This window comes from Rhinoderma darwinii, chromosome 1, assembly GCF_050947455.1.
Source record: "Rhinoderma darwinii isolate aRhiDar2 chromosome 1, aRhiDar2.hap1, whole genome shotgun sequence".
Classification (NCBI taxonomy): Eukaryota; Metazoa; Chordata; class Amphibia; order Anura; family Rhinodermatidae; genus Rhinoderma; species Rhinoderma darwinii.
The window spans coordinates 276096358-276168446 of NC_134687.1; the positions used below are offsets into that span (position 1 = coordinate 276096358).

The window sequence follows — 72089 nt, forward strand, 5'->3', positions numbered from 1 at the left end:
ACATGTTTAACATCACTAATTAGCCCATGATCACCCTGGACTTAAGTACGGCCCTGCCCTTTTGCTCATTGCCTGAGCGTTGTTCGTATTCCTCTGTTAGTCTTGCAAATGGCCCCTTAGTGTTATCCTGTTCCCGTTGTTCCTGTGCCCTGCTACCTGTATCCCGTGTTGTAGTTGTTCCTGTGCCCGTTATAGTGTTGGAGTCGAGTTCTGCCATCTGCCACGTCTGCTGTGTTACACCACGTCTGGTGTCATCTGTCTCGTCTGCATCACCTGCCGTCAAGATCCCATCTATGCCTAGCCGTTGCTACTGTCTGGACTATAACAGGTACCCTTGTTCTTGGACTATATATATTAACTTGGTACATTGTAGTTTGGCCAGCTGCCACCCAGATACGGCCGTGCGGCACAGTGGGTCCACACCCCCACAGATTGTGACAGTACGCTCAGGCCATGGACCCTGCTGGTCAACCCAAGACCATGACGACGTCACAAGCCATGCAGGCAGACATCCGAGACCTTCGGCCACGACAGCACCAACTCCATCTGGCGATGAATTCCATTGCACATCGGCTGGATACGCAAGCTTCAACCACCAAAGCACCTGCTCCTGTTGCTCCGGCTGTTCCTCCTGCTACACCTCCTGTCAGTGCCAGTGCCGACTTCCGATTCTTGCTGCCACTACCTCCTCGCTACGACGGAGACGCGAGGTCCTGCAGGGGATTTCTAAACCAGTGCCAGATCCACTTCAGCCTACATGCCAAAGCATTTCCTTCCGATGGTACTAGGATCGCATTCATAGTCTCTCTCCTGGCTGGCAAAGCCCTGGCATGGGCGAATCCCATCTGCGAACGTCAGGGACCAGAGACCCGTGACTTACAGTGCTTCCTACAAACTTTTCACACAGTATTGGAGGAAACTGGACCAGTCTCTTCAGCAGCTGCATCCCTGCTGACCGTGTGCCAATGAGACACCTCTGTGGGCTAGTACTCCATTCTGTTCCGTACCATGGCGGCCGAGCTGACCTGGAACGACGAAGCATTAGTGGCCACATTCTGTCAGGGTCTATCCTCTGAAATCAAAGATAAGCTTGCTGCTCGAGACCTGCCCTCTATCCTAGATGACCTTATTCTTCTAGCTACCCGGATTGACATGCAGATTCAGGAATGGTCTCAAGAGGTACGCCGGTCCAGAAGACTTCCTAGGTTGGCTCCTACATTTCAGCAAACCCTGTTGCCCTCATTAGCTACTCCACATGAGGAGCCTATGCAAATAGACCGCCTCAAATTGTCTGTCCAAGAAAAACTCCAAGCCTGCCAGTCTGCTCCAACCTCTGCCTGTACCCAATGCCCCTTGGCAGCACATTGCAATGGACTTTATCACTGACCTCCCTCAGCTGGATGCAATACTGCCTGGGTGGTGGTGGACCGGTTTTCGAAGATGGCACATTTTATCCCGCTGACCGGCCCCCCCCGACTGGCAAGTCTCTTCATTCAGCACACCTTCCGCTTGCATGGCTTGCCCCATCACATCGTGTCCTATCGGGGGGGTTCACTTTACCTCAAAATTCTGGAGAGCCCTCTGTAAAAACCTGGATGTGAGACTGGACTTTTCCTCAGCCTTTAACCCCCAGTCCAATGGGCAAGTCGAGAGGATTAACCAGATCATGGAAAAATATCTCCGCCACTTCATCTCCATGCAGCATGATGACTGGGTACAGCTTTTTACATGGGCCGAATTCTCGTATAACAACCACACAAGTGAAAAAAAAAAAAAAAACATCTGAGAACCACATGCGGTTTTTTTTCCAATTCATAAGAAACATCGCACAGTTGAAAAATTCTCCTTGGAGGAGTGAAAAAATAGACTGGTAGCAATTATAAAATAAACACATGTTGGAAGTTGTTTCGGCCAAAGGGGCAATACCAAGTATTCGGGTATATTCCCATGCAATCAAAAAAAGTTTTTTGCAATATTCGCAATATCATAGCAAAATACCACAGTTTGACTGCACCGTGTCAACAGACCTTTAGAGCCAAGGGTGGTAATATATAACTCCCTGGCTACAGATCTGGGTTTAACTCAGCTGCCCTTGCATACAGACAACCTGGTGATAACATAATCTGCCATGATCATTGGCAGTAATACAGGACTCAGTAAGGGTACATTCACACGTTGCAGTTGAGGTTAAAAACAAATTGAAAAACCCCATCTAAAAACCACATGAGTTTTTACCGCGATTAAATCACCGTAAAATGCATGCTTTTTTCTATGCTGTTCTAATCGCATCCTAAAACCACACGCATTTTTACCACAATTTGCGGCGTCTTTTGATGCGGTTGCAGTTTTTACCGCAATAGCATCTAAAAACACACCAAATTACAGAAAAACACATGCGTTTTTTCGATGCCGTTTTACCAAACCGCAACGTCTGAATGGACCGCAATACAGGAGGTAGCAATGTCTGTATTGTATATGCAGTGTTCAATGAGTGCAAGGTATACAGAGATCGAAGAGGCAAGAGCAGTTATAAACTCCTACCTCCTCTCAGGAGATCTCAGCATTGACATACAATGTAGTTAATAAACAGCTGAAACAAAGGCAAAGATTCATTCATTGCATACAAATAAAACAGACATTACAAAGATTGCACAATATGTTTATTACAATGATAAGTGAATTCGCCAAATGACTATATGATAAATCCTGTTCTTGCTATGTAAAAGCTTACATGTTGTATTTCCAGTAAAAGACTCCAAATATAAAAATGGAATGTTTTAATGATGAAGATAAAAAAAAACTCTCACTTTTAGTAGCAATATTATAACAATTGGAGCAAAAGTAACTCATCACAACTGCACACACTCTGGGAGATTTATAAAAACCTGTACAAAGGAAAGATGGAGAATAGTGGCCAATCAAATTCCAGGTTTCATTTATATTTTTTATAGGGCAGACTAAAATATATGAAAGCAGCAATGTGATTGGTTACTGTGGACATCTGCGAGTGTTTTTCTTTGTACAGGAGGATATAAATCTCCCACCTAATCCTAGTGACACTGGGATCCAGATTATGTCCTCGTAACTTTTTTGTCATCGGTTCTTCTCTACTCGCTGTCTTCACTGTCAGAGTATGCACCCACCAGAGACAAGGAAGATGCTCCCGAATTGGAAGTAGTAATTTGGGTGTGACAGGTGTTCCCTGTAAAAGAGCAATATATCATAATTAATAACATTTATTAAGCACCAAACTATTCCACTATACTTCAAAATCAGGACAGCAGGAACAAATATAAAAGGAACTCACAAAATAGTAACCATTTATTATCACATTTGTCGTTCACACTGTTGTAAAGATTGACAAAATGTAAAACAGAAGTTTTCCAGACATTAATATATTTTGTAGAATTATTTTTTTTATTTGTTAAATTATGTCACACGACACATTTGAGTTGCATTGGTGTAATAATGTACGTATGCAAAATGAAAAACAAAAAAGGTAATTTGTTTGTGGTTTTATGAAGGTTACTGCTGTGCCAAATTATTACAATCCAATAACACAGGGGTATGTATGTATGTATGTATGTATGTATGTATGTATATATATATATATATATATATATATATGTCGTAGATGGATTTAGCAGTAAATTCAGAGTGAGGGGGAGAGCAAGGAAGCCTGATAAGTGGAGAAAGAGGCATTTTTAATTAATAAGATATATTACAAAGGTTCTTATATGCGTACTATTGATTTATGCAAAGTTGGTTGAAAAGTTAGTCACAATTTAATTACTTCATAATGATTTATGATGGTGCGTTAAAGAGGCTCGGTCACAACATTATAAGTGCCCTATATCCTATATAATGTGATCGGCGCTGTAATGTAGATAACAGCAGTGTTATTTTTTTTAAAAAAAACAATCAATTTTGACAGAGTTATCACCTATTTTAGATTTATGCTAATTAGTTTCCTAATAGACAACTGGGCGTGTTTTTACTTTTGACCAAGTGGGTGTTGTAAAGAGAAGCGTATGACGCTGACCTATTAGTGACCAATCGGCATCATACACTTTTCTCCATTCATGTACTCAGCACATCATGATCTTGCGAGATCACTATGTGCAGCCACTTACTCACACATTAACGTTACTGAAGTGTCTTGACAGTGAATAGACATTCCTTCCAGCCAGGACGCAACGTCTATTCTCAATCCCGATACTTCGGTAACGTTTGTGTGGGACTTACAGCACAGCACATCGAGATCACGCCTTGCTGTCATTTACAGCGAGATCTCGCGAGGGGCCCGGGGGCCCCCAGGTCTGCCAATTAGAATTCCTGTGAGTTATACACGGACAGGCATAATACACATAATACAGAAATATTGCAGTGTGTTATAAAAGCAACCAAACGATCGTGTAGTAAAGTCCCATAGTGTGAAAAAAAACAAAAAAATAAAAGAAGTAAAAAAAGTAGTTTAAAGAGGACATGTCACTAGGTCCTACAAAGTGAGTTAGAGACATAGCGTCTATTAGGTGAGCGGTGATTGTCCTGTACTTGTGTCCCCCCTTTTCGCTAAGCTACGGACCCCTCTATATTTAGCAACAAATATGGAAGTGACTCGCTGGCTAGCCAAGTGGGATTGGCAGCCAGTGATTCTCAGTGGGCTATCATCGCGTGAGTCAGTCTTCAGCCAGCGTGGTCTCACGTGATGACACTTGCTGAAGACTGTCTTTAGGAAACAGCCTCATGCTGATAGATCAGAGGCTCAGTGGTAGCTCCGCCCACTGAGAATCGCTGACGGCCGGACCCACTTGGCTAGCCAGCGAGTCATTTCCAGTAACTCAGTGAAGGGGGGGGGGACACACACACACAAGTACAGGACAAACACCGCTGGAATCAGAGACACAGCGGCTATTAGGTGAGACTGAGAACTCACTTTGTAGGACCTATTGAAAGGTCCTCTTTAACCCCTAGGCGCACCAGGACGCAACTGTACGTCCCTGCTGCCAGTGTCTTAGCGCACAAGGACGTACAGTTACTGAGTTTTTCCCGGTGCACACTGTCGGCGACAGTGTGCACCGGGAACCGGGAGGTCAGCTGTCGCCGACAGCTGACACTCCACTCTTGCCGACCAGCGGTCCTTTGCCGCTGGTTTCGGCGAATGAACCCCTTAAATTCGGCGATCGGGTGCAATCGCAGAATTTTGGGGGTTTCTAACATATCAGCAGACCCCGGTCCGAAATCGCGGGGTTTGCCGATAGTATGGCAATGTGTCTGCCATGGACGGAAGCCCATCAGGACCAACCTTCGGCTGGTCCTGATAGGCTTCCTGTCAGAGTGACAGGAAGTCACTGTGTCGTTCCCGATGAACACTGTCGGCGACAGTGTGCATCGGGAACGTGGAGATCAGCTGTCCCCGACAGCTGACACTCCAGTGTTGCCGATCAGCGGCTCATCGCCGCTCATTTCGGCAATTAACACGTTACATGCGGGGCTCGATTGCAATCTCCGCATGTAGGGGGTTTGTAACACATCAGCAGCCCCCATTCAATTGTGGGGGCTGCTGATGCTTGTGATGGCATCCGGAGGCCAGGCAACGGCCTCCGGGTCTGCCATGTAGGGAAGCCTATGAGGATCAGCCTCTGCTGATCCTCGTAGACCAACTGTCAGAGTGACTGTGACGTCATACTGACAGTTGGAATACGTTACACTACCTAAGTAGTGTAATGTATTCTAGCAGCGATCAGAGCTGCAGGTCAAAAAAATAAAAGTGTAAAAAGTAAAAAAGTTAATAAAAATGTTTTATAAAAGTGTAAAAATAAGTTTGTTTTCCTATAATAAGTCATTTATTATAGGGAAAAAATGAAAACGTTAAAAAAAAGTACACATATTTGGTATCACCGTGTTCGTAACGACCCAAACTATGAACCTATAATGTTAATTTTTCCGCACGGTGAACGCCGCAAAAAAAAAACAAACGGAAATCTATGTCAGCATCGCTATTTTTTTGGTCACCACCCCTCCCAAGATATAGAATAAAAAGTGATCAAAAAAGTCGCATTTACCCCAAAATAGTACCAATAAAAACTACAACCCGTCCCGCAAAAACAAGACCTCCCTCAGCTTTTTTGACGAAAAAATAAAAAAGTTACGGCTCAGAATAGCGTGTCTCAGAAAATAAATTATTTTATAGAAACGTCATTTTATTGTGCAAACGCTGCAAAACGTAAAAAAAACTATACACATATGGTATCGCCGTAATCGTACCGACCCGCAGAATAAAGTAAAACGTAAGTTATTGCGCACGGTGAACGCTGTAAGAAATCGTTGTTTTTTGGTCACCTTAGCTTTAAAAAAGATCCTGTGGGGTCAAAATGCTCACTATACCCCTAGAAAAATTCCGTGAGGGGTGTAGTTTCCAAAATAGGGTCACTTTTGGGGGGTTTCCACTGTTTTGGTCCCTCCGGGGCGTTGCAAACCCGACATGGCACTGAAAACCAATCCAGCAAAATCTGCGCTCCAAAATCCAAAAGGCGCTCCTTCCCTCCTGAGCACTGCTGTGGGTCCAAACATCAGTTTACGACCACATATGGGGTATTGCCGTAATCGGGAGAAATTGCTTTACAAATGTTGGGGTGCTTTTTCTCCTTTATTCCTTGTAAAAATGAAAAAATTCTATGTTTCCACAGAAAAATAGGTGATTTTCATCTTCACAGACTAATTCCACTAAATTCTGCAAAAAAACTGTGGGGTCAAAATGCTAACTATACCCCTAGAAAAATGCCTTGAGGGGGTGTAGTTTCCAAAATGTGGTCACTTTTGGGGGGTTTCGACTGTTTAGGTACCACAAGACCTCCTCAAACCTGACATGCTGCCTAAAATATATTCCTAAAAAAAGGAGGCCCCAAAATCCACTAGCTGCTCCTTTGCTTCTGAGGCCGGTGCTTCAGTCCATTAGGACACTAGGGCCACATGTGGGATATTTCTAAAATCTGCAGGACCTGGGCAATAAATATTGAGTTGTATTTCTCTGGTAAAACCTTCTGTGTTACAGATTTTTTTTTTTATTACAAATGAATTGTGGCAAAAAAAATGAAATTTGTAAATTTCACCTCTACTTTGCCTTAATTCCTGTGAAACGCCTAAAGGGTTAAAATACTTTCTGAATGTGGTTTTAAATACTATGAGGGGTGCAGTTTTCAAAATGGGGTGATTTATGGGGACTTTCTAATATATTAGGCCCTCAAAACCACTTCAGATCTGAACTGGTCCCTGAAAAAATGGCCTATTGACATTTTCTTGAAAATATGAGAAATTGCTGCTAAAGTTCTAAGCCTTGTAACGTCCTAGAAAAATAAAAGTACGTGAAAAAAAAGATGCAAACAAAGTAGACATATGGGGGATGTTAAAGAGGCTCTGTCACCAGATTTTGCAACCCCTATCTGCTATTGCAGCAGATAGGCGCTGCAATGTAGATTACAGTAACGTTTTTATTTTTAAAAAACGAGCATTTTTGGCCAAGTTATGACCATTTTTGTAGTTATGCAAATGAGGCTTGCAAAAGTCCAAGTGGGTGTGTTTAAAAGTAAAAGTCCAAGTGGGCGTGTATTATGTGCGTACATCGGGGCGTTTTTAATACTTTTACTAGCTGGGCGCTCTGAAGAGAAGTAACATCCTCTTCTCTTCAGAACACCCAGCTTCTGACAGTGCAGATCTGTGACGTCACTCACAGGTCCTGCATCGTGACGGCCACATCGGCACCAGAGGCTACAGTTGATTCTGCAGCAGCATCAGCGTTTGCAGGTAAGATCGACTTACCTGCAAACGCTGATGCTGCTGCAGAATCAACTGTAGCCTCTGGTGCCGATGTGGCCGTCACGATGCAGGACCTGTGAGTGACGTCACAGGTCTGCACTGTCAGAAGCTGGGCGTTCTGAAGAGAAGAGGATGTTACTTCTCTTCAGAGAGCCCAGCTAGTAAAAGTATTAAAAACGCCCCGATGTACGCACATAATACACGCCCACTTGGACTTTTACTTTTAAACACACCCACTTGGACTTTTGCAAGCCTCATTTGCATAACTACAAAAATGGTCATAACTTGGCCAAAAATGCTCGTTTTTTAAAAATAAAAACGTTACTGTAATCTACATTGCAGCGCCTATCTGCTGCAATAGCAGATAGGGGTTGCAAAATCTGGTGACAGAGCCTCTTTAACTAGTAACTATTTTGTGTGGTATTACTATCTGTTTTACAAGAAAACATTTACATTTAGAAAATTGTAATTTTTGCAAATTTTTGCTAAAATTTGAAGAAGTTTTTCACAAATAAATATTGAATTTATCGACCAAATTTTTTCACTAACAAAGTACAATATGTCACAAGAAACAATCTCAGAATCGCTTGGATAGGTAAAAGCGTTCCGGAGTTATTACCACATAAAGTGACACGTCAGATTTGAAAAAATCGGCTGTGCCACAAGGCCAAAACAGGCTGCGTCCTAAAGGGGTTAATAAAGCTACTAATAAATATATGAAAATCCACTTTTTTCACTTACAAAATGCTTTATTATAAAAAAAAAAACACGATCTAAAAAATGGTGAACTAAAAAACAATGTTTTTTGTTCATTCTGCCTTCCAAAAAATGCAATAAAGAGCTATGAAAAAATGTTGTATGTGCCCAAAAAGGTACCAATAAAAACTACAAGTCATCCTCCAAAAATTAAGCCCTCATACAACTACGTTGACAAAAACATGAAAAAGTTGTGGCTCTTAGAATATGGCAACAACTGAAGTTTGGTATCGCTGTAATCGTAACAACACGCAGAATGAAGTTATTATGTTATTTATACCACACGGTAAATAACGTAAATTTAAGACGCAAAAGAAAATGGCGAAATTTCTGTTTTTTCCCATTAGCCCCCCAATTTCTTCTTTTTTTTTTATTATAAAAGTTAATCAATAAATTATATTTACCTGAAAATGGTGACATTAAAAAATACAACTTGTCCCGCAAAAAACAATCCCTCACACGGCTATTTCCAAGGCAAAAGAAAAAAAGTTATGGCTTTTAAAATGTGACAAAAAATAAATGAAACAAATAAATTAATTAATCACTATATTATTGAGGCCCAAAATAGGCTGGTCTCTAAAGGGTTAATAGCTTAAGAACCCAAGGATTTTTTATTATTTTTTTCCCCATATGTGGAGGAAGGCTAATGGTCTTCATTTCACCTTGGTGTCATTGTTTTGTTTTGTTAGGCCAGGGCTACACAGACTTTTTGTAGCGCTACTGACTGATTTTAACTATAAGGATATGTGCACACACAAAATAAAAAACCGTCTGAAAATACGGAGCTGTATTCAAAGGAAAACAGCTCCTGATTTTCAGCCGTTTTTTTCATCAAACTCGCGTTTTTCGCTGCATTTTTAACGGCCGTTTTTGGAGCGGTTTTTCTATAGAGTCTATGAAAAACGGCTCCAAAAATAGCTGAAGAAGTGACATGCACTTCTTTTTCGCAGGCGTTTTTTTTACGCGGCCGTTTTGAAAAACGGCCACGTAAAAAAGGCCACATTGGAGCAGAACACCGTATTTCCCATTGAAATCAATGGGCAGATGTTTGTAGACGTTCTGCTTCAGATTTTTCAGCCGTTTTTCGGGTCGTTTACGGGCCGAAAAATGGCTGAAAACATTACGTGTGCACATACCCTAAAGCTACAGCTGCAGTCCAAATAAATACATTGAGTTACATGCAATCTTGTGGACTGCAGTGGTCACTCAAGAGTTAAAATCAATCAGTAGCGGTAAAAAAAGTCTAGATATTCGCTAGCGATTTATTTGTAATCATTACAGTGACGTCAAGAGCTCCTCCAGCAAAGGAATCCCGGCCACTGTAGTGGTATCTACAGAGGGCGCCAGGGCACTGTCTACAGAGGGCGCCGCCGCATTATCTAAAAAGGGGCTGCCCATCTCTTGACATTCTTGTGTCTGCCAAACGCTGCCAACTGAGCTGCCAGACTGCATTTAGCGACACTTAAACTGGATTGTTTTAATAAGCACGTGAAGTAAACTCGCAAATTTTATGAAAATTTAAACCGAAATGTATTTGTAAAGGATCTGCCAGACACAGCTTCTGTGTCGACGCCCGTGGGCAGTCGGCACCTGCTCCTATGTCTGTGAGACTGACTCCATCTTCCACCACTCAGGGTGGCAGGCTTAGGAGTGGGAGAGCCTATCACAGCCTGGCCAGACGGAGCTAGCTCACGCCCACTGTCTATTTATACCTGCCTTTCCTGTTCCTCCTTTGCCTGTGATTCTTCTATGCTTGTTTCCTGGCTTGCTGTTAACCGCTTGTACTACTCATCATCTGCTTGTTATTGACCTTGGCTTTCTGACCGCTCTCCTGCTCAGCGTTTTGTACCTCGTTCTCTTCCTGGTTTGACTCGGCTCGTTCACTACTCTTGTTGCTCACGGTGTCTCCGTGGGCAGCTGCCCCATTTCCCTAGCTTCTGTGTACCCTTGTCTGTTTTGCACTTACTGAGCGTAGGGACCGTCGCCCAGTTGTACCCCGTCGCTTAGGACGGGTCGTTGCAAGTAGGCAGGGACTGAGTGGCGGGTAGATCAGGGCTCACCTGTCTGTCTCCCTACCCAGTCATTACAGTATTATAGCAATGTAGTATTATAGTAATGTAGTATTATTATAATAATATAGTATTATAGTAATGTAGTAGTATTGTTATAGTAATGTAGTATTATTGTAGTAATGTAGTATTATATTATAGTAATGTATTATAGTAGTGTAGTATTGTTATGGTAATGTAGTATTATTATAGTAGTTCAAATAACTAATTGATTAACAAATAATTTTGTATTGTATCAAATTTGAAAGTAATGCGGCCTGTCAACTTCACATTTTTCTCTCTCTGTGCGGCCCATTTACCTGGCCGAGTTTGAGACCCCTGCTCTAGACTAATGCATTCCTATAGACAGAGATTAATCTCTCACTACAAAACAAACGTCTAGGTCTAGCCCCAGTCTTACTGTTGGGGTAAAAAAAGGAAATTTCTAGAATTTTTCCTTCTTTGCGGATTCCATCTTCACCTGTGTTCACTTCTATTAAAACTTTGTCTGCGAAAAGGTAATGGGAAACATTTAATAAGACTGGTGTTTCATACGCCAGTTTTAATATAGAGATTCCTAGAGTAATATACGCCTAATTTACTTAGAGGCGCACACCAGCGTCAAATCTACGCCACCTCATAGCTGGTGTAGATTTGCGCCATAACTTACACCAGTTTATTGCAGAAATCATAGTCAATTTGTCTGGCCATGAATGGCCCTGCCCCCCTTCTGCTAAGCTCCACACACTTTTTGTAAAGTGGTGAAAATAGCACAAGTGTCAAAATTTTTACCGTTTACGAGTTTTTCTGATGTAGAAAATGTAATAAGTCCCCCATTATCCTTTTGCGTTGACCTTTCTTTTTATCTGCAGCCTTCTCTAATATTTTATAAAGGTCAGGATCAAAATCATTCTGCCCTGTAGGGTGGATTCATACACAGGGTTTTTAGGAAAAATATGCAATTTTTTCCCCGCATTTTATAGCCAATAAACGCTGCAACCAGATGTTAGCTTAAAGTCAATCGGGAATTATAAAATGCCCAACGAACATGGCGTTTTTTATTTTAACCTGAGGTATTTGGGTATGTGGCGTTTTTCAAAAATCAGAGCAAGCCTAGCTTTGGAGTTTTTGTCCCATAGACCTCCATAGGTTTTTTTTCCTCTTAAAAAATAAAAATAAAAACGCTGTGTTTTAAAAAAAAAAAAACCCATATGTTGCAAAGGGGAAACTTGGAATCACATGATTTGCAATGTAAAAAACGCCACCCAAAATAGAAAAACAACGCAGGTAGTAAAGCACACTATTTTGCAAAAAAAAACGCAGCAAAACAGCAATGAATGAATGTACCATATTTTTTTTTTTGGTTTAAGGGTTTGCAGAACGGAATTGCTGCGTTTTTCCCGTCCAGAATTGGGGATGCAAAATACTCAGCAGAATGCAGTAGCAGCAAAGTGGGTGTGAATAAGCAAATGTCATTCACACGCTGCGTAAAATTTCAGTCCTGAAATTAACCTGCGGTGCGTATTCTTCGTTCCGCAACATGTTAATTCCTGCTGCGGAAAGAGGACAGAATTGCTGCGTTTTTCAGGATATGTCACTACCTCAAAGACTTGGAAAAAATGCAAAATCAGCACCATTTTCTGCAGTAAAAAACGCAGGAAACGGTGCGTTTTTTTTCGCAGAGGAAATTTTCTGCAGCGATTCCGTTACGTGTATACAAGCCCTAATTATTTTTACTAGGTCACCAAAAATTACAAGCCATGCTTCAGCAATGCTTTCTGAATGAGAAAATGAAAATACAATGATAATTAATTATGGTACCAAAAAACATTTTGTATTTTTCCAAAAACAAAAACTTTTATGGAATTGCCCTAACCCACCCTCCCCCTTCCCATCCAGTGCTCATCCACACGTAATGGAATTACTGCGTATTTTCCATCCGGAAAATACGCAGCAGAATACAGTAGCAGCAGAGTAGGTGAGAGTTAACAAATCTCATCCACACGCTGCGTAAAATTTACGCGCATAAATTCACCTGCTGTGCGTATTTTTCGTACTGCAGCATGTCAATTCCTGCTGCGGAAATCAGCATCTCCCAGCATTGAAAAAAACGCAGCAAACACAGGAAAAAAAACCGCAAGGAATGGTGTGGAATTGCTGCAGAAATTGTCTTACATGCAGACTAGCCCTTAAGCTACATGCACACGTTGAGTATTTTGCTGCAGAAAATATGCAGCAAAACCGCAAGAAATTCACAGGAAAAAATGCACCCGGAGGTGCGTTTTGATGCGTTTTTCGGTAAATCGCAGCGTTTTCATGCCCCGGATTTCTGTAGGACTACATGGGTTTGTATTTGATTTTTTCCCTCCCCGCTTTCCAAGAGCCATAACTTTTTTATTTTTCAGTCAATAGAGCGGTGTGAGGGCTTATTTTTTGCGGGACGAGCTGTAGTTTTTATTGGTACCATTTTATGGTACATACAAGTTTTTGAGCACTTTTTATTAAATTTTTTGGTAGAGCTGAGGTGACCAAAAAACAGATTTTTACCGGTTTTAATTCTTTATTTTTCACAGCATTCACCGTGTGAGTTAAATAATGGTATATTGTAATAGTTTGGACTTTTACAGACACAGCAATACCAATTTTGTGGGTTTTTTTTAGATTACTTTAGAGAGAAAAACTTGAAAAGGGTTTTTTTTTGGGACTTTAAATATTTATTACATTTTTTTCACTAATAGTTTACTTTTGTTTTTACACATTTTATTAGTCCCCCTAGCGGACTTGAACCAGCAATCATTAGATCGCTGGTTTTAAACACTGTAATACTAATGTATTGCAGTATGTCATTTTTAAAGGCTCCTGTAACAGCGCGATCGCTGTCCATTAGTCCCGGGTGTCAACTGTAATATACAGCTGACACCCGCAGCGCATGAGCCCGCTCCATACATTAGCCCCCACACCACAACATGCTATTAAGTTGTGGTGTGCGAAGGGGTTAATGCGCAGCGGATGGTGCAGAGTGAAAATTTAAATTTTCCACTGATATGCCATTTTAGTGCACGATATGTTGTGCCCAGTTTGTGCCACTGAAGACAAATACCTCATAAAATATTAACCGGGTTCTGTTTTTTTTTTTTTTTTTTTTCATATTCACATTTTTTATTGAGTTTCAATACACACAGATACAGAACACAGTAGAGGGAAGGCCTCCATACACTAAAGGAAAACAACAAATAATGCCAAAGCCCAAAACAAAAAAGTGTGCATCACATCCCAGTACAAAGGACATTATTCATTATACAGCAGCAGCATTACTGAGCCTTAAAAAAAAAAAAAAAAAAAAAAGGAGCACTGCAAAGGGTGAAACATAAAAATAACAATTCAGACTCCTATACATCAGAAGGTACAATGAGGCCAATGAGGAGGAGAGGCACATTACCCTAGACAGGGGAAGAGAAAGGGAAAAAAAAATCCCGGAGAAGGGGGAATGGAAAGGAAAGGAGGAAAACATGGGAGCCTGGACTCCATTTCAACCGGGTTCTGTTTTTACAGCGATCTGCGTTATTCGGGGAATAACGGCGATCATGTGACCGGGGACCGGACAAAACGGTCCTCGGTCTGTACTCCGAGGCCTCAGCTACCTCCATAGCTGAGTACACGGAGTTTAAGTGCCTCCCGGGTGCGCTATCCTATGCCAAATCGCTGCCGTGAAAAGGCAGCGCTCTCGCATAAGTACCCTTAATGGCGCCGTGAAAACACGTGTAGGCGGTCATTAAAGGGTTAAAAATTATAATTCTATTACTTCCCTGCCCTCCCCATATAAAGTTGCTGAATATTTTGTTGAGAAAATGTATGAGTTTTTTTTTTTTAACATAGTGAAGAGTTTGCAAAAGGAACAATAATTTGTGGAAAAAGATCATCTTAATATGGTGACATTTTCCTGCGAAAAAGAGAACGTGAGTTCCGAGAATGTATTTCTTTTTAGGAGGATTAGATGACAAATTGATACCTAAATAATTTAGCCAATCAAGTTTCCATGTAAAAGGAAATGTATCCCACCATTCTCTGTGGGCCCACCTAAAATCAATCAATTACGCATGTACCATTTTACAGAAAAAAAAACCTTCACACAAAGTATGTGTATGAAGGAGGCCTTAAAGGCAATTGAAGATAGCTTGTTTTTGGATGGTGTGTCGCCAGACCAGAATTTCATCCATAAGGCTGTTCGTGTTCAATTTCATAAAAACGACATCACAGACCTCATAATGAACAGATTCAGCTGAGGAATCTGCTTAGAACCCTGTAGTCATTTTGTGGAGGGGAATAGATTTGACTATATTCTCCTTATACGTCTTAGGCCTGATTTACACGAGCGTGTGCGTTTTGCGCGTGCAAAAAACGCTGCGTTTTGCGCGCGCAAAAGGCACTTGGCAGCTCCGTGTGTCATCCGTGTATGATGCGCGGCTGCGTGATTTTCGCGCAGCCGCCATCATAGAGATGAGGCTAGTCGACGCCCGTCACTGTCCAAGGTGCTGAAAGAGCTAACTGATCGGCAGTAACTCTTTCAGCACCCTCGACAGTGAATGCCGAACACAATATACACCAACCTGTGAATAAAAAAAGACTTTCATACTTACCAAGAACTTCCTGCTTCCCCCAGTCCGGGCTCCCGGCCGTTGCCTTGGTGACGCGTCCCACTCTTGTCATCCGGCCCCACCTCCCAGGATGACGCCGCAGTCCATGAGACCGCTGCAGCCTGTGATTGGCTGCAGCCTGTGCTTGGCCTGTGATTGGCTGCAGCTGTCACTTGGACTTAACTGTCATCCCGGGAGGTCGGACCGGAGTTATCGGTAAGTCAGAACGTCTTTTTTTTTTTACAGGTTCATGGATTTTCGGAGCGGAAGTCACTGTCCATGGTGCTGAACCAGTTTAACGCTTTCAGCACCGTGGACAGTGACTGTCTCCTGACGTCGCGTACCCGAACATTTTTTACCGGTTTCGGTCAAAACGAGTTTGGCCGAACCCGGTGAAGTTCGGTGCGCTCATCTCGAATTTGACACTCCGTTTGGATGTTTGTAAACAGAAAAGCACTGTTTACATTCAGGAGTTTGACAGCTCTTGCGCGAATCACGCAGTTCGAACGGAAGTGCTTCCGTGCGGCATGCGTGGTTTTCACGCACCCATTGACTTCAATGGGTGCGTGAGTGCGCGAAAAACGCACGATTATAGAACATGTCGTGAGTTTTTTTCTGCGCACACGCGCTGAGCGCAATTCACGCATCGTCTAAACTGCCCCATTGACTAATATAGGTGCGTACGACATGCGTGCAAAGCACGCGCGTCGCACGCGCGTATATTACGTTCGTGTAAATGAGGCCTTACTTTTTCAATGATTTTGGAGTTGATGCCATCAGATTTGCTTAGCTCTCGCTAAAGAAGTTGCTACCGCGTTAAGGGCCTTTTACATATGGCGATTATCTTGTGAAATCTCCTAATATAGAGTAAAAGTAGATAGTTGTGGCAGTCTCCCAAGATTTTGTTAATAATCTATTAGCTTTTCGCTCCATTGGATCTTTTGGCCTGGGATGCACCTTCAAAAAAAAAGTGTCTTCTTTATGAATTTTTATGAAAAATGCAGCAATTCCGTTCCGAATTCTGGATGTAAATTTTAGGCACTTTATCCCAGATCTTTGTGCCTTCTGGGTCAAAGGGCAGTCTGTTGTTGAAAATCCCTGGGACTCCTAGTCTTTTCTCCGGTTCTTCCATAACTATTTATTTCAAGTTCTTATTTATGGGAAAAAACTTTTATTTTCCAAGATCTAAGACCCCCAAATATTTCTCCTTAAATCGATCTTTGACGACAAATTTCAAAATTCATGGTACTGCCTTCAAAAGACTCCGAAGTCTTTCGCAGAAAAATAATATCAAATGTTAATTGTTCTGCCAGCATGACCCCTGTAAGCATTTAAACAGATTTTTAACATGAAAATGCTAAATCAAATCATGAAAAAAATTATATATCCCCAAAACTTATATCTCCCTTCAGATAGAGCATCATCAAAAACCTGACAAATCCATATACGATGTCTCCATTCATTGTCTTGTGTAAGGGGCAAATGTGCAAGTAGGACGTGGCACAAACTGGAATAGCATGTTAGGAAAATGCATAGTAACTAGTGCTACAGCGATGGAAAACTAGAGTATTAGGCTTTATTCACACATGCCTATTCCACGTTAGTGTGCTGTCCGTTTAAATAACGGACAGCACACTCACTGTTTGCAGAGGAGAAACATGGACGAGAAAAACTGATGCTGCATAGAAACAACACGGACGCTATATTTTTCAATAAACAGCATGCCTATTATATTACAGATTTGCAGCGGATTTGTTGCATGTAACACACGCAGAGTTTGCCTCTTTGCGGTAATATCGGTGGCAGATTTTTTTCTGAACCCAGCCTTAGATTATTATATTTATGAAATTAATAAATGACCTATAGGCTGAAACGGCCAAAAACCATTCATGTCCACCACTGCTGGTAGGAAAATGAAACAAAACAAAAATTCTGTATGTAGAAGACAGCATAAAGCAACAAAGAGTAAGACCGTTATATTGTATTTTACAGGTAGTTATATTCGGTTATGAGTATTAGATTCTGGAGACTGGACGCTGATCCAGGGATTTATTCTGATCGCTATATTTGGAGTCGGAGGAATTTTTCCCCTAATGGGGCAATTAGCATCAACCTCATAGGGGTTTTGCCTTCCTCTGGAGTAACATGGTAGGATTATAGGTTGGACTTGGTGGACCTGGGTCTTTTTTCAACTATGTAACTAATATACATGTGACTAGGACACCTATAATAACTTTAAAGTGGTTATGTGGGGACTGAAAAGTATTAGCAGTGTACTCACTGCAGTAGGCGAGTATACTTGCTAATATATATTCCAGTCCCCCGTCACGCTGATTCTGAGATTTTCATAGATTTTTATAGCGCTGGCGAGGGACGGAAAGTCTAGTGGCAGAGTCTTCCTTCATGACGACACGACTCTGTCATGTGACCGGCTCTGCTGTACTCTATGCAGTAGCACAGCAGGTACATAAAGTACTGCGGAGTCGGTCACGCGAAGAAGAGTCGTATCGTCATCAATGTAGGCTGTGCAACTAGACTTCCGTTCCCCTGACAGCGCTATAAAAATCTATGAAAATCTCAGAATCAGCGCGACGGAGGACTGAAATGTATATTAGAAAGTGTACTCACCTACTGCAGTGAGTACACTGCTAATACTTTTCGGTCTCTTGATAGACCCCCTATAGGGAGGTGATGGGGTCAGCAGCAGACATGGAGGATGGTCAAATAACCCTAGAGGATCAATAAACACAGGCATATAAACATAGGGGCTAGGCAGGAGGGTGATAAATGAGCAGGAGGCAAAAGGGGATTGATGGTGCAGAGAAAGGACCACAGCCGTCCTGGCAATCTTCTTACCTCCAGCTCTCCCTCCTGTGAGGACTCTGACCCAGGCACTGCCACAGACTTGTCTCCTCCGTCTATGCAGCCCTTCTAATTTCTGGGTGCTGCCTGTGCAGGACAGCAGGGCGGCTCCCCATGATGCCACACAGGCGCACACATAGAGCCTTATTGGCTTAATGTGGCGGCGTCTGACGTCATTAGGAGCTGGCAGTGCTGCGCTGGCGGCACAGTACAAAAGTACATAATGCGAGGTTCTGAGAACTCAAGCACTCCGTCCTCCAGCTGAAAATGAATTCAGTCTCATGCATAAGAATATGCATGAGGCTGATTTCAAATAGTTTAGAAGCTATTACATTGACGCCTGTAGAGGCATTGTTTCGACCTCTGATGACACTCTTTATATACAAGATGAAACAAACACAGTGAGAGCGACAATAACTGGGATGAGATGGTTACCTGTGATATTAGATGCCTTTTCACAGTGATTCTTCATATCTGTGCAACGAGACACATCAACCTGGTTGGACTGTGCTTCTTTCCACTGATTGGAGTCTGTTTTCTTTGTAGTAGCCACAACAGGATCTTGGCTAATACTAGCCACTGAATTCACGCTGGTTTCAGCAACTTTGTTCCTTCTTATAAGTCCAGAAAGTAGGCTACGGCTCTTAGGTTTGCTGCTGTCGTTATCTGATCTTTCCCCACAGTGCTTCTTGTTGGGATAAGAGATCTATAGTGAACAGCACAAATATTTTTTTTTTTTTACATATAACTATTTAAAAAATAATAATAATAATTAACCTACGCCCATCATCAATAAATAGATCTCCTATAGACTTTAATAAAGACTGCCCGGGCAGCTGTTGCCACTTTTTTTTGCAGAGACATTTTTGGGGATTGGTAAAGTGCCAGTTATCAGGCCTCCACCCACCAGACTAAAGTCTATATGCCATAAAATGCTTTTGTCTCCTTTAACCTACTAAGGACCCAATAAAACTGGAGAAAAAAAAACATAGTACTTTATACATAAATTTTATGTGTAAATATATTCACCTTTATTTTATGTATGGAATGCTGCGCTTTCTTTTTCAGTTTTATTGTCTACTAGGATGCCAGATCAAGAACATTTGATACGGGAACAAATATTTTCATATAAGTTACTGCAAATTTGTACATTTTTTTTTTTTTTTTTAACTACAAGTAGCCACTAAGGCCACTTTCACAGTATTTTGGTCAGTTAATCATCAGTAGTTGTAAGCCAAAACTTGGAGCGGGTCCAAGACACAGAAGAGTTACAAATCTTTCCATTATACTTTTTCTCTTTGTAGGATCCACTCCTAATTTTGGCTTACAAATTATGAAGCAAATACTGACGTGCGAAAGCGGCCTAAGTTTCAGGCTGCAATTTTCATCCATTCATTTTCAGATCCTCTTATATGCAGTTTGCAACCTGCTCCTAGTTTCAGACTTTTCTCATGTGGGCATGTCCATCCCAGTAATACGGCTGGATGTGAGATCTTTAACCCGTTTAGGACACAGCCTGTTTTGGCCTTGTGGCACAGTCGATTTTTTCAAATCAGACATGTCACTTTATGTGGTGATAACTTTGGATTGCTTTTACCTATCCAAGCAATTGTGAGATTGTTTTCTTGTGACATATTGTACTTTATGGTAATGAAAAAATGTGGTCAATAAATTTAATATTTATTTGTGAAAAACACCAAAATTGAGAAAATTTGCAAAAATTAGCATTTTTCTAAATTTAAAATGTATCTGCTTGTAAAACAGATAGTAACACCACACAAAATAGTTACTAGTTAACATTTCCCACATGTCTATTTTATGTTGGCATCGTATTTTGAACGTCTTTTTATTTTTCTAGGACGTTACAAGGCTTAGAACTTTAGCAGCAATTTCTCACCTTTTCAAGAAAATTTCAAAAGGCTATTTTTTCAGGGACCAGTTCAGTTCTGAAGTGGCTTTGAGGACCTTATATATTAGAAAGTCCCCATAAATCACCTCATTTTAAAAACTGCACCCCTCAAAGTATTTAAAACAGCATTCAGAAAGTTTCTTAACCCTTAAGGCGTTTCACAGGAAGCAAAGCAAAGGTTCTATTTACAAATTTCATTTTTTTTGCCGAAATTCATTTGTAATAAATTTTTTCCTGTAACACAGAACATTTTACCAGAGAAAAGCAGCTCAATATTTATTGCCCAGATTCTGCCGTGTTTAGAAATATCCCGCATGTGGCCCTAGTGTGCTAATGGACTGAAACACAGGCCTCAGAAGCAAAAGAGTACCTAGTGAATTTTGGGGCCTCCTTTTTTTTAGAATATATTTTTGGCGCTATGTCAGGTTTCAAGAGGTCTTGTGGTGCCAAAACAGGTTTTTTGCTAAATTTATTGGAATTAATCTGTAAAAATGAAAATCTTCTTCGAGGATGGAACCCCAACATTTGTAAAGCAATTTCTCTCGATTACAGAAATACCCCATATGTGGTAATAAACTGCTGTTTGGACCCACGGAAGGCTCAGAAGGGAAGACGCACCATTTGGATTTTGGAGCGCAGATTTTGCTGGATTGGTTTTCAGTGCCATGTTGTGTTTGCAAAGCCCTGGAGGGACCAAAACAGTGGAAACCCCCCAAAAGTGACACCATTTTGGAAACTACACCCCCTCAAGGAATTTTTCTAGGGGTATAGTTGCATTTTGATCCCACAGTTTTTTTTGCAGAATTTAGTGGAATTAGGCTGCGAAAATGAAAATCTATTTTTCTAAAAATCTTTTTACACGGAATAATGCACAAAAAGAACCCCAACATTTGTATAGCAATTTCTCCATAGTACGACAATACCAAACGTGGTCGTAGTTTTTTTTTTTCATTGGAAATGAATTAACTCTTTCAGGACTGATCCACTCTTTCACGCCCCGCATTCCAAAAGTCATAACTTTTTTATTTTTCCGTCAATAGAGTGGTGTGAGGGCTTATTTTTTGTGGGGAAAGTTATAGTTTCTGCTGACACCATTTAAAGTACCATAAAATGGTTATTCTATATTTTAGGAGGGGTGGTGACCAAAACATAGCAAATCTGCCATTGTTTTTTCTTTCCAGTGTTCACCGTGCAGAGAAAATAACATAGTTTTATAGTTTGGGTCGTTGCGAACGATACCAAAATACCAAATATTTACTTATAACTTGTATTTTTACACTTTTATAAAACATTTTTAACTTTTTTCTTAGTCCCACTAGGGGACTTCAGACCTGCAGCACTGATCGCTGCTAGAAAACATTACACTACTTACGTAACTAACTGTCATTGTGACTCTGACAGTCACTCCGTCAGGAAGCCTATCAGGAAAAAGCCGGGGGCTGGTCCCCATAGGCTTCCATACATGGCAGTCGTGGAGGCCGGTTGCCATGCCAACCATCGGCAACCCCCGCGATCGCATCTTGGGGCTGCAGTTCTGCTACAAACACCTTAAATGCGGCAATCACAATAGATTGCAGCATTTAAGGGGTTAATTGCTGAAATCCGCAGCGATGGACCGCTTTCCGGAAAGAATGGAGTGTCAGCTGTCTGATACAGCTGACCTCTCTTTCACACGACACCGACAGTGTGCACCGGGAACCACTCAGTAACTGTTCGCGCTGATGCGCACAGTAACTTCCCGCCAGGACATACAGTTGCATCCTGGTGTGCCTAGGGGTTAATCCAGGATGCTGCTGACTTTACTAGCTCTCACGTATAAACACTGCTTTATACCGGTACTGATTTCTCTTTCTACAGCCCATGAGAGATCTCTTCTACCTTGTGCTGACAGACACCGATGCTGAATGTGCGATTCCATCCCGCTGCAGAGTGTCCCTGGGTTCTCTCCGTTCTCGCTACACTAAAAGCATGTATGATTTCCCTCTCCCTCCCCCTGTGCTTTCCGCTTTATCTAAACTCTGATACTGTACAGCTTCTGTGATCTGCGCTCTCTGAAGACTTGGATGCTTTGCCATCCTTCTGCACACACTGATCTGCTGTTAATAAGTTCCTGAAGAGTAGTGAAAGCAGATGATAGCCCCCAACAGAAGCAGTGTGCTGATTTATGTCAGAATTTGCAGGACAACCAGCTAGGTAAAGGAGATCGGGTATCTTCACACGGCATATGTTTGAGGCAGAAAAATGCGAAGCTGTTATTGACGGGAAAACAGCTTCTGAATCCAGGCGTTTTTGGAGCGAATTTTGGTGTTTGCAAGCGTATTTTAAAGTATGTTCACACGGCTTATTTTCAGGCGTATTTTGGAGTGTAAAAGGCTCATATTAAATTGAGTGGGGTAGGATGGAAAAAAAATTAAAATACCACCAATTCCTTCGTAGTGTTTTAGATTTTATGACGGTTATTGCACAGTAAAATTACATTTTAACTTCATTCCGTGGATCACTAAGATAACGCCAAGACCAAATTGATATAGTTTTTTCTTTTATGTTTTACCACTTTTTCAAAAGAAAAACTAATTTGTTAAAAGAAAATTTGGAGCGGTGTGAGAGCTGTTTTTTGTGGGGCGAGCTGTAGTTTTTATTGGTACTATTTTGGGATACATATGACTTTTTCATCCCTTATTATTCCAATTTTTTTGGGAGACAAGGTGACCAGAAAACAGCAAACATTTTGGGACTTTTTATGGCTTTGGCTTTCCCCGAGCTGGATAAATGTTAGATTTTAATACTTTAAAGTTCCGTTAGTTACAAACGCGACAATACCAATTATGTTTTCTTTTATTGTTTACATTACCGTTGGATCGCTTATACAATACACTGCAATACTTATGTGAGGACCAAGACTTAATTAAACCCCCAGCTGGCAAGACAACTCAATGGCACCCCACGTTTGCGGGGGATATGGGATGATAGAGGGAGCCACCTCTGTCTAATGACTTTTATGCTTCAGTCGCTATTGACCGCGGCATCTAAATGCTTTAACTGCCAGAATCTAAGTTATTTCCGTCCTTTAGAGCAGGTTATTAGCTATAATATATGGCAGAGTCACCCGCTCCATACTTTCCCCTCCAAAACTATGACATACATGTACGTCAAATGTCGGGAAGGGGTTAAAGACAGTCCTTAAATCTTTCAATGTTGGACAGACAGTCCATACAAGCGGTCAGCTACATTCACACTCAGGGCATCACTATAATCCATACAAAAGGGGTACCCTTGTTTTTTTTTTGTCATGTAACAGTAGCACTACTGCTTCGGATTGTTTGGGCACCATAGTAGGCACCATAGTATGCCCACATAATCTCAATGGCGCAATAGTCCGTTGCTGCACTGATTGACTACACATTTTAGTGTCAAAGTTGAATTGCCATGAAATTTTTGCATATAATCAACGTTTAATGCAAAGTTACGCGATGGTAGTTGTGTTTCTAAATGAGTAAGTTTTTTATACACGGTATGCTGTGTGCTCTCAAAAAAAAATAGATTTTGGTAACATAGTAGCCTTTTTGAAGTGTGCAGTATATATTTTTATCACATTTGTGGATGACGGCCACATATTGCACGGCCTCTGTTTCTGCATATATTTTTTTAGGGAACACTCTCTTGATGTAGACGTTTGTGATATATATGAACTTTGTACACCTTAACCTATTATTTTTGCATTGCTTGTGTGTGTAAACATCTGCTTGTATGTGAGTTATAGGAGCAAATTTATATTTTTACCCCCTTAATGACCAGCCTATTTTAAACCTTAATGACCAAGCCATTTTTTAAGTTTTTCCATCGTCGCATTCCAAGAGCTATAACTTTTATTTTTGCGTCGACATAGCTGTATAAGGTCTGTTATTTGCGGGACAAGTTGTATTTTTTAATAGCACCATTTTGGGGGACATATTATTTATTGATTAACTTTTATTAACTTTTATTTGGGGGGGAAATAGAAAAAAACCTGAAATTTCGCCACTCTTCTTCGCGTCTTAAATCAACGGCGTTTACCGTGTGATATAAATAACACAATAACTTTATTCAGCGAGTTGTTACGATTGCAACGATACCAAATTTGTATCGTTTTTGTATGTTTTACTACTTATACACAGTAAAAACGCTTTTTTTTCAAAATTATTTGTTTTTGTGTCTCCATATTTGAAGAGCCGTAACGTCTTGATTTTTTCGCCGATGCGGTTGTATGAGGGCTTTTTTTTTGCGGGAAAACTTGTAGTTTTTATTGGTACCATTTTGGAGTAGATGCGACTTTTCGATCACTTTTTATCACATTTTTTTAAAGTCAGTATTCACAGAAAACAGCAATTTTTCCATCGTTTTTTATTAAAAAAATTACGCCGTTCACCGTGCGGGTTAAATAATGTAATAGATTTATAGTCGGGATCGTTACGGATGCGGCGATACCAAATATGTGTAACTTTTTAACTTTATTTTGTTTTTTTAATAGTAAAGCATTTTGTAAGGGGAAAAGCTGGGTTTTTAATTTTTTTTTTCACATTTTATTTTAAATTAACTTTGTTAAACTTTTTTTTCACTTTTTTACTAGTCCCACTAGGGGACTATAATATGCGATTCTGCGATCCCATTTATAATACACTGCAATACTTTTGTATTGCAGTGTATTACTGCCTGTCCGTTTAACACGGACAGCCATCTGCTAGGTCATGCCTCCGGCATGATCTAGCAGGCATTCGCTCCAGGCAGACCTGGGGGCCTTTATTAGGCCCCCGGCTGCCATTGGAGGCACAGATACTCGGCAATATTATCGCCGGGTGTCGGTGGGATGAGAGGGAGCTCCCTCCCTCTCTCCAAAACCACTCAGATGCGGTGCACGCTATTGTGCACCGCATCTGAGGGGTTAAACGGGTGAGATCGATACTTATATCGATCTCACCCGGCAGAGCAGGGACGCTCCCAGCCCTCAGCTGCCTCTGGCAACTGAGAGCAGGGAGATTTGACAGCTCCCTGCTCTGTTTACTTATTCCGATGCCGCTATGTAAAAAGTCTATGGCATCGGAATAAGGCCCGTTAGTGACCGACGTAAAAACACGATGGGCCGGTCACTAACGGGTTAATGGATTTAAAAAAATAAAAAAAAAAACACAACAATATTCCTGTTTGGAAATATATAGGGTTTGAGGGTGCACTCACTCTTTAAGATGTGTAATCCCTGTATTTAATATTTTGGTTTTCCAGCTTAAAAAGCTATATAAACCCTTGAAAGCGGTTTGTTTTATGCAACTTTATAATTCATATATTAAAAATTATTTTTATGTTTTGAGATACAGCTGCTTTGCATTCTGTATACAGAGCAGCTGTATCGTGCGCTAAGACCTGAATCCGCCAGGTCCGCGGGACTGACTGGTTCAGTGTCAGCGGGTCCTGCGTGATCCACCTGTAATCAATCACATCCAAGTTATGGATAACAGGTGGATCCTGCGTGTCAAGAGACACACAGGACCCATAGACACTGAACCCATCAGTCCCATGGACCTGACGGGTACAGGATTCAGCATAAGATACAGCTGCTTTGTATACAGAATAGAGAGCAGCCGTATCTCAAAAATATATATATATATTTTTTAAATAAAAACTTATTATAAAGTTGCACGAATCACACTGATTGAACTTTTTATTAAAATCGCTTTCAACGGTTTACATAGCGTTTAAACCATAATTTTGGCCTCTATAATTCCAGTGATCTTATGTAGATTAAAGCTGGATATACACTTTTGGTAGCTGTGGGCCAAAAGCTCGTCGGCCAACCGCTATTCCTCCCAACCCCCCATACACATGCTTGGGAGAGCCTGCAAGTATTCTCAATAGGGAAAAGGGAGTAAGCCACTGCCAGACACCTCTGGCATCAGTTTATCCCCTTACAAGCAAAAGATCCTTATCCCCCCCGAGAGAGTTGGAACACCGGGATAAGGTCCTCTTACATGGGCCATGTAAACAAGTGTGATCAACAAGACAGCAAGACGATTGGCACCTATTTGCTCCTTTCACAAGAGTTAGTATGGGGACGAGCACTCATTACTCCGATCACTCGTCCCCATACATTATCACCATGTCAGCAGGACATCTCACTGCTTACACAGGAAAATGTGCCGCCGACAACGATAATATTTTTCATTTTTAATACGATCAGCAGAGCAATTATCGGCAACGAGCGTTTTCCCGATAATTGGCCCGTATAAAATGGACTTAAAACATTAGATGGACAGCCGGTCCCGCCGAAATAGGCAGGTTTAGACAAAATTCACCTAATTTGTATGGCTTTTTTGTTCACTGCAACTACTTTCACAGGCAAGCAATACAGTTCCTTTGTCTTTTATAAATACACACTCAAGTCACTGCAGAATTAAAAAGGAAACTAATACGTAACTTTTATTAATTATTTCATTTAAAATATATATTCAGGCAGGTAACTTCAACATTTAAAATCAACTAATTCATAGGGACTACTATTCATCATTCAGAAGGGGTGAAAAAGCCTGATAGGGTAGGGCTGACAAAAGCAAGAAGAGCATTCTCTCCCTTTTGCTGACAGTTTATTTCCGCCATTTAGAACACTGCCTCAAACTAATTACATTCTATTCCCCCCTAACATTTGCTCAATACAAGATTAACTCTCAGCATTGGTTCCCGCATTAATATCTATAGCGGACTGCTCTCTCAACGCGTTTCAGGAGATTAGATTTTCCCTGTCATTATTTTAGCCTCCGTTGCGCTACTGTAGCCCTTTGGATATGTTTAGCGTGTAAAATGGGAGCTTTTCCAACGTACGCGCTAAACGTAGGGCCAAAACATAGTGTGCAAAGAGCCTTAGTCACCTTAGTCAAGAAATCAGTTGGTTTTGTGTCCATGGCTCCCTTAGGTACTTCAGAGGTAATTTCTTCTTCAGAGTCTGAGTCTGCAACCAGCCGCCTCTTCTGAGCCTCGGCCAACATTTCTCTACAGATAATAATTTTATATCATAACAAAGTCTTCTGCATCAAACTAAAGGACAAAAATAAAAAATACCCTACAAAGGCAGCTGTAGTGTCACCTACCTGATCTGCGTCTCATCTTCTTCCACCTCTCTTTTTTTCATTTCTTCTTCTGTCTCTCTGTAAACACCTAACATAGACTCAAAGTCCACATTGGCCTGACGCTGGTTCAGCTCTTTCAATTCTTGCAAATTCTCCAAGATATCCATTTCCATTTTGGAGTCTTTTGTCCTGTTCTCAAGAACCTAAAAAAAAAAAAGCACATAACAGTTGAAAATCAGTCCTTCAAACAAGTCTTCTTCTTGAGCGAACAGTAATTTATTGATAAGCAGAGCAGGGTACAGATCCAAGTTCCATTACAAAGCATAGCAAAAAAAAAAAAAAAAACATCTTTCAGTTAGGCCCAATGCCTACGACTGTAAAAATCGTCCGTAATCATGGACTGGAATTACGGACGCATTTACTTCTATTATTCAAGGACACCTTCCCGTTTATTTACGGGAATGTGTCCGGGCCGTAGATGTGTACCGCAAAAGATAGGACATGTCCTTTCTTTTGCTTTTTACGGTCCGTGCTCCCAAACAGAGTTCCTCTACCATTACAACATTGAAGTCGTAAATCAGTCAATATATGTGATATATGGCTAATTCAATTACATATCAGAGTCCCTATAAAACAATACATAATTTAATCTCTTCATGGCACGTCCAATGTCCAGAAACAGGGGCCGAATACTTGCCTTATGGCTCCAAACTTACAGAGAGGTATACAGAATACTGAATTTTCAAAGATGAGAGTTCATACAAAAATGACATTATACAATAATGAGTTTGTTCAAAGTCATAAGAGCTACAATACGACATAGCTGACCAAAGAGCCGGATTGTCCTGATCTTTTTATTAAGATTTAAACAATATAATATGAAAATAATGACAAGTTCACTACAGTTGTACAAAGAATAGTACAAGTTTTAGAAGTGTTGAACTTAAGTATACACAATCTCATATGTTGTGGTTTATACATAATAAACGTAAAACGTAAAAACCTTGGCTACAAATAGGACAAACAAGATACAGACTACATACAAGACTAAATACAAAAGACATATAAGGGAGAGAAGGAAATGCAAGGGAAGGGTTAGTGGATAGATGTCCAAGAGACTAAACCAAGCATATTTGGAAGCTTCGGGGGTAGGAAATCCACCTGGCGTAGTCAGGGGTATGCTGAAACCGTGACCTAGGTAACCACAGCATCTTGGTTTGCATAGAACTACTAGCCTTAGCCGCATTCATACATTCCATCCTCATGAAGTTAAGAGTGTTGGGTCCATTGGGTTCCTGTCAGAGGCTCCTGTGACCTGGGAATTACTAATATGGCTGCTATCACAAAGTGGAGTAAGGTGCTTGTTTGTCATTTTATAATCGAACCAGGGAACAATGAAAGGAGGGTTAACTCCAGGGAGGCCAGGAGATCAGTTACATAAAGCAGATTATATAGAGCAAAAATGGACGACAGCCAATAGAGTAGGACTGGGCAATGATTCTTATATTAAAAAAAGAAACCAAAATTCAGCGCAGTTAACCAATGTCATCTTGTGCATTTCGGTTTGGTTATTTCCAGGATTCAAATGTATCTGTGTCCTCATTATGTAACGGCAGCTTTGAGCATCTCAGCACAGACAGGCGTGATGCAGTGACGTCATCATGCCTGTCTGCGCCGAACCACACAGAGCACAGACTGTAGGAGCAGAGGGATCTCCTCATCTTGTGGGAACAGGGTTAGGTGAGTATTTTTTGTTATTTTTAGGCACTATTGAGGCATTACACCGCGGGGAGGGCAGCTATGGGGGCATTACACCGGAAGGGGAATTAAACTGTGAGGGCCACTATGGAGTATTATCAAGTACGTGGGGGGCAGTGTCAGGGGGTATAGTTGATACAGTAGCATACAGCAGGCTCAGGGTGTGTGTGTATATATATATATATATATATACATACATACATACACACTCTCACACACACAGATATACACACACACACACACACACACACACACACACACACCCTGAGCCTGCTGTATACTACTGTATCAAATTATATATTATATATATATATATATATATACACACACACACACACACACACACACACACACACACACATATACAGCAGGGGACAAAGTAACAGCACCAGGACTTGAAAGTTGGGGAGATGTTGGTTTATTCACCATCAGGTGGAAAGAATGAGCAACGCTTCGGTTCACACCTGAACCTTTCTCAAGCTACATATACACACACTATATATTACACACATATATATATATATATATATATATAGTGTGTGTATGTACAGTGGAGGAAATAAGTATTTGATCCCTTGCTGATTTTGTAAGTTTGCCCACTGTCAAAGTCATGAACAGTCTAGAATTTTTAGGCTTGGTTAATTTTACCAGTGAGAGATAGATTATATATAAAAAAATAAAAATAAAAATAACATTGTCAAAATTATATATATTTATTTGCATTGTGCACAGAGAAATAAGTATTTGATCCCTTTGGCAAACAAGACTTAATACTTGGTGGCAAAACCCTTGTTGGCAAGCACAGCAGTCAGACATTTTTAGTAGTTGATGATGAGGTTTGCACACATGTTAGATGGAATTTTGGCCCACTCCTCTTTGCAGATCATCTGTAAATCATTAAGATTTCGAGGCTGTCACTTGGCAACTTGGATCTTCAGCTCCCTCCATAAGTTTTTGATGGGATTAACCCCTTAACACTCCATGACGTACTATTAGGTCATGCTAACTGTAGCGTTCGCGCTCAGTGACCTAATAGTAGGTCATGGAGTAAACACGGCGCCGTTCGCGCGGGGCACGTTCATGAGCTGTGATAGCTGCTGTTTCCGACAGCAGACTATCACTGCTCAATGTGCCGGGACCGATCGCGGAGCTGCCGGGACCGATCGCGGAGCTCCCACGTCGATTAACCCCTCAGAAGCCGCGTTCAATAGCGATCGCGGCTTCTTAGGGGTTAATCCGCCATCGCCGGCCTGCTACGCGATAGCGGCCGGCGATGGTGACTATGGCAACCGGACACCAAACAATGGCGTCCGGCTATGCCATAGACGGAAGCCTAGTGGGTCCTGACAACGTCAGGACCCACTATGCTTGCTGTCAGTGAGTAGCTGACAGTTCTAATACACTGCACTACGCATGTAGTGCAGTGTATTAGAATAGCGATCAGGGCCTCCTGCCCTCAAGTCCCCTAGTGGGACAAAGTAATAAAGTAAAAAAAAAGTTAAAAAAAGATGTGTAAAAATAAGAAAATAAAAGTTTTAAAAGTAATAAAAGTAAAAGTCCCACTTTTTCCCTTATCAGTCCTTTATTAATAAAAATCTATAAACAAACAAACTGTACATAATTGGTATCGCCGCGTCCGTAACGGCCTGAACTACAAAATTATTTTGTTATTTATCCCGCACGGTGAACGCCGTAAAAAAAAATATTAATAAACCGAACCAGAATCACCATTGTTTGGTCACTTCACCTCCCAAAAAATGGAATAAAAAGAGATCAAAAAGTCGCATGTACCGAAAAATGGTACTGATTGAAACTACAGTTCGTTACGCAAAAAATAAGTCCTCGCACGGCTTTATTGATTGAAAAATAAAAACGTTATGGCTCTTAGAATAAGGTAACACAAAAAGTGAATGATTGTTTACAAAACTTATTTGATTGTGCAAACGCCATAAGACATAAAAAAAAACTAGAAACATCTGGTATCGCCGTAATCGTATCGCCCCGCAGAATAAAGTGAATATGTCATTTATAGCGCACGGTGAACGCTGTAAAAAAAAAAAAGTATACAAAAACAATAGTAGAATTGCTGTTTATTAGTCACCACGCCACCTAAAAATGGAATAAAAACTGATCAAAAAGCCGCATGCACCCCAAGAAAACTACAATGGATTCCTCAAGGGGTCTAGTTTCCAAATTGGGGTAACTTTTGCGCGGTTTCCAATGTTTTGGCACCACAAGACCTCTTCAAACCGGACATGGTGCCTAATAAAAAAGAGGGCTCAAAATCCGCTAGGTGCTCCTTTGCTTCGGAGGCCGGGGCTTCAGTAAATTACCGCACTAGGGCCACATGTGGGATATTTCTCAAACTGCAGAATATGGGCAATACATATTAAGTTGCGTTTCTCTGATAAATCCTTTTGTGTTATAAAAAAAATGGTATAAAAAGAGTAAATTTCACCTCTACTTTGCTCTAAATTTCTGTGAAACACCTAAAGGGTTCATAAACTTTCTAAATGCTGTTGTGAATACTTTGAGGGGTCTAGTTTCTAAAATGGGGTGTTTGATAGGGGTTTCTAATATATGGGCTCCTCAAAGCAACTTCAGAAATGAACTGGAACCTAAAAAAATAAATAAATGAGGCAATACTTCGCTTCTTACATTATACTGATAATGAGCCGTGCCCACCCCGAGATTACCCCAGTTTTGACCGTTTGTATAAACGGAGACCCCTATTAGACCGTTTCAGTGCCCGGTTTTCCCAAGCATACACCCCCGAGAAGTGTTTTTCTATTGATGAGTCCCTGGTACATTTTAAAGGGAGGGTTCAATTCCGCCAGTACCTGCCAGGTAAGAGGGCAAGGTATGGCGTGAAGATGTATAAGCTGTGCGAGAGTGCATCAGGGTATACCTACAGGTTTAGGATATATGAAGGAAAGGCCACCCCCAAACCAGACTGCATCCTGGACTACAATAGGTACATGGGAGGGATGGACTTGTCAAATCAAGTCCTGAAGCCCTACAGCGCCATGCGGTGTGGTATAAGAAGCTGGCCGGGCACATCATACAGATGGCTTTGTACAATGCGTACCTGCTACGTCGATGTGCAGGCCAGAGGGGAACTTTCCTGGAATTTCAAGATCTAATCTTTAGGGACCAGGAAGGGGGGGCACCCAGTACTTCTGGAAGCGAGGCCACACGCATCGTACCAGGGCAACACTTTCCAGGAGAAGTTCCCCAAACCGGTGGAAAGGGAAAGAGTCAAAAGAGGTGCAGAGTCTGCTATAAGAGGGGGATAAGGAAGAACACAATATATCAATGTGACACGTGTCCCGAAAAACCAGGGCTCTGTATAAAAGATTGTTTTAAAATGTATCATACATCCCTTGATTTTTAATTTACCCTGATGCACTCCGCACAGCTTACCCCCCTCATCTTTCCCTTCTGAGCCCTGCCGTATGCCCAGGCAGCTGATAACAGCCACATGTAGGGTATTGCCGTACCCAGGAAAACCCACATTACAATTTAAGGGGTGTATATCTCCGGTGGCGCATGCTGGGCACACTATATTGGACACTGAAATGGCATATATATATATATAAAATTGCAAATCTCACACTGCACCATCTGCTGCGCATTATCTTTTACACAGTACCTGTGGGGTCAAAATGCTCACTACACCTCTAGATGAATGTCTTAAGGGGTGTAGTTTTTAAAATGGGGTCACTTCTCGGGGGTTTCAACTGTACTGGTACCTCAGGGGCTTCTGCATACATGACTTAGCACCAGAAAAGCTCCAGTAGGCCAAATGGTGGTCCTTTTCTTCTGAGCCCTCCCATGGGCCCAAACGGCAGTTTATCACCACAAATGGGGTATTGCCGCACTAAGGACAAATTGGGCAACAAAATGGGGTATGTTGTTCCTTGTGAAAATAAGAAATTTTGATCAAAAATGACATCTTATTGGAAAAAATATCATTTTTTTCATTTCACAGCCCAATTCAAATAGGTGCTGTGAAAAAACTGTGCGGTCAAAATGATAACAAAAACCATAAATGAATTCCTTGAGGGGTGTAGTTTCCAAAATGGGGTCACTTCTGGTGGGTTTCCATTGCTTTGATACCTCTGGGCCTCTGCAAATGCGACATGGCACCTGAAAACCAATCCAGCAAAATCTGGACTCCAACAAACACATAGCGCTCCTTTCCGTCTGAGCCCTCCCATGGGCCCAAACGGCAGTTTATCACCACAAATGGGGTATTGCCGCACTAAGGACAAATTGGGCAACAAAATGGGGTATGTTGTTGCCTGTGAAAATAAGAAATTTTGATCAAAAATGACATCTTATTGGAAAAAATATCATTTTTTTCATTTCACAGCCCAATTCAAATAGGTGCTGTGAAAAAACTGTGCGGTCAAAATGATAACAAAAACCATAAATGAATTCCTTGAGGGGTGTAATTTCCAAAATAGGGTCACTTCTGGTGGGTTTCCATTGTTTTGATACCTCAACACCTCTTCAAACCTGGCATGCTGCCTAAAATATATTCTAATAAAAAAGAGGCCTCAAAATGCACTAGGTGCTTCTTTGCTTCTAGGGCTTGTGTTTTAGTCCACGAGCGCACTAGAGGCACATGTGGGACATTTCTAAAAACTGCAGAATCTGGACAATACATATTTAGTAGTGTTTCTCTGGTAAAACCTTCTCTGTTACTAAAAATAAATTGAATAAAATTGAAATTCAGCAGAAAAAATGAAATTTGCAAATTTCATTTCCACTTTGCTTTAATTCCCGTGAAATGCCTGAAGGGTTAAAAAACTTTCTATATGCTGTTTTGAATACTTTGAGGGGTCTAGTTTTTAAAATGGGGTGTTTTATGGGGGTTTCTAATACATAGGCCCCTCAAATCCACTTCAGAACGGAACTGGCACCTTCAAAAAAAGGCTTTTGAAATTTTCTTAAGAATTTGAGAAATTGCTGTTTATGTTCTAAGCCTTGTAACGTCCAAGAAAAATAAAATAATGTTCAAAAAACGATGCCAATCTAAAGTAGACATATGGGAAATGTGAACTAGTAACTATTTTGGGTGGTATAACCGTCTGTTTTTCAAGCAGATGCATTTAAATTCTGAAAAATGCTATTTTTTGTAAATTTTCTCTAAATTTTGCAATTTTTCACAAATAAAGACTGAATATATCGACCAAATTTTACCACGAACATGAAGCCCAAAGTGTCACGAGAAAACAATCTCAGAATCGCTTGGATAGGTTTAAGCATTCCGACGTTATTACCACATAAAGTGAAATATGTCAGATTTGAAAAATGGGCTCTGAGCCTTAAGGCCCAAACTAGGCTGCGTCCTTAAGGGGTTAAGGTCTGGAGACTGGCTAGGCCACTCCATGACCTTAATGTGCTTCTTTTTGAGCCACTCCTTTGTTGCCTTGGCTGTATGTTTGGGGTAATTGTCGTGCTGGAAGACCCAGCCACGAGCCATTTTTAATATCCTGGCGGAGGGAAGGAGGTTGTCACTCAGGATTTGACGGTACATGGCTCCATCCATTCTCCCATTGATGCGGTGAAGTAGTCCTGTGCCCTTAGCAGAGAAACACCCCCAAAACATAATGTTTCCACCTCCATGCTTGACAGTGGGGACGGTGTTCTTTGGGTCATAGGCAGCATTTCTCTTCCTCCAAAAACGGCGAGTTGAGTTAATGCCAAAGAGCTCAATTTTAGTCTCATCTGACCACAGCACCTTCTCCCAATCACTCTCAGAATCATCCAGATGTTCATTTGCAAGCTTCAGACGGGCCTGTACATGTGCCTTCTTGAGCAGGGGGACCTTGCGGGCACTGCAGGATTTTAATCCATTACGGCGTAATGTGTTACCAATGGTTTTCTTGGTCACTGTGGTCCCAGCTGCCTTGAGATCATTAACAAGTTCCCCCCGTGTAGTTTTCGGCTGAGGTCTCACCTTCCTCAGGATCAAGGATACCCCACGAGGTGAGATTTTGCATGGAGCCCCAGATCGATGTCGATTGACAGTCATTTTGTATGTTTTCCATTTTCTTACTATTGCACCAACAGTTGTCTCCTTCTCACCCAGCGTCTTACTTATGGTTTTGTAGCCCATTCCAGCCTTGTGCAGGTCTATGATCTTGTCCCTGACATCCTTAGAAAGCTCTTTGGTCTTGCCCATGTTGTAGAGGTTAGAGTCAGACTGATTAATGGAGTCTGTGGACAGGAGTCTTTTATACAGGTGACCATGTAAGACAACTGTCTTTAATGCAGGCACCAAGTTAATTTGGAGTGTGTAACTGGTCTGGAGGAGGCTGAACTCTTAATGGTTGGTAGGGGATCAAATACTTATTTCTCTGTGCACAATGCAAATAAATATATATAATTTTGACAATGTGATTTTCTTATTTTTTTTTAATATAATCTATCTCTCACTGGTAAAATTAACCTAGCCTAAAAATTCTAGACTGTTCATGACTTTGACTGTGGGCAAACTTACAAAATCAGCAAGGGATCAAATACTTATTTCCTCCACTGTATATATATACACATACATACACACTACCGTTCAAAAGTTTAGGGTCACTTAGAAATTTCCTTATTTTTTAAAGAAAAGCACATTTTTTTTCAATGAAGATAACATTAAATTAATCAGAAATACACTCTATACATTGTTAATGTGGTAAAGGACTATTCTAGCTGCAAACGTCTGGTTTTTAATGCAATATCTACATAGGTGTATAGAAGCCCATTTCCAGCAACCATCACTCCAGTGTTCTAATGGTACATTGTGTTTGCTAAGTGTTAGAAGGCTAATGGATGATTAGAAAACACTTGAAAACCCTTGTGCAATTATGTTAGCACCGCTGTAAACAGTTTTGCTGTTTAGAGGAGCTATAAAACTGACCTTCCTTTGAGCTAGTTGAGAATCTGGAGCATTACATTTGTGGGTTCGATTAAACTCTCCAAATGGCTAGAAAAAGAGAGCTTTCATGTGAAACTCGACAGTCTATTCTTGTTCTTAGAAATGAAGGCTATTCCATGCAAGAAATTGCCAAGAAACTGAAGATTTCCTACAACGGTGTGCACTACTCCCGTCAGAGGACAGCACAAACAGGCTCTAACCAGAGTAGAAAGAGAAGTGGGAGACCCCGCTGCACAACTGAGCAACAAGACAAGTACATTAGAGTCTCTAGTTTGAGAAAAAGACGCCTCAAAAGGTCCTCAACTGGCAGCTTTATTAACTAGTACCCGCAAAACGCCAGTATCAACGTCTACAGTGAAGAGGCGACTCCGGGATGCTGGCCTTCAGGGCAGAGTGGCAAAGAAAAAGCCATATCTGAGACTGGCAAATAAAAGGAAAAGATTAATATGGGAAAAAGCACACAGACATTGGACAGAGGAAGATTGGAAAAAAAGTGTTATGGACAGACGAATCGAAGTTTGAGGTGTTTGGATCACACAGAAGAACATTTGTCAGACGCAGAGCTGAAAAGATGCTGGAAGAGTGCCTGACGCCATCTGTCAAGCATGGTGGAGGTAATGTGATGGTCTGGGGTTGCTTTGGTGCTGGTAAAGTGGGAGATTTGTACAAGGTAAAAGGGATTTTGAATAAGGAAGGCTATCACTCCATTTTGCAACGCCATGCCATACCCTGTGGACAGCGCTTGATTGGAGCCAATTTCATCCTACAACAGGACAATGACCCAAAGCACACCTCCAAATTATGCAAGAACTATTTAGGGAAGAAGCAGGCAGCTGGTATTCTATCTGTAATGGAGTGGCCAGTGCTGTCACCAGATCTCAACCCCATAGAGCTTTTGTGGGAGCAGCTTGACCGTATGGTACGCAAGAAGTGCCCATCAAGCCAATCCAACTTGTGGGAGGGGCTTCTGGAAGCATGGGGTGAAATTTCTCCTGATTACCTCAGCAATTGAACAGCTAGAATGCCAAAGGTCTGCAATGCTGTAATTGCTGCAAATGGAGCATTCTTTGACGAAAAAGTTTGAAGGAGAAAATTATTATTTGAAATAAAAATCATTTTTTCTAACCTTGTCAATGTCTTGACTATATTTTCTAGTAATTTTGCAACTCATTTGATAAATGTAAGGGTATGTGCACACACACTAATTACGTCCGTAATTGACGGACGTATTTCGGCCGCAAGTACCGGACCGAACACAGTGCAGGGAGCCGGGCTCCTAGCATCATAGTTATGAACGATGCTAGGAGTCCCTGCCTCTCTGCAGGACAACTGTCCCATACTGTAATCATGTTTTCAGTACGGGACAGTAGTTCCACGGAGAGGCAGGGGCTCCTAAGTATGATGCTAGGAGCCCGGCTCCCTGCACTGTGTTCGGTCCGGTACTTGCGGCCGAAATACGTCCGTCAATTACGGACGTAATTAGTGTGTGTGCACATACCCTAAGTGTGAGTTTTCATGGAAAACACAATATTGTCTGGGTGACCCCATACTTTTGAATGGAAGTATATGGTCCATTTTGTATCGCCGAGGCCGATTGTAATAATACGTAAATTTAAAGTCACCTTGATGTGACATTCCCAAGCTCACGCACACGCCCCCACACGCATGTAGGATTTTACCCGCACGGTACACTGTGGGCAATGCCAACACCGGCGGTAGCCGATAATGAGGATGGTAACTTTAAAGTTAAATATCTCCGCGAAAAAAAAATCTTATCTCAAAATCGTTTGCAGCATCGTTTTTGTATTGAAAAGAGCTTTCAAATGAGCCCCCACTCGACCCCCCCCCCCCCCGTGCCAGTTAAGATTTTGCTAGAACTGTAGAATTTGCTATGATCAGAAAGTCGTCCAGATATGGTGCGTTGTTTATCCCACGTTGATGTAGGAATGCTACTACTTAGCCATTAGCTTTGTGAAAGTTTGTGGAGCCGATGGAATTCCAAATGTAAGTGCTCTGAATAGGAAATCGAGAAGCTCTTGATTTATGATGATGGCAAAACTGTGAAACTTCTGGTAATCTGTATGGATCGGAAACATGATCATACGCGTCCTTTAGGTCGATTGTGGCCATGACTGTATTTTTTGGAATGAGACGAGTAATCGAGTGAATAGATTCAATCTTGAAACGTCTGTATCTTATGAACTTGTTCAGTAGCTTTAGGTTTATGATGGTATATGTTACATCTGGGTTTCCGGACAAGGAAGAGACTTGAATAATGTCCCTTCCTTTCTTCTTGTTTGGGAACTGGAGTAATTATGTTTATGCGAAGTAGTTATAAGACTCCTTCTCCTCGTTTTTTCTGAAGACTTGGTGATAATTGTCTTGTAATCACAAATTTTGTAGGAGGGGGAAGAAAGAAATTCTATTTTGTATCCCATCTGGACTGTATTCAACATTCAAAGTCCAAAATCCGAGATTCTGCCTCCTACTTTATTGGCGTCATTGCTTATCCTGAGAACCTCTTCCGGGATTAAAGAGTATGTTCTTGCCTCTTCCTCCTTTCGGATAGATTCATCTACCCATCTTTCCTTTACCTCTGAAATTTTCTTGGTTACTAGGGGGACAAAAGGATTCATTTATTTTAAATAGCTTGCCTTCAGGGAGAGAATTCTGCTTGTCTGAGCTTTTTTCTACTATCTTCTCGAAGGCTGGTTCAAATACATAATTACCTTTCAAGGAAATGACGCATAATTTTGGAGATATCTCCTGACCACATCTTTAGCCACAAAACTCTAGCGGAATTAGTGAGAGACCCTGATTTTGCTGCCAACCCGAACAGACTCCGCTGAAGCACCCGCCATGAAGGCCATTGCCATTTTCAGTAGGGGAATTGAGGCAGAGATCTGATCTCTTGGCGTCCTGTTGTTTATATGGTGTTTTAGTTTGTCAATCCATATACACATAGGTCTAGCGACACAAGTTGTGGAAAGGTTTGTCTTCAGTAAAAGCGGGTGACGTTGCCCATGAGCGTTTGAGCAAACTTTCAGCCTTCTTATCCATCGAGTCTTTCAGTTGTGATGAATCTTCAAACGGCAGTGTAGTCTTTTTTGCGACCTTACCTACCTGTGCATCGATCTTAGGGATCAATCCTCAGCGTTAAATGGAAACCGTATCCTAATATCACCTGGGATGGATAATTTGTTTTCTGGTTCTTCCCATTTATTTTTAATAAGGGACTGAACATTTTCATGAATTGGGAATACCACTTTCTTTTTTGTTTTGAGACCAGCAAACATTTCACCCTGCACAGATCTCGGTTCCCCGATTTCTTCAATATTCATCGTATTCTTTATGGCTCTTAAGAGTATCCGTGAGTTCAGAGGAAAAAGAATACTTCCTATCATCCTCGGATGGAGTAGTGAAAGTGTGGTGTTCACTAGGACCCTCTGAAACTGAATGCTGGTCATTATCAGATTCTGAATCTGAGGAGATTAAATATTTCCGTTTCTTTGTTTTAGAGCTGAATGGGTTTTCCGCTATGGGTGCGGGAGATAAAGCAGACAGAATTCTGAATTTCTTCCCATACCATCTGTCTTAATTCCTAAACTAAGGACAGTTTTTCTACCTCCAAAATTTTGGAAGTACGTTTGGCATAAACGTTTTTTGTACAGATAATTTTTTTCAAACAAATGGCGAATTTGAATCCTTGACATCTCTTCTGAGAGGAGTCCTTGTCTGCCTAATAACATAAGGCCGAGGATGGTTTATAAATTAACACCCCCATATACACAGAATAAATCCAGTTTCAGAATACTCACTGGGCTGGGAGTAGCGCTGGGCCCTGCTAACTCAGAGCGTCAGTTCATGTCAGTCTCAGGCACGATGACAACAAAGAAGCAGCAGCAGAGATAAATGACAAAAAAATAATTACCTTTATACCAGACCTCGGATACAGGACAACCGTTTGAATTTGGCGCCGAGAAGTGCGACTTCCGGTTGTTTTGCCAGGACGAGTGCGAGTCCTGGCATCCTACGTCATCGTGATAGACGCCAGCTTAACCCATTGTAGGAGCGCAGGACGACGGTCTAACGAGGACCCACTCCGGAGAACGAGCCCTCCAACAGACTCATCAGTAAGGAGGAGGTGACTCCATCAACCTTCTGCCTCTAGAGAATGAAGGAGGAGGAGGAGGAATAGTGCCTGCCTCCTTACCCCTCTCTCATGATAGACCCCAGGTAGGGAGAGGAAAACACTGGTAAAGGCAGGGTTGGGAGATGCTTTTAATCTCTTGTGTTTTCCTGTCCTTATTAGGACCAATAGGCAACTAGGGGAGATTCTGGGAGGTTTTTGTGGGCATTCCCTAGTGGATAGGGCAGGGCTTAAAATGTACCATGAATGGAGATTCAAATAATAGGACACAGACCGGTGTTCGGGCATACCTAAGCTCTAACAGGCAATATTGTGAGACAACTCTGGGGTCCTTCAATGTCTGCCTATATCCATAAAAGGGTCCTTTCTTCAGAAGCACACAGTAACTGCTGACTAATTATCAAATTGCCAAATACTTAGTATTTGGGCTGCAGCCATTGTACATTTAAATAGATTAAGTGTCTGCTGCCAGCGCTCTCTTCTGGTTTACTGATAATATAAGGCTCTGTTCACATCTGTGACATATTTAGTTTATAACGGAAGCCACACCGCAGTACCCGATCCGTCGCACCTAGAGTGGGGTGTCTCAGATTTCACCAAGGTTTCCATCAATTTGACAGGATCAATAGCGCTGCATGTAGTGCTATTTTTCCCGTCACATTTGATGGAATCTGCGACAGAGCCCCCAACGCAGATGTGAACACAGCCCTAAAGTCATTTTATTTACAAACCGTCATTGTAGTACCTTCATGGGATTATTTAGCTCCTCTTCTTCACGTTCCTTCTGAAACCGTTTCTCTTCCTCCTCAATTAGCTTTTCTGCTTGGAAGTTCCGTGTAGCTCCATGTTCCATTGCATAGTCTGTATTTTCTGGATCGGTCTAGAAAAATTGCAAGTGATGAGACAATTAAATTGGATACTTGATGTTTTAACTAAAACAACTAAACTAAACCAACAGTGTAATACATAGATAGCTTTAGACAACTCCATTATAGGGAATAGGACAGTTTTATTGTAGGAAGATCATAAAAGATGGGGAAGATGAGAATTGAGTCTCAATAATGTGTGTGTGTGTATGTGTGTGTGTGTGTGTGTGTGTGTGTGTGTGTGTGTGTGTAAATGGCCAACTTAGACCAATTTCAATATGTGTAGGATCAGATGGATTGGTGAGAAATCTGTGTGTGTAAACCCAGCTTTACTCTGCGGTTCTCCGTTCAGGCCTATTTAGGAAAGTCCCAAACAAGGGACCATCTCCTCAAAGATGTCCATATGCCCTAATGGATTGGGGTTGTCTTCATGAGACAAGGGTATCGGTCATCTCGTAAAACTTCTAACATCATTATGACATGTCATTATTTTTGATCAGTGAGACTCCCAATGATCGATGGAGCAAATAAATCTAAAACACAGCCACAGGGGCAAAAGGTTCAGTTGAGTGCGTCAGCCTTGGTTGGGGTCTCAGCACCTGGACTTCTACCCATCAAAACTTTTAAAATGTCAGAAATTTTGTGAAATGATAGGGGCACTTTAATTTTTTAGATAGTTTGTCATCACTACGACGAAGTAATAAGGTCAATATAACAAATGTTTCACTTAAACAGGATATAATGTTATGGCATATTGCTAGGATAAGCCATATCCCAAAACATTATGAAGTCCAATCTCTGGGACCAAGGTCCTTCAGCTTATTCCCTGCAGAGCGGCTCTTCCAGAAACCGGCTATGCAGGGAACTGCAACAGAATTCAATTGAAGTGAGTTGTGTTGTAGTTCCCTGCACAGCAGAAAGCAGGGAGCATTGCTGTGCAGGGAAAAATTTGTAAATGAGCAGCAGTGCCTAACCAGTGATGCTGCTCTTTCATTCTGAGAATTGGTGGGGGTCAAGGCAGTCAGATCGGTCAGTAATGGCCTATCCTAGCAATATGGCATCACTTAATATGGTGGGAAATTCCCTTTAACCCATTAAAGACATGGGAAATAACTGTACGCCACGGGGGAGTATGGAGCGGGCTCAAGGTCTAAGCCCGCTCCATACTCCGCATGTATCGGCTGTTGGAGATAAACAAGTAGACAAATGGCCAGGATTGGAGTGAAGTCCCCCAGGGACTTTAACTAGTTCAAACTATTAAAATATTGCGTTACTTAACCCAATGGCTGAACGGCGAAGAACAAAAAATTCACAATGCTAAAACTGCTGATTTTTGGTCACCTTGCTTCACCCCCAAAAATTTTTAAAAAAGTGATCGAAAAGTCATACGTACCCCAAAAAGGGTACCAAAATAACTACGGTTCGCACTGCAAAAAACAAGCCCTCACACCACTTAAAAAAAAATAATTAAACAAAATTATGGTTCTTAGAATATGGCGACACAAATATTTTTTTCTTTGCAAAAGTACTACATCATAAAAAAAACCTGCATAAATTTGGTATCACTGTAAATGTATTGACGCGAAGAATAAAGTTAATATTTTTCACTGCACGCATTTTTTTCCAATTTCTCAGTACATTATATGGTACATCAAATTATGTCATGAAAAACTACAACTTGTCCCGCAAAAACAGATTTTTTTTAATTTAATTTTTTTTGAGTACTCTTCGTAAAATCCTCCTCTTGCACAGTTCATTGGGGGACACAAACCATGGGTATATGCTAATGCCACTAGAAGGCTTAACACTATGAAATAAAAAAAGTAGTGACTCCTCTTACAGGATATACTCTGCCCACAGACACTGAGCTATTCAGTCTGCCCAGAAGCAGATACAAGGTAAGATAAGTATGTCAAGCACGAGAGGGTAATTACTCAAACGGACAACCGTAAACGCAAAAATATAAACCTTGAAAACAATTGGGTGGGAGTCCCCCAATGAACTGTACAAGAAAAGGATTCTACTGTGAGTACTCAAAAAATCCTGTTTACTTGTTAGTAACATTGGGGACACAGACCGTGGGACGTCCTAGAGCAGTCCCCAGAGGCGGGAAACGAACACAGGACACGGTCAGTTAGTTACAAATGTCTGCAATACCTTGCGACCCAAAGAAGCATCTGCAGAGGCGAAGGTATGCACCTGGTAGAATTTGACAAAGGTTTGCAGAGAAGACCACGTGGCTGCCTTGAACAATTGAGGGGCAGAGGCCTGATGGCACACAGCCCAGGAAGCACCAACCGCTCTTGTAAAGTGGACCGTGACCCCTGGAAAGGTGGAACCTTTCCCCGGACGCGATAAGCCTCACGAACAATCATTCGAATCCACCGAGCAATGGTAGCCTTAGAGGCCGCCAAACTCTTCCTGGGACCCTCTGGGAGGATGAAGAGGGAATCCGACCACCGGAAGGAAGGAGTGATAGAAAGGTGAAGCTGCAGAGCACTGACAGCATCCAGGTTGTAGCGGGAACACACCCTCAGATGACTGGGAGAAGGACAAAAAGACGGCAAGACAATATCGTCATTTATGTGGAATGCAGAAACCACTTTAGGCAAAAAGGAGGGCACCGTGCGGAGCACTACCTTGTCTTGGTGAAGAGTCAAAAACGGAAAACGACAAGAGAAAGCCGCCAACTCTGAGGCGCTCTGGATGGATGTCACCGCAACCAGAAAAAACACCTTCCAGCACAGAAAATGATGAGAGATTTCTCTCAACGATTCAAATTGAGTGGACTGTAAGACATCAAAGCCCAAAATCAGATCCCACGAGGGAATCGGAGGACGATAAGAGGGGACCGCATGAGCCACCCCCTGCAAAAAATGTCTTGATGTCAGCTTTAGACGCCAACTAAACAAGACAGAAAGGGCAGACACCTGCCCCTTAAGGGAGCTGAGAGTTTAACCACAATCCAATCGTCTTTGTAAAAGAGATAGGATCCTAGGCAAGGAAAAAACCAAGGAGGGGGGGGGGGGGGGGAGCTTGCGATCCTCACACCAACTAAGGTAAGCCTTCCATGTGCGTTGAGGACTTTCTGGCCTTAATCATAGTGAGGATAACACTCTCCGAAAAAACACGAGCCCTCAGGGCGACTGCTTCAACAGCCACGCCGTAAAAGCGTACCTCCAATGACATTGCCGAAAAATAATTTTTTGCACTGAATAGAGCCTTTCACTACAATTCCAACGATACCTATATTATGCAGATAGCTACTTCCTAGCCTATAGTTTTCAGACCATAAATGTAAAATCTTATCTTACTGCTTCATGAAATGGGCGGGCACTTCCGGATTGTGACATCAGCTAAGGGGATCGAAGCTTGAGCTTGTGCCCTTATATGCCAGGATGCTTTGCTTTTAACTCGTGCACGAGCAAATCAGCTCAGCTAATCAGGTCACAGAATCTCCTGATGCAATCTCTCCCCACACAGACATCTTCTGCAAGAGGTGTGTGTGTGCGTGTTTTCCCGAATTTTCCCTTTCGTGTTTTCATCCCCACATTACAAAAGCCATCAAGCTTTTTTTTTTCTGAAGCCTTCCTCTAGAAGCCTCAGCCATCACTGCGGAGCTGCGAGTGCCACCCTGGTGATTTAGATAAGCCATGGCCTTGGCATGGTCTGTCTGAACCCTTAACGGGACTTGGTGCAGGAGACACAGAAAGATGGCTCTCAATTCCAGAAGGAGGGCCTAAAAGCAGGTCGTGACTTAGTTTGTGAGCCCTTTCAGTGATGGCTCTGCTAACCCAGACAGATGCAAAAATGTATTGAAAAGCAAAGCCGGAGGCCCTTTTAAAAGTGGTTTTAGCAAAAGGAGTCCACGTGATAATCCAAGGGATCCTTAAAGTAAGTGGAATAGGCTAGGCGAGAAACCCTGAAGAATTGCCCTCTAGAAAGGGGTAGAAAACATCCAGAAGGCTAGAGGGGAAAACTTCTTGTCCGACAATAACCTCCAATTCTGATTGGGCTGAAAAAACAGCATGAGAATGTTGGGGCTGAAGGAAAGGAATTGAGTCAGTGGAAGGTACAGAATCAGTGACCTGAGGCGTGACACGGACAGCTCCAATTAGCACCTCGACTGAGGTGAGAAGAGGGGTAGTACGCTTTCCAACGGAGTCAGTCGGAATAAGATAATTCACCGTCAGACAAAACCTCTAGGAGAGGAGGCACCAGACCTGACATCAGGACCAGAAACACCTTGCCCAAGTGAGGAAGGTGAAACAGAAGAGGACGATGAAAATCAAGGCAAGCGAGAAGCTCTGGTCTGCTTGCAGGGTCGGCCACGAGGGGAAGACATCGATGGGCAGAACAAGAGTCCGGCGGGTGGGCAGACATGCCACACAGAATGGGGGGATGTTAAATAGCACTCATTTAACTCTCCATATCCCAGATGTACTGACCAGCAGGGGCACCCCCTCAGTGTTACCGCCTTTACCGAGGGGATGCTGGTGAGAGGTGTTAGAGGTGCCCCTTAGGCTGTGGGTGAAAGAGGAGCTGGCGCTCTTGTCCCATTGGTCTTCATGGGCAGGTTGGACAACAGTGCATTTGCATATGAAACTGTGCGCCTGCCGAATAGGAACACATGTAGACCCTGTGCCCCTAGTTCTTCATGATGAAAATAATAAAATAAAGGAAAATTCTTGGTAGAGAATCTGCTGCTATCAGCAGAAATGTCTGCCACTTACGACACTAAGCGAAGTCCGAATATCTCAGTGTCTGTAGGCAGGGTATATCCTTTAGGAGGAGTCACTTTTTTATTTCATAGTGTTAAGCCTCCTAGTAGCAACAGTATATACCCACGGTCTGTGTTCCCCAATGTAAATGAGCAAGAAAAACAAGCCCTCATATGGCTATATCAACGGAAAGATTAAAACAAGTTATGGTTTTTGAAAGACGGGGAGGAAAAAAAAAAATGGGAAAAACAATAAAAAAATGGATGCAGCGCCATGTTGCTAAAGCCATTACCACCTTTCTTTTTTGATTAGTTCTGAATTGCACAGAAAAATATTTTGTTTCTTTTAAAATTAGAATCACTGTTTATAATGGAAAAAAAAAATTACTTTTAATACACAAAATGGGAGTCATTAGGCTCTGCCTTCTATACCTTAAATGTGATTTCAGCTAAGCAACGTGTACATTTAATATAAAACCGAAAGATGGGTAGTCCCAAGTATTGCTCATTCTGTACAGTTTCCTTCCTCGCATTGAATTTTTTTCCTTTATATATATACTCCCCACATGTTTTACACCTATAAGAAAGAAAAAAACAGTTCTGTTAAAGATCATGAAACGGGATGGGCATTGAAGTTCAAGGCTCTGTTCACAGTAAAAGAAAAAGTAACATACGTACACTATTTCAGTGAAAGGAAATTGACTAGAATTTGTATTGGAACACTATGGCCAATTTATTAAAGTACCGGACGTTTTTCTATATACTCCACCTGCTTTTCCCTCAGAGCCGCCCACCCAATTCTTTGGGACATGGATCAAACAACATAATAGTATCACACAATTTCTGCATATATTTTTTTCGCCTGCATGTTTCTACTGCAAATTCCTCAATTTAATACATCCCAAAGGCTTTAAATTAATCGTCATTGGCTTATGTGTGGAGAGAAAACATTCTTCACACCATTACACTACCAGCTTGAACTTCTAACAAGACTGGATCGATCTGTGCAATTGACACTAAAGTCTAGCCTTAATTTCTGCAGCCTAATGAGAATTGGGAAGTTGGTCAGATGTAGCTGACTTAGTTGCGGAAAACCGGCAGCATAATACAGCAGCAGAAGAGTGGATGAGCTTTGAACAAATCTCATCCACACGCTGCGTAAATATTGAGCGGGAAAAAACGCTCAAAAATTTACCTGTGGTGCGTTTTTTCATCCGCAGCATGTCAACTGTATTTGCATAATCGCTGTTTCTTGTTGCGGGTTTTCCCCATTGAATTTAATGAGGAGGTAAAACCTGCAACAAACAGCAGATGTTGCGTTTTTTGCAGCAGAAAAACGCAACTCAGGAAAAAAATAAAATCTTATACCCAGAATTCTGTGCCACCCAATCACTGGCTGCAGTGGCCACATGGGATAAAATGTCATCCCAGAAGGCCGGGCTGCAGGATGGCAGAGGGACGCGTCGCCATGGCTACGCAAGTATGAAACTTTTATTTTTTTATGTGCAGTTTTCCACTGCAGACATTCCGGCTGAAAAACGGCACCACAATTTGGTGCGGCTTTTCGTACGGAATTCTCAGCGGCGCACAGGGCAGATACGCAATGCACTTTTACGCAGCATACCCGCCCTGTGTGAACATACCCTAATAGTAAATGGGGTGGGGGTATTGCAGGATTGATGCACTTGTTACACATTTCTGCTCCACAGAAATCCCACAATCTACTGTAATATTGATACTAAAATATTAATCACCTCTAACAAATTATATGGGTAGTCCAAGAATTCAAGTAGCAGTCTTCCGCACCTACATCTTTTGACATTCCACTTCCAAAGTGAGTGATTGTAAGCTCTTGCGAGCAGGGTCCTCACTCCTCTTGTTTGAATTGTAAATGAGTTTACAAACAACTCCGTCGGGGTTCGTGACGATCCTACCTGAAGGATAAGTACTTTTACCCTAATCACTATTCACTCTACCGTTATGGTCTGATTGACCTTCTTCCACTTGACTTGGAATTATACGCTCTTGTTGCCCACACTAACCTCTGGCAACCTGTCCAATGCAGTCTCCCCAACGTAGGGACTGTTCCCTATATCGGGCTATGTATCCTTTTCGGAATTTGGCTGAGCAAATTGTTTTGAATTATTATTCTGTAATCATTTTTTCTGTATGATTTCATGCTATGTTCCTCTGACCTACCGACACCAATATTTCAATTGAATTCAAGTGAATGTAATATGTAATTCCCTTTATCCTTAATCCTTCTCCCTTTCAAACACTTACGAACTACCTGTCTGGCCTGCCAGACACGTTTTGCTTTGCCGATTGGTAGCACTATGTGTTTGGCCCACTATATTACCGCCGATTATATTATTTCATCTCTAATTTACATTTACTGCCGATAACAACTATGCCCCTTCCCCCCTTAACACCCGTTACACTTTATAGTTCGCCTCAACCACATTGTTGTTACCGCACCTTTGTGCCCAGATGCTGGTGACCTATGTATTCACAAGTAGTACTCCCCATACTACCGAAACTTTTCTTGCCACTCCAGGTAGACCTGGTACCTCGATTTCTACGTGTGTTTTTTTTAAAAATCTTTTTCTCTCCCTTCCCCCTCTTTCCTTCCCTTCTGTCGGTCAGAAGTTAGATTTGTAAATTTCACCTCTACTTGGCTTTAATTCCTGTGAAACACTAAAAGCGTTAAGAAACTTTCTAAATGCTGTTTTGAATACTTTGAGGGGTGGCGTTTTTAAAATGGGGTGTTTTATAGGAGTTTCTAATATATAAGGCCCTCAAAGCCACCTCAGAACCGAACTGGTCCCTAAAAATATAGCCCTTTTGAAATTTTCTTGAAAATGTGAGAAATTGCTGCTAAAGTTCTAAGCCTTGTAACGTCCTGGAAAAACAAAAGTATGTTCAAAAAACGATGTAAACATAAAGTAGACATATGGGAAACGTTAATTAGTAACTATTTTGTGTGATATTACATGTAGATACATTTAAATTGAGAAAAATTCAAATTTTTGATCATTTTCTCAAAATTTTGGTATTTTTCACAAATAAACACTGAATGTATCGACCAAATTTTACCACTATCTTAAAGTACAATGTGTCACGAGAAAACAATCTCAGAAACGCTTGAAAAAATAAAAGCATTTCAAAGTTATTATCACATAAATTGACACATCATATTTGAAAAAACTGGCCTGGTCCATTTGGCGAAAACAGGCTGTGTCCTTAAGGGATAATAATAGCCTGTACTATATAGGAAAAAAAATTCAATAGGTGGAGATTCACAGAAACGTATACAGAAGTGTGAAGAAAGTTGATCCAGCGCTGCAGGTATGTGGTTAAAAAGGAACGTATTCCCAATTTTATTGTATCCAAAGATTAAAATTCGATGTCAAGTGCATATTGGCATCAAGGCAGTATTAGGTGGATATTTAAGCGCCTACGCGTTTCTAGCACGGCAAGTGCTCTTAGTCATGGCATCCATTCATCCACCTGACATCGAATTTTAATCTTTGGATACAATAAAATTGGGAATACGTTCCTTTTTAACCACATACCTGCAGCGCTGGATCAACTTTCTTCACACTTCTATTGTTTGCCGTGGACTGTCGCGGAGATCCGAGCGAGGCAAAGGTGTCAGGCGTTGGACTGGTGAGCTGGAGGTTTCCTCCCCCCATTCTTATAACGTATACACTGTTATTCTTAAGGAGAATTCCCGTCAGGAATAACATTTACAGGAGCTTACGTTCATATGTAGCATTAAACCACTACAATACATAAGAACGTGTCAATTGCAGGTTAACCATGTGCGCTATATGGAAGAATAGAACAACAATATAATAAGATGTCAAATAAAACACCCATCTTAAACTATATGGTATCAAGAGAGACTTGTGGTAGGTGATCCGCCAATTGCTTGTACCGCAATGCCCTGACGAATACAAACATATATAAACCTGTCCTCAGGTCGTGTCTGGTATTGCAGTTCACCTCCATTGAAGTGAATAGGACAGAGTTGTAATACCACACACGACCTGAGGACAGGTGCGGCACCATGTTTTCCTGGACGACCCCTTTTAGACTTTTCCCGTGTGTGTGTGTGTGGCAGAGCGGAGTGTGCACGGGCGCCGCCGATACTTCACAGCCGCTTATCAGCTGTTTTGAAGAATCAGCGGCAAGCACCCCCCCCCCCTCACACGCACACACAAATCCCCCAAACACGCAAAATCAAGTGTAATCAAGCGTTTATTATGTGTTTTTTTGCACGTAAAATGTGCAAAACAAAACATGTCAAATACACGGAGTGTGAACCGGTCAACTGAAAAGTCATTCACTTCACTTTCATCATTCTAAGGCTGGGTTCACACGACCTATTTTCAGGCGTAAACGAGGCGTTTTACACCTCGATTTACGTCTTAAAAGATGGCTCCAATACTTTGGCAAACATCTGCCCATTCATTTGAATGGGTTTGCCGACGACCTGTAATTTTACGCGTCACTGTCAAAAGACGGCGCGTAAAATAACAGCCTCGGCAAAGAAGTGCAGGACACTTCTTGGGACGTAATTTGAGCCGTTTTTCATTGAATTCAATGAAGAACAGCTCCAAATTACGGCCGTAATCGACGCCTCGCAAAACGCGAGTACGAGCAATTACGTCTGAAATGACGGAGCTGTTTTCTCCTGAAAACAGCTCCGTCATTTCAGACGTAAATGCAGTTAGCGTGTGCACATACCCTTAGGGTATGTTCACACACAATGTTTTCAGATGAAAAATCGGAAGCAGAACAGGGCGTTTTTTACGTGGTAGTTTTCCAAAAACAGCACGTAAAAAGACGCCCGACCAAAATGAAGTGCACATCACTTCTTGGGACGATTTTGGAGCCGTTTTTCATTGACTTTATAGAAAAAAGCTCCAAAAACGGCCATTAAAAAAAACGCGAGTTTGATTAAAAAATGGCTGAAAATCAGGAGCGGTTTTCCCTTTGTTTAGTAAGCGTGTGAACATACCCTTAGCCTTTTGGTGTGTCCTAGAACTTCTTCCAGCTGCAGAATCACACCCAATATGGCTGCCGGACACTGCTTAGCAATTTGAAGACACCTTTACCTGGCTTGTGAGAGGGGGGGGGTGAGGTTCCCTCCCACATTTACAGCAGCTGTGAGTCAGGTTGCTTTGCCTTATTCACCTTGCTGTAATTCTGGGAAGTGCTCCCCCTGGTGGCCAACATTGGAAAACATGTCAAATTATTATTTCATTTTTAATACTTTCCACCATACGGAAAAAAAAAAAATAATACAGCAAAAAACGTAAAAAATATAATAGAAATAAGTAACGACACTTAAAAAAAAAGGTTTAATTTGCGACACATTCCCTTTAACAGTGTCTGTGGAGTGGTGGTGGAGGATTGCCAAGTCGCGCTGATGCGGAGGGGTCCTGGGAGTCACGACAACTAGAGGGACCTGTAGATCCAGATTGTTTTTTATTTTTGCTTTTACTTATGTATGCATAGAGAATAATTACGATCAAGTATTGGAGAAATATTGCCTATAACACTTGTGGGTAACGTTCAGCAAAATGTGCATATTAGGAGCAGTGATTTGTTTTCTTTGCAAATATCCTTATGGCGAATCTCTAATCTGCTGACAATATTGTAGCGAATCTATGCTTGTTTCTCACATCTGAAATTTTTGTATATTTTGCTGTTCGTATTTCATGTGAAAATTCAATAAAACATTGAAGTTAAATAAAACACCAATCTTCTGTTAGGCTATGTTCACACGGGGTATTTTGCCGAGTTTTTTGACGCGGAAACCGCGTCGCAAAACTCGGCAGAAACGGCCCGAGAACGCCTCCCATTGATTTCAATGGGAGGCGTGGGCGTCTTTTTCCCGCGAGCAGTAAAACTGCCTCGCGGGAAAAAGAAGTGACATGCCCTATCTTCGGGCGCTTCCGCCTCCGACCTCCCATTGACTTCAATGGGAGGCAGGAGAAAGCGTATATCTCGCTGTTTTATGCCCGCGGCGTTCAATGGCCGCGGGCGAAAACCGGCGCGATAATTGCCGCGAAAATCGGCGTGCAGGGAGAGGAATATCTGCCTCAAAGTTCCAAACGGAATTTTGAGGCAGATATTCCTCCCCCAAAATACTCCGTGTGAACATAGCCTTAGGCTGGGTTCACACTGAGTTTTTTCCAGGAAGAAAATCTGCCTCAAAATTCAGTTTGCAATTTTGAGGCAGATTTTCCTCTGCCTGCACGCCGATTTTCGTTGCGTTTTTCGTCCGCGGCCACTGAGCGCCGCGGGCATAAAACGCTGCGAAATACGCTTTCTCTGCCTCCCATTGATGTCAATGGGAGGTCAGAGGCGTAAACGGCCGAAGGTAGGGCATGTCCCTTCTTTTTCCCACGAGCCGGTTTTTCCGCTCGCGGGAAAAAAAACGCCTCCGCCTCCCATTGAAATCAATGGGAGGCATTTTCAGACTTTTTTTGGCACGTTTTGCGGCGCAGTTTCCACGTCAAAAAGCTCCGTGTGAACCCAGCCTTACACTGGACAGTGACAAAGTTCCAGAGCACTAAAAGTCAACAACATAAAAGAAAACTTCATCAGAGATGAAACAGATATTTTCCCTGTATAGCAAGTTAAAGGGTTACATTTCTTATGATATAGACAGCAGCAAATCACACATACTTACCTCATGTTGAATGGAGCCATCAGGCGCACCACATATTGACGGTCTTTGGGAAGTTTTAATTTAGGGATTTTAGATGGATCAAAATCTGGTGGATAATATTTCTGAAGGTAAAAAAGAGAGAGGAGAATAGAAGTTATTATATATCTCTTTAAAAGATCTCATTTGAAATAGTGTTAATACCTTGTGCAAAGTAATATATAGCAAGAATTCGCTACTCCATTCATACGATTGTATGTGTACACCACGATAGAGGTGAATCTGTCACACCATAACAGTGCGGTTGTTGGAGTCCAAGGGATAGAACCCCCCCATGGAAAAATTCCAATAACGGCCATAGGGATGCACGATGCATCGAAACTTTGATACTGTGTCGACGCTGTGCACCCCCAAACAGTTCGATACCGTTATTTCATGCGGCCGCACAGCTTAGTATAGTAAGGCCCCATGCACTCGGCCGTGTATGGGAGCACGGCCCGCAAAAAATAAAAAGTAGGACATGCTCCATATTTCCCGGCACGGTTCTACGGCACGGACACCCTTCCTTAGGGATACGGAAAAGTGTCCGCGGCTAATAGAACAGGGTCCGCAATTATGGAGTTATTTTATGGTCGTGTGAATGGGGCCTAAGGCGGGATTCACACGACCGGGTCGGGTCCGAGCCCGAGTGCCGGCCGGTAAAATCGGCCATTCTGCCCGGCCGGTTTGCATAAAGTTATGCATCCGTGCCGGGCCGGGCAGATCCGGACAGTGACATCAGCGGCAGCTCCTGAAGGGGAATCCCCATGTGTTCGGGGATTCCGCTTCAGGAGTTTCCCCTGATGTCACTGCCCAGATATGGACAGAGACATCAAGCGCTCTGTCCAGGAGCGGAATCCCCGAACACACGGGGATTCCGCTCCTTCAAGGAGCTAAAGTGCGGCTAGCACATAGCAGAGCGGGGAGATACCTTCCCCGCTCTGCTATAGTGGCGTCGCTACAGTAGTAGCAGCCGCAGCAGCTGCTGCTACTAGCGGCGCCATCTAAGGTGTCGCCGAGCCAGGGTGCTTTTAACAAGCAGGGGAAGGGAGCCAGCGCAGCGCTCCCTCCACCTGCTGTACACCCCGGCCCTGCAACACAGTGTGCAGCGATGCCATTCGTCAGAATGGCATCAACTCCTCCTCCTCACATGCACTCTGCGCTGTGAGGAGGAGGAGATAGAGCGCAAGCGCCGGGAAACCCGGCCATCACTCGGAACACATTCCGGTGATGGCCGTGTAATACCCGGCCCCATAGACTTCTATGGGAGCCGGGCGGCCGGGTGTCCGGGCAAAGATAGAGCATGTCCTATTTTTTGACGGCCGGATTTTCCGGCCGTCAAAAAATCGGTCGTGTGAATAGCCCCATTAGGGGTCTATCATTCCTAATGCAGCCGGGTGCCGGCCGATTTATGAACGGCCGGCACCCGGACGGGAAACCCTGCCGTGTGAATGAGGCCTAACACATGAATGTATGAGAGCCATTGCTCCGCTTCTGAGTCCTGACAAGTGCACACGGTCGGCATGATGTGATGCGACCAGCGCTGCACTAATGAGCGGCGGCACTGAAAACAGAACATGGCGGGCGCACTGCAAAACACCCCCATGTTCTGTCTTAAGTGCGTGCGCTCATTAGTGCAGCGCCGGCTGCATCACCTCATGCTGACCGCGCGCGCACTTATTGTCAGGAGCGGGGCAATGGCTGTATTACACAGCCAGAGCCCCGCTCTAACAGCGGGGATCAGAGAAACCTCATCTTCGCCGCTATTCCCCTGAATGCTGCGACCAAAGCTGACCGCAGCATTCAAGGGGAAAATGAGAAGGGGGGATGCCCCTTGGATTGCGTCACAGGGAATCCCTGTGACCCGATTGAGGGACATACCATGTATGGGCAGATAGCCCAGAGTCCATTGAAGGACCCCAGGGCTGTCTTACCATATTTCCTGTTAGGGCATACTTAGGTATGTCCTAACAACAGCCTGTGTACTATCCATACACAGGCTAATGTACTGTAATATAGATATATGCCAGTACATTAAAGTTTAAAAATAAAAAAGTAAAAACATAGTAATATTAAATTAAAAAAACAGATATACATTTTTTACAATAAACATTAATTAAGTCTCAATACATAAAATATACACATATTCAGTATTGGTGCGGCCGTAATAACCTGCACAACAAATTTTTTGCCATTGGTCATTTATGATGTGTACGCTAGAAAAAAAACAAAACAACTGCTTTCTTTCACTTATGAATGTAAGGCACGAGGTGTGACAAATTTAACCTCCATGTGTCTCACATTAATAGTAATTAACCCCATCATGTACCTTACACATTAACCCAATGTTGTCCATTATGACTGAGAAACATGATGGGGTTAACCCCTTAATGACCGGGCCATTTTGCACGTTAATGACCAAGGATTATTTCTTGTTTTTTCACGGTCGCATTCCAAGAGTCGTAACTTTTTTTTTATTCCGTCGACATAGCCGTATAAGGGCTTGTTTTTTGCGGGACGAGTTGTATTTTGTAATTGTACCATTTTTAGATGCTTATAATGTATTGATTAACTTTTATTAACTTTATTTTAGGAGAGAATTGAAAATAAGCAGCTATTCCAGCATTAATTTTCACGTTATAAATTTACGCCGTTTACTATGCAGCGTAAATAACATGTTAACTTTATTCTATGGGTCGGCACGATTATGGGGATACCAAATATGTAAAGGTTTTATATGTTTTTTCTACGTTTGCACAATAAAAACCCTTTTAGAAAAAAATTACTTGTTTTTGCATCGCCGCATTCCAAGAGCCGTAACGTTTTTATTTTTCCGTCAATGTGGCCGTATGTGGGCTTGATTTTTGCGGGACAATGTGTAGTTTTCATTAGTACTATTTTGGGGTACATAGGACTTATAGATTAACTTTTATTTTATTTTTTTGGGGGGGAATGGGAGAAAAGAGAGAATTTTGCCGTTGTTTTTTGCGTTTTCTTTGGACGCCGTTCATCCGGCGGTTTAATTAATGTGTTCATTTTATTGGTCAAGTTGTTACGATCGTGGGGATACCATATATGTGTATGTGTGATTTGTTTTGACAGTTTTACTAAATAAAACCACTTTTTGGGCCAAAAAAGTAGTTTTATTTGACTTTGACTGTAATTTTTTTTTATTTTTTTTTCACAAACTTTATTTAACTGATTGTCATTTTTTTTTTAAGTCCCATCAGGGGACTTCACTATGCGATCTGTTGATCGCATATATAATGCTTTGGTATACTTAGTATACCGAAGCATTATTGCCTGTCAGTGTAAAACTGACAGGCAACCTATTAGGTCATGCCTCTGGCATCGCCTAACAGGCAGATGCTGAAGACAGACCTGGGGGTCTTTGTTAGACCCCCGGCTGTCATGGAAACCCGACGGCGACCCCCGATTTGTTTGCGGGGGCGCCGATCGGGTGACAGAGGGAGCTCCCTCCCTCTGTCAAACACATTAGATGCCGCTGTCACTATTGACAGCGGCATTTAATGGGTTAAACTGCCGGAATCGGAGCGTGCTTCGATTCCGGCAGTTGCAGCAGGAGCCAGGCTGCGTATAACAGCCGTGCTCCTGCCGCTGATCGCGTGGGTAAACTGTCAGTACCCGCGCGATCACAGGACGGATATATCCGTCCTCCTGCGCGAACTAGCAGCTGCTGAGGACGGATATATCCGTCCTTCGGCGTTAAGGAGTTAAAGGAGTTTTCCAGCTTCTGACAACTGATGATCTATCCACCGGACAAATCAGCTGGTCCGGTGCCTCCGTGCACCGGACGTACACGCCAGAAGCAGTTAGCTCCGACCACGGAATAGCGGCCAAGCTGCAGTACTGCAGCTCTGCTCCTATTCAAGTGAATAGGAGCAGACCTGCAGTACGGCCGCTATGCTATGTACGGAGCCAACTGCTTCCGGGCTCCGTACATAGCATTATGTGCCACAACATCCGGTGCCCACAGGCCACCGGAACGGCTTATCGTTGCGGGGTCCGAGTGTCAGACCTGCACCGATGACATACTGATGACCTATCTGGTGGATAGGTCATCAGTTGTCAGAAGGTGGACAACCCCTTTAATTACTATTAATGTGAGGCACATTCAAAATGAATCACACCACGTGCCTCACATCAGAAAATGGAAGAACTTATTTTTGTTTTATTACTGTTGGCAAAGTATCGTTTTGGTATCGAAAATCGCAATACTACACAAAGTATCGGTATCGAAGTCCAAATTCTGGTATCGTGACAACCCTAAACGGCCAACACTGGTTTCAGCCATTAGTGGAGAATAGGCTTCTGTAATCCCCATTCACTTCAACTGAGAGTCATTGCTCATGATATGAATACCTTCCATTTTATTAGACTTACAATGACGTTTTTCTCCCACTTCTAATCTCATGTCCCTTGATGCCACTGACCGCAGATGTACAATTCCTTGTGCTGCTGCTTATCCTCTGTGGTAATAAAATAAAGCATTTGTGGGCAAAACTGGAAAACTTTCACCCATGCTGTACTTGCCTGGTAGGATCCACTTTATTCTGCACATATCCTGTGTGTAATACAATGTATGACGTGAAGACAGTGGCAGCGGATCTCTGGGAACGTGTACTCCGAGCGGTTTACTACAGTGTAGTTGGGAATCTCCATAATTCCAGGCAAAACACCTACACACGCTCAGCCATTTCTTCATACAACTCCTACCCACCAGAGGAGGAGCAGCAAGCTCTTATAACCCATCAAATCAGGCAGGAGATTTTTCTTTTTTATATATATATATATATATATATATATATATATATATATATATATATATGAGAGCTAAGGGCAATGATGCCAACCTAGGCTAACAGCTCTTGGTGGATATGGTAGTGGCTAGGTGAAGCTCAAATGTCCAAATACAGGGCACAACTTAAAGTGGTTTTGTCATTAGGGACGTATATGACATATCCACAGGACTAAACCCCACTAAACCCCATTCCAGCTTTTTGTGCTCATGCTGCCTCTGGTCGGACATTATAGAAACAGCGTAGCTCGCTGAGCTATGCTGTTTCCGTAACTCCCATAGAACTAAATAGTAGTTATAGAAACAGCGTAGCTTGCATGCTACGCTGTTTCCGTAACTTCCGACCATGTCCCAACCATGTAATCAGGAAGTGGCCGGGAGTCAGCGTGAGCACAAAAAGCTACAGCGGGAATTAGGGGACCCCGTTCTAGAGATAGTTGCGGGTCCCAGAGGTGGGACCCGCATCTATCTGACATTTATGACATAGCCTGTGGATATGTCATAAACGTCCCTCATAGAAAACCCCTTTAAGGTGCTTTGACACCAGCCAATTTTTGTTGATCGGCGCTCGTTTGCTCCCTTCACAAGGAGCTAGTTTGGGGACGAGCGCTTGTTACTATGATCGCTTGTCCTCATACATTTGTATCATGTCGGCAACACGTCTCAATATTTACACAAGGAGATGTGCCGCCGACAACAATAATATTTTGCACATTTAATACGATACGACCACTAGTCGACTACGCTATTGAGCTATTGATTCCATCAAAGTGACGGAACCCTTAGCAGAACGGACAAAGGGAAACCATTGGCACCGGATCCGTCACCATTAAAATCAACGGGGATGGAAACGGAAACCAATGGTTTCCGTTTGGGTCAGTCAGGGCTCCATTCCGACGGAAAGCTCAGACGGAACGGAGCCCTGACGCAGATGTGAACGAAGCCTTATTTGACAATGCATTGTGGGGAAATTGACAACATCAGGCAAAGTAATAAAAACGTTCACACACAGACCCGTTTCTCTGCACATAGCAGTTACATGAGATCTGGGGCCACTGCTGGTATTATAGGGGACTCTGCACATATCAGTGCTCTGTGAATAGACCCCCATTTGTCAAATACTACACGTCCTAAGAGTCCATTTCTCCTGGTATTACAGCGTGCAGTGAAACAGCTGCGCTTGTCTGCGGCGCTATGACAAGGGGCCCGTGCAGTAGAGGTCGTGTACGCGGTGAGCTGCTCACACTCCGATGTTACATCATGTTACATCATGTCCCACAACACAAAACTTACATTAAGCACTTTACGCTCCGACATGATTACTCTTCAAGATCCTCTTCGTCGCACGGACTATACATCACACTCGGCCGGCCTTCGTCATCACAGGCGTAAACAGAGGTGCAACGTGTAAATGTACGGATGTCCTCATTTTGCTTGCACCGCGGCATCCATTTTGTTGAAGATTGTGCCTCTTTTAGCGGCAGAATAATCTGAGGTACTACTGTGGTAAATGTTGACACATTTGTGTCGCCTACGGATCAAGTTATTAAAATATCTGTTCCTCCATTATAGTTATATTTTCTACAACTTATTCGTGGTCTGTGCTTGCTCTTTAGGCTTGGTACACATACTAAGGCTCTGTTCTCATTGCTTTAAAGGCTATGTAAACCTTTCTTTTTAATAGTTTTTTATTAAGAAAAATGGTTTACTTTTTGAGATACAGCTTCTTTGTATCCTGGATACATAGAAGCTGTTTCTTGCGCTGAAACCATACCTCCCAACTTTCAATTATTGCAGAGGGACAACAGATATTAAGCCACGCCTCTAACCCCGTCCACTCATCGCCCCTACACATCCAGTTTAACCCCTTCCCGCCGCAGCCCTTTTTCAGATTTTCATTTTCGTTATTCCCCACCTTCCAAAAGCCATAACGTCTTTATTTTTCCGTCTATATAGTCCTATAAGGGCTTGTTTTTTTTTCGGGACGAGTTGCAGTTTTTCGTAGCACCATTTATTGTGCCATATAATGTACTAGGAAACGGGAAAAAATTATTTGTGGGGTAGAAAATGAAAAAAAACAGCGATTCCTCCATTGTTTTTTGCGCGTCGTTTTTACGGAATTCAATGTGCAATTAAAACCACATGTTAACTTTATTCTGCGGGTCAATACGATTACGGCGATACCAAATATATATAGTTTTTTTCTATATTTTACTACTTTTACAAGTAAAAACCTAAGTGTAAAAAAGAAAATTTATTTTGTGTCGCCAAATTCCAAGAGCCACAACTTTTTTATTTTTCAGTCGATTAAGTGGTATGAGGGCTTATTTTTTGCGGGATAAGCTGTAGTTTTTAATGATACCATTTTGGTGTAAATGTGACGGTTTGATCACTTTTTATTTCATTTTTTGTAGATGAGGTCACCAAAAAATAGAGATTCTGGCGTTTACAAATTTATTTTTTTCACCGTGCGGGTTAAATAATGATATATTGTAATAGTTCAGACTTTTACGGACGCGTTGTTTATTTTTTATTTTTTACTATGCTCTAGGGGGGAAATGGGAAAAGGGGGGTTTTTAGAACTTTTATTTTTATTTTTTTTTACATTAAAAAAAAACTTTATTTAACTCCATTTTTACTTTTTTTATTAGTCAGTAATATATTGCAGTATATTGTTATTCTGACAGGCAACTATTAACTTAATAGGTGGACAAAGATGGCGGACCTGGGGGCCTTCATTAGGCCATAGCAACCATCACCCTCCCCCCGATTGCGTTGCGGTGAGCGCGATGAGCTGTTAGAGGGGGTCGCCCCCTCTTTCTAACGATTTAAATGCTGCAGTCGGTATTGACCGCAGCATTTAACGAGTTAAACGAGCGGGATCGGCTGGTGCAATGAGCGCCGATCAAGGAGATATGGATGGGGACGAGCGGTCGTTACTCCGATCGCTCGTCCCCATACATTATTATCATGTCTGCAGCGCGTCTCCCTGTTTACACAGGGAGATGTGCTGCCGACAACGATAATATTTTACTTTTTTTAAAAGATACGACCAGCACATGATCAAGTGTTTGCTCGTTCATCTGCTTATCATTCCCCTGTTTACACAGGGCAATTATCGGCAAAGTGCGTTATATGAACACTTGTCTGCACATTAATCGCCCAGTGTAGCTCAAAGTATCATGCTCCCAAAGTGGCCCCCCCACACAGTATAATACCCCATAGTGCCTCCCACACAGGATAATGCCAAACAGCCTCCCCACACAATGTAATGCCCCCATAACTGCCCCCGCACAGTATAACACCTTCACAGCTGCACACACACAATGTAATGCCCCTATAGCTGCCCCCACACAGTACAATACCCCATAGTGTCTCCCACACAGTATAATGCCCCCATAGTGCCTCCCACACATTATAATGCCAAATAGCCTCCCCACACAGTGTAATGCCCCCATAGCTGCCCCCATACTGTATAATGCCCTTATAGATGCACCCATACCGTATAATGCCACCTTACAATATAATTCCTCCATACAGTATAATACCTGCACGGATGCCCCCTTACAGTATAATTCCCACTCTAATGCTCCCATACAGTATAATGCCCCATTGCTGCCCCATACAGTATAATGCCCCCACACAGTTTAATGCCCCATATCTGTCCTCATACAGTATAATGCCCCATAGCTGCCTCCATACAGTATAATGCCCCATAGTGCCTCCCACACAGGATAATGCCAAATAGCCTCCCCACACAATGTAATGCCCCCATAGCTGCCCCCGCACAGTATAACACCTTCACAGCTACACACACACAATGTAATGCCCCCATAGCTGCCCCCACACAGTATAATGCCCCCATAGTGCCTCCCACACATTATAATGCCAACTAGCCTCCCCACACAGTGTAATGCCCCCATAGCTGCCCCCATACTGTATAATGCCCTTATAGATGCACCCATACCGTATAATGGCACCTTACAATATAATTCCCCCATACAGTATAATACCCGCACGGATGCCCCCTTACAGTATAATTCCCACTCTAATGCTCCCATACAGTATAATGCCCCATTGCTGCCCCATACAGTATAATGCCCCCACACAGTTTAATTCCCCATATCTGTCCTCATACAGTATAATGCCCCATAGCTGCCTCCATACAGTATAATGCCTCAAAGTGGCCCCATACATTATAATGCCCCCTTAGCCGCCACCATACAGTGATCCCTCTGCTCCACTCTGTGCTATGAGTGCCGCCGAAGTAGACAGGCGTGATGACGTCGCTGCATCGCACCTGTCTGTGCCGAGCCTTTCACCGCGGGCGTTACACAGTGAATGATGAAGCAGGGAGCTGGAGCAGTTAACACCGGGACATACCACTGGCTGCCCGGATCAGTGGGACTTTCCCGCTGAATATGGGATGGTTGGGAGGTATGCTGAAACCCGAATGCGCCAGGTTAGCGGGACTGAGGGCTTCGGTGACAACGGGTTCTACGTGTCTCTGACATGCAGGATCCACCTGTTATCGATCACATCTAAGTTCATAACTTAGATGTGATCGATAACAGCTGAATCCAGCATGTCAGAGACACTCGGAACCCGCTGTCACCGAAGCCCTGAGTCCAGGAGGCATAGAGCCGTATGGATATTGATACGTTTGGCTCAAACGTAATACGAACAGAGTCTTATGGTCTTCGCTTAGTTTTCTCGGTGAGTACGCCAAATGTATGAATAGGGCTCCATTCACCTGGGCCTGTAGGAGCCTATATTTGAATGAAAATGTCTACCACTGTCTTAAATTTGGTCGATATATTCAGTGTTTATTTGTGAAAAATAGCAAAATTTAGAAAATATTTGGAAAAATTAGCATTTTTCTGAACTTAACTGTATCTGCTTGTAAGACAGATAGTAATACCACACAAAATAGTTACTAGTTCACATTTCCAATATGTCTACTTTAGGTTGGCATAATTTTTTTTAACATTCTTTTATTTTTCCAGGACGTTACAAGGCTTAGAACATAAGCAGCAATTTCTCATATTTTGAAGAAAATTTCAAAAGCCTCTTATTCTTACCAGTTCAGTTCTGAAGTGGCTTTGAGCGCCTATATATGAGAAACTCCCATAAAACACCCCATTTTAAAAACTAGACCCCTCAAAGTATTCAAAACAGTATTGAGAAAGTTTGTTAACCCTTTGTTCGTTTCACATGATTTTTAAAGCAAAGTAAATTTACAAATTTCTTTATTTTGTCAGAAAATCCTTTTTGTTACATTTTTTCTGTAAATTAGAAGGTTTTCCTAGAGAAACGCAACTCAATATTTATTGCCCAGATTCTGCAGTTTTTAGAAATATCCCACATGTGGCGCTAGTGCGGTAATGGACTGAAGCACCGGCCTCAGAAGCAAAGTAGTACCTAGTGGATTTTGAGGCCTCCTTTTTATTAGGCACCATGTCCGATTTGAAGAGTTCTTGTGGTGCCAAAACAGGGAAACCCCCCAAAAGTGAACCTATTTGGCAAACTATACCACTCAAGGAATTTCTCGAGGGGTATAGTGGGCATTTATACCTCACAGATTTTTTTTGCTGCATTTTGTGGAATTAGGCTGTGCAATTGAAAATCAAATTTTTCCGATAAAAGGTACAAATTTTAAATTTTTACAAGGAATAAAGGAGTAAAAGCACCCCAACGTTTGAAGAGCAATTTCTCCCGATTACGGCAATACCCCATTTGTGGTCATAAACTGCTGGTTGGACAAACGGTAGGGCTCAGAAAGGCAGGAGCGCTATTTGGCATGTAGATTTTTCTGGATTGGTTTCTTGGCGCCGTGTCACATTTGCAGAGCTTCTGGGGTACCAGTACAGGGGGACACCCCTTAAAAGTGACTACAATTTGGAAACTAGACCCCTCGAGGAATTAATTGTAGTTTTCATGGGGTGCATGCAACTTTTTGATCAGTTTTTATTCTATTTTTTTAAGAGGCGTGGTGACTAAAACACAGCAATTCTCCTATTGTTTTTTATTCCTTATTTTTACAGTGTTCACCATGCGCTATAAATGACAAATTCACTATATTCTGCGGGGCGATACAATTACGGCGATACCATATGTTTATAGTTTTTTTTAATGTCTTATGGCGTTTGCACAATAAAATACTTTTTATAAAAAATCATTTACTTTTTTTGTTGCCTTATTCAAAGAGCCATAACTTTTTTATTTTTCCATCAAGAAAGCTGTGTAAGGGTTTTTTTTGCATAACAAACTATAGTTTCGATCAGTACCATTTTTGGGTACATGCGACTTTTTGATCTCTTTTTTTCTATTTTTGTGAGGTGAAGTGACCAAAAAATTGTGATTCTGGTATGGTTCACCGCGCGGGATAAATAACAAAATACTTTTGTAGTTCAGGCCATTACGGACGCAGCGATACCAATTATGTATAGTTTATTTATTTATGTATTTTTATTAATAATAAAGGACTGATAAGGGAAAAAGGGTGATTTTTACTTTTATTACTTTCAAACTTTTATTTTTTTATTTTTAGACAACTTTTTTTTTTGTCCCACTAGGGGACTTGAGGGCAGGAGGCCCTGATCATAATTCTAATACACTGCGTAGTGCAGTGTATTAGAGATGTCAGCTACTCGCTACTCGCTGACAGCAAGCATAGTGGGTCTTGACTTTGTCAGGACCCACTAGGCTTCCATAGATGGCATAGCCGGACGCCATTGTTAGGCCTCTGGTTGCCATAGCATAGATCATGTTGCGGGACTTGGTGGTGGTTTAACTCCTAAGAAGCCACTATCGCTATTGATCGCAGCTTCTAAGGGGTTAACCAGCGAGGTCCTCTGCGATCGGTCCCTGCTGAAGGAGCTGCAGCAATTGCTTCTGTATGTGCCGGGAGGACGGCCGAAATGGCCGTTCCTCCCGTGACGTACTATTCCGTCATAGAGTGCGAACGATGCACTCATCATGACGAAATAGTACGTCAAGTAACGGGAAGGTGTTAAAAGCAAATCGTTCTTCTATTACTCTTCCAACCTACATGTATTTGGTCTTGTTTTTTTCAGAACATGTTGGGCTTCCATATTAAGATTGTGACAGAGCCTGCTGATTAACAACATTGGCAGTTTTATTACCAATTGGCCATAGACTATGGTTGGATCATAATTGAAAACAGCATCATGCATGAAAGCCCTCTCATTAGCTGTTCCTGAGCCTGTTAGTGTTGGATTTCTGCCCTACTGCACCAGTGTCATCCGCCACGTCCAGTGTCATCTGCCACGTCCAGTGTTATCCACCACGTCTGGCGCAACCTACTGCACCCACCTCCATCCGTACTGAATCCTCGGCCACTGTCTGGACTATTTCAGGTACCCTTTTGCTACGAACTGTTATAGACTCTTGCATAGAATGTGACTAGGCCAGCTGCCTCTGCGCTACGGTGAAGTGGCCTAGTGGGTCCACATACCCTGTGATCATGACAGTGCGCTCAGGCCGTGTAGCCACTGGCCAGCCAAAGACCACAGTTCAAAAGATACAGACGGAGATGCATGACATACGGACACGTCAGGATCAACTCCTTGAGGTTGTAAATTCCATCATGGCCCGTCTGGATCAACTCACTGTTCCACCTCCGGTTCTTCCTCCAGTGACTGTTGCTCTTCCACGGACTGTTGCTCTCCCTGTTTGTTCCGGATCCACAGTTCCACTTCCTCTTCCTCCTCGCTATGACGGTGATCCCAGAGCCTGTAGAGGGTTCATCAACCAATGCACGGTTCATTTTAGGCTATGAGCTCATCTCCGAGGAGGCCAAAGTAGCGTTTATCATCTCCCTCCTCGCTAGCAAGGCCCTCGTATGGGCGAACCCCATCTTGGAACAACAAGGACCTGTATCCTCGGACCTAGCCTTCTTCCTACAGTCTTTCCGTGCCGTGTTCGAGGAGCCAGGCCAAACATCTACTGCCGCAGCCAATCTGTTAACCCTCAGGCACATGTAGGGTATTACCATACCCAGGAAATCCCACATTACAATTTATGGGGTGTATGTCTCAGGTGGCACATGCTGGGCACAATATATCGGACACTGAAATGGCATATATGTACACCTCTAGGTGAATGCCTTAAGGGGTGTAGTTTTTAAAATTGGGTCACTTCTTGGGGGTTTCAACTGTACTGGTACCTCAGGGGCTTCTGCATACATAACTTAGCACCAGAAAAGCTCCAGTAGGCCAAATGCTGATCCTTCCCTTCTAAGCCCTGCCGTGTGCCCAGGCAGCAGATAACAGCCACATGTAGGGTATTGCGGTACCCAGGAGAACCCACATTATAATTTATGGGGTATATGTTTCCGGTGGCACATGCTGGGCACAATATATCGGACACTGAAATAGCATAAATGTATAGAAAATGGCAAATCTCGCTCTGCTGCGCATTACCTTTTACACAATAATTGTGGGGTCAAAATGCTCACTACACCTCTACATGAATGCCTTAGGGGGTGTAGTTCTTAAAATAGGGTCACTTCTTGGGGGTTTCAACCAGGGGCGTAACTAGGAAATACTGGGCCCCATAGCAAACTTTTGACTGGGGCCCTCCCTCCGCTGGGTATCACACAACCCCCTCCTTGTAGATAGTGCCTCCCTATAGATTCCACCACACAGCGCCCCCTATAGATAGCACCATACACAGCCCCCTGTAGATAACGCCTTACAGCCCCCCTGTAGATAACACCATACAGCCCCCCTGTAGATAACGCCATACAGACCCCCCTGTAGATAACACCATACAGAACACCCCCCTGTAGATAACGCCCTACAGACCCCCCTGTAGATAACGCCATACAGACCCCCTGTAGATAACGCCATACAGACCCCCCTGTACATAACGCAATATAGCCCCCCCCCCCAAAAAAACGGCCTATAGTTTGTTCTACAAAAGAGATGTATCCCCTATCCACAGGATAGGGGATACATGTGTGATAGCTGGCAGCGATAAGGAGACTGGGGGACCGAAAGTCCCCCGAAGTTCTCAATGACAAACCTTGGACTTCCGGCATCTGCGCAGTTCAATAAAAATAAAAGGAGCGCTGGTCACGCATGCGTACAAGCGAGATCGGTGCGCAAGTCATTTCTATGGAGCTGCAGACAGACCCCGGAAGTCCAAGGTTTGTCATGGAGAACTTCGGGGGACTCTCGGTCCCCCGTTCTCCTTATCGCTGGGCGTTCCAGCGATCCCACATGTATCCCCCTATCCTGTGGATAGGGGATGCATGTCTTTTGTAGGAACAACCCCTTCAGTGGCGTCTCGCTGTAGCAGCCATAGCGGCTGCTAGCGGAGCCTCCGGCCATGGGAAGAGGGGCCTGTGCCGGTGGGTGGCACGGGCCCCCTCATTCTGCGGGCCCCGTAGCAGCCGCTATGGCTGCTATAGCGGTAGTTACACCACTGGTTTCAACTGTACTGGTACCTCAGGGGCTTCTGCATACATGACTTCGCACCAGAAGAGCTCCAGTAGGCCAAATGGTGCTTCTTCCCTTCTGAGCCCTCCCATGGACCCCATCGGCAGATAATGAGCTAAAATGGGGTATTGCCGCACTCAGGAGAAATTGGACAACAACATAAAATGTATTCCTTGTGAAAATAAGAAATTTTGAGCAAAAACTACATATTATTGGAAAAAATGAAAAAAAAAAATGTAATTCATAGTCCAATTCAAATAAGTTCTGTGAAAACACTGTGGGATCAAAATGGTCACAACTCCCATAAATAAATTCCTTGAGGGGTGGAGTTTCCAAAATGCGGTCACTTCTGGTGGGTTTTCATTGCTTTGATACTTCTGGGGCTTTGCAAATGCGACATGGGACCCGAAAACCAATCTGGACTGCAAAGAACACATCGCGCTCCTTCCCTTCTAAACCCTCCCATTGACCCAAATGGCAGTTTATCACCACAAATGGGGTATTGCCACACTCAGGAGAAATTGGGCAACAAAATAGGGTATTTTATTCCTTGTGAAAATAAGAACTTTTGAGCAAAAACAACATATTATTGTAATTTGATTGCTGTGTTGTAATTAATTTATGTATTGCTATTGTGGTTCCTCACGTAAATAAGTTTGTTTTTTGCATTTGTCACTTTATTATTGCACTGTCACTTTTTAACCCCATAACGACATTTCACGCACAGTTACGTTGCTGTCGTTAAGGACAACGTACATGTACGTTGGAGCGTTAAGCGGTCTAAATACACAGTGAACGGTCACCGTGTCTAAATACACAGTGAACGAGTAAAGATGGCTACCCATGGGGCTGTCAACCCCCCCCCCCCCCTCACATTGGCGATCACTGCGAATGGCCGGTCAATTCAGACCGGCCAATCGCAGATTTTTGCGGTTTTAACAAATCACTGTGCCACAGGGCACAGTGATATAGTGGTGATTGATGTTGTCTAGGACAGGACCAAACCCTGCCATGTATTCATGAGTCAGTAACGGTGGTGCCACCTCCCCGATAGCTACGATTGGTCGTTCTGCATATACCGACCAATCGCAGCCATGAGAGTTGGTGATAACTACTCTTCCCCATACTGAGCTGCGAACCTGCGATTGTCCTCCAGAGCTGTCGTCTGCTGCATCAACTGTGCTTCTGCTAACTTTTTTTTTTCAGCAGCAGCACTAGTGATCCTTAAATTTCCCTTTCCCAGTCTCTTGCTCCTGTCCCACCCAACACTCCTCTCCCCGTGTATGTAATGCGGCCGCTGAGCGTTGATCAGTAAGTGCAATCACTGATCAGCAATTTTTGGCACTATTTTTTTGGCACAGGTTTATTTTTTGTCCTATTTTTACTGCACCATCTTCCTGTGTGCGCAATGCGGCCACTGAGTGCTAAGTCTATAATCAGCCTCAGTGGAAATTTGTTGACCAGGCAGCACTCCAGCAATACAAGCAAAAAAGTGGTGGTGCTTTATTGGTCCATAACTAAATGAAACTTTTTTGCTCAGCACAAGAGCCTTTCTCAAGCCAATAATATGAAAACAGCGTGTATCTGTAGGAGATCCACAATCAAGTATACATTGTATAAAAATAGTGCCAATTAAATATAAATTCACATATATAATTTCCATGTAAAATGCGCAAAACAAACTGTGTGTAATGATGGGGGTAGGGAAACGGACAAGTGAGCCCTAATCTACCCGCCACTCTGTCCCTGCCTACTTGCAACGACCCGCCCTATGCGACGGGGTACAACTGGGCGGCGGTCCCTACGCTCAGTAAGTGCACGAGACAAACAGACAAGCGTACACAAAGCTAAGGGAAATGGGGCAGTTGCCCACGGCAACACCGTGAGCAACAAGAGTGGTGAACGAGCCGAGTCAAACCAGGAGTGTACGAGGTACCAAACGCAGAGCAGGAGAGTAGTCAGTAAGCCAGGGTCAGTATGGAGCAGGATCAAATAGTTAGAAGCTGTAGCTGGGCCAGGAAACCACACGAGAAGAATCACAAGCAAAGGAGGAACAGGAAAGGCAGGTATAAATAGAGGGCGGGAGCTAGCTCTGTCTGGCCAGGCTGCGATAGGCTCTCCCACTCCTAAGCCTGCCATCCTGAGTGGTGGAAGATGGAGTCAGTCTCAGAGACATAGACTCAGGTGCAGACTGATTACCTATGGGCGTATACACAGAAGTTGTGCCTGGCAGATCCTTTACAGTACCCCCCCTTTTATGAGGGGCCACCGGATCCTTTCTAAGTGGACCTGGTTTATTGGGGAAACGAAGGTGGAACTTCCTGACCAATACCCCATCGTGAACATCCCGGGCGGGTACCCAAGTCCTCTTCTCAGGTCCGTATCCTCTCCAATGGACCAGGTACTGGAGGGAGCCTTGGACCATCTTGCTGTCCACAATCTTGGCCACCTCGAATTCCACCCCCTCAGGGGTGAGAACGGGAACAGGAGGTTTCCTCGAGGGAGCCAAGGACGGGGAGCAGCGTTTAAGGAGGGAGGCATGAAACACGTCGTGTATTCGAAAAGATGGGGGCAACTCCAGTCGGAAGGAGACAGGATTGAGGACTTCAATGACCTTATACGGCCCAATAAACCGGGGAGCAAACTTCTTGGACGGGACCTTAAGGCGCAAGTTCCTAGACGATAAGCACACCAGATCCCCGACCATAAACAAGGGGTTAGCAGAACGTCTTCTATCAGCCTGAGTTTTTTGTACACTCTGGGACGCCTCTAGGTTCTTCTGAACCTGGGCCTAGACTGTGCACAGTTCCCGATGAACGACCTCTACCTCGGGATTGTTGGAACTACCAGGTGAAACGGAGGAGAACCGTGGATTAAACCCAAAATTACAGAAAAAGGGGGAGACCCCTAACGAGTTACTGACCCGGTTATTAAGGGAAAATTCGGCGAGGGGAATGAATGAGACCCAATCATATTGACAGTCAGAGATAAAACACCTTAAATATTGTTCTAGAGATTGATTCGTCCTCTCAGTTTGGCCATTAGTTTCAGGATGGAAGGCAGAGGAGAAGGACAGATCAATCTCCAACTTTTTACAGAAGGCTCTCCAAAACAATGAAACAAATTGTACCCCTCTGTCCGAAACAATATTGACAGGGACCCAATGGAAATGCAGGATGTGTTTGACAAACAAGGTAGCTAACGTCTTGGCATTGGGTAGTTTCTTGAGGGGCACAAAGTGACACATCTTACTGAAGCGGTCTACTACAACCCACACCACCGACTTGCCTTGAGATGGAGGCAAATCGGTGATAAAATCCATGGAGATATGGGTCCAAGGTCTCTGGGGAATGGGCAAAGAACATAGTAAGCCCGCTGGGAGTCTTGGACCTAGCACAAACCTCACAAGCGGCGACGTAGGCCTTAACGTCTTTAGGCAACCCAGGCCACCAATAGTTTCTGGCAATGAGGTGTTTGGTACCCAGGACGCCTGGATGACCAGATAGTGCGGAGTCATGATTTTCCCTAAGTACCCTTAGCCGGAATTGCAGGGGAACTAACAGCTTGTCCTCAGGAAGGTTCCCGGGAGCTGAACCTTGATCAGCCGCAATTTCAGAGACTAAATCAGAATCAATAGAAGAAATGATTATACCAGGAGGCAAAATACAAGCAGGATCTTCCTCCGAAGGGGGGCTGGCCATGAAGCTACGCGACAGTGCATCGGCCTTAATATTTTTAGACCCAGCCCTATAGGTAACCAAAAAGTTGAATCAGGTAAAAAATAGCGCCCATCGAGCTTGTCTCGGGTTTAGCCTCCGGGCAGATTCTAGGAAAACCAGATTCTTGTGGTCGGTAAGGACCGTTACCTGGTGCCTAGCCCCCTCCAGGAAGTGGCGCCACTCTTCAAATGCCCATTTAATGGCTAAGAGTTCGCGGTTGCCAATATCATAGTTACTCTCAGTGGGCGAAAACTTCCTGGAGATGTAGGCACAGGGACGGAGATGGGTGAGGGACCTGGTACCCTGGGACAAGAGAGCCCCCACTCCCACCTCGGACGCGTCAACTTCCACGATAAATGGCTCCATTTGGTTGGGCTGAACCAGCACCGGGGCCGAGATAAAGCACTTCTTAAGGACCTCAAAAGCCTGGACAGCCTCAGGAGGCCAGTGGAGGAGATCAGCACCTTTGCGAGTGAGGTCCGTAAGAGGCTTAGCGATGACCGAGAAGTTAGCAATAAATCTCCTGTAATAATTAGCGAACCCCAAGAAACACTGTAACGCCTTCAGGGAGGCAGGTTGGACCCATTCCGCCACAGCCTGGACCTTGGCGGGGACCATGCGGAATTCATGAGGAGTGAGGATTTGACCCAAAAATGGTATCTCCTGTACCCCAAACACACATTTTTCGGTTTTCGCAAACAGTTTGTTTTCCCGAAGGACCTGGAGCACCTTCCTGACATGCTCAATGTGGGAGGACAAGTCCTTGGAAAACACCAGTATGTCATCAAGGTACACTACAAGAAATACCCCCAGGTAATCTCTTAAAATCTCATTTATGAAATTCTGGAAGACCGCAGGAGCATTACACAACCCAAAGGGCATGACGAGGTATTCGAAATGACCTTCGGGCGTGTTAAACGCAGTCTTCCACTCATCCCCCTCTTTGATGCGGATAAGGTTATACGCCCCCCCGTAGATCAAACTTAGAGAACCATTGGGCCCCCTGAACCTGATTAAAGAGATCAGGAATCAAAGGAAGGGGATACTGGTTCCTTACAGTGACCTTATTCAAGTTACGGTAGTCAATGCATGGCCTAAGACCACCATCCTTCTTCCCTACGAAGAAGAAGCCAGCACCTACCGGAGAAGTAGAGGGGCGAATGTAACCCTTGGCCAGGCATTCCTGGATATACTCTCTCATGGCGTCACATTCGGGATAAGAGAGATTAAATATCCTACCCTTAGGGAGCTTAGCTCCTGGTACCAATTCGATAGCGCAATCGTATTCTCTATGAGGAGGTAACACTTCGGAGGCCTCCTTAGAGAAAACATCAGCGAAGTCCTGAACAAACTCAGGTAGCGTGTCCACCTCCTCAGGGGGAGAAATAGAATTAACAGAAAAACATGACGTCAAACATTCATTACCCCATTTGGTAAGCTCCCCAGTATTCCAGTCAAACGTGGGATTATGCAACTGCAACCAGGGAAGGCCTAAAACCAAATCGGACGATAATCCCTGCATCAACAGTACAGAGCACTGCTCCAAATGCATGGAGCCAACAAGGAGTTCAAAAACAGGGGTATGCTGTGTAAAATAAACATTAGCAAGAGGAGTGGAGTCGATACCCACTACCGGGACAGGTTTAGGCAAATCAATCAAAGGCATAGCTAGAGACATAGCAAATTCCACAGACATGATATTAGCAGAAGACCCTGAATCCACGAAGGCACTGCCGGTAGCAGACCTACCACCAAAAGAGACCTGAAAGGGAAGCAAGATTTTATTACGTTTCATATTCACGGGAAATACCTGTGCGCCC

The 72089-nt window shown here is 42.8% G+C and overlaps 1 protein-coding gene across 3 annotated transcripts; it reads right to left on the reverse strand.

The window, feature by feature from the left end:
* Positions 1 to 2643: 2643 nt before the first annotated feature.
* On the reverse strand, positions 2644 to 58784 carry YJU2 (YJU2 splicing factor homolog). 3 transcript variants are annotated; one of them, XM_075850617.1, is made up of 8 exons: positions 58380 to 58776; positions 52253 to 52353; positions 45979 to 46123; positions 40706 to 40840; positions 27137 to 27318; positions 26918 to 27038; positions 18551 to 18821; positions 2644 to 3202 (listed from the first exon to the last, which is right to left on the reverse strand). In XM_075850617.1, the coding sequence occupies exons 1-8, from the start codon at positions 58401 to 58403 to the stop codon at positions 3108 to 3110; spliced, it is 1074 nt and encodes a 357-aa protein (XP_075706732.1). In that variant the 5' UTR covers positions 58404 to 58776; the 3' UTR covers positions 2644 to 3107. The 3 variants fall into 3 exon arrangements, with proteins under 3 accessions (XP_075706732.1, XP_075706723.1, XP_075706740.1); XM_075850608.1 differs by lacking the exon at positions 2644 to 3202 and adding an exon at positions 15988 to 16574 and having other exon boundaries at positions 58380 to 58784; XM_075850625.1 differs by lacking the exons at positions 2644 to 3202; positions 58380 to 58776 and adding exons at positions 15988 to 16574; positions 58101 to 58240.
* Positions 58785 to 72089: the final 13305 nt, after the last annotated feature.

What these genes read in the sequence shown, in the direction of transcription:
- YJU2 (XM_075850608.1), bottom strand. Translation starts at nt 58,403, where the DNA reads ATGTCGGAGCGTAAAGTGCTTAAT. An exon ending in CGGAGCGTAAAGTGCTTAAT is followed by an intron (nt 52,354 to 58,379) that starts GTAAGTTTTGTG and finishes TTTTACCTTCAG; the next exon opens with AAATATTATCCACCAGATTT. An exon ending in GAAGATGAGACGCAGATCAG is followed by an intron (nt 27,039 to 27,136) that starts GTAGGTGACACT and finishes TATTATCTGTAG; the next exon opens with AGAAATGTTGGCCGAGGCTC.